This window comes from Calliphora vicina, chromosome 1, assembly GCF_958450345.1.
Source record: "Calliphora vicina chromosome 1, idCalVici1.1, whole genome shotgun sequence".
Lineage (NCBI taxonomy): Eukaryota > Metazoa > Arthropoda > Insecta > Diptera > Calliphoridae > Calliphora > Calliphora vicina.
The window spans coordinates 81843361-81915449 of NC_088780.1; the positions used below are offsets into that span (position 1 = coordinate 81843361).

Here is a 72089-nt window from a genome sequence, read left to right on the forward strand (position 1 = left end):
AGTGCATTAAAGTTAACTGCATTTTAACTTACCTGAACAAAATATCGTGCAACGTTTGTTATGCAGGTAAGTAAAAATTACTGTATTTTTTTTTTAAATTATAAAAATTAAAGTGAAGGTAGTAATGATATTTAAACACATTGGAATGCAATTTTTTGAAGAACAAAACAATTTTAGGAAACAATTTTTTTAGTGATTGCAAAGGAGCTTTAAAGGGAGAGTTGACAATTAGTTACCTTGTTATGTCAAACTTCGGAAATATAAAAAATGAAGCAATTCATATTTAATCTGCTGCATATTTCCCAATTAATGTATCAAAAGAACATTTACGATTAAAATATTAATTTTATAACCCGATTTGGGGCTAGAGTATTTTCCTGAAGTTGGCCTTATATAGGAGTAATGTATAATTATGGATCGAAAGTCACAAATTCTAGTAATGCATATTTGAAACAAACTTGTGTTAATATTTTTTTTTAAAATCTATGTTTATGCGTGTATATTAATTTATATTCCTGATGTGGACCTTTTATGGGAGCTATAATCTATTAAGAGGTGATTGTCATACATTATATAGGATCTATAGCTAATTATCGTCACAAAAACCATGCAATTGATCTGTGCTAAAACATTCAATTATTTTCGGAAGTGGCCTTATTATAAGCATAAATAAGGCCAATCTTCATAAAATTTAATGCTGATTATTATATTTATAACAGATTTATGTATGTTTATTTAAGTAATTTTTGGAAGTTGAAGGTATATGAGGCATATGAATATGGACCGATATACACAAAATGCAGCATACATATCTGATTATTATATTAACAAATTATTCAGGCTCTACACCATTTTTCATTGAAATTGAGAACATTATACATGATATTGAGAAAATTCCAAATGAAATTGAGAATTTCAATATGAAATTGAAAAAATTCCAAATGAAATTGAGAAATTCAATTTCAAATTGAGAAATACCTTTTCAAATTGAGAAAATTCCAAATGAAATTGAGAATTTCAATATAAAATTGAGAAAATTCCAAATGAAATTAAGAAATTCCATTTCAAACTGAGAAAATTCCAATTGAAATTGAGAATTTTCATTTGAAATTGAGAAAATTCCAAATGAAATTGGGAAAATTTTAATTGAAATTAAGAAAATTCTAAATGAAATTAAGACAATTTTATTTTACTCTACATAAATAATATACATTAAACAAAAAACATACATATATTCATAGTCTTATTGACCAACAGGCATATCTTACAATTCCAAAGCGCTTTGGTGGAATGATGTTGTAGCTCTACTGCAATATCCAGTAGTTATACAGGACTTGGAATCGTTAATTAATTCTTGAAGATATAAAATCCTTTGCCCTCCTACATTAGGAGGATTTACGGTTGGTATATTCATCTTTGACTTCACAATACTTTTGAGTTTGGACCAAATTATTTTAATAGGGTTAAGCATTGGAGAATAGGGACTCAATGGTAAAACACTCAATGGTAAAACTTTTGCTATCAACACTTTTGACCCATTCGTTTGCGCTTTCGGCAGTGAACGTACTTCTGCGACTATCCATTTGAATAATGCCTGCGGTACCATTTGCACCTATCAGGTGGATGTCGGGGCCACGGGAAGTAGGTATGTTTCTACGACAAAATAAATTGAAATTGGTCTCTCTATCCAGACCACCACATCTTTCCACATCTGATATAATCGTTAATTTTGTTTTTTTTAGTTTAAAATAATTTATATAATGTTTCTCAATTTTATTTACAATTTTCCCAATTTCATTCAGAATTTTCTTAATTTCAATTAGAATTTTCCCAATTTCATTTGGAATTTTCTCAAATTCAAATGGAAATTCTCAATTTCAATTGGAATTTTTTCAATTAGAAATAGAATTTCTCAATTTCATTTGGAATTTTCTCAATTTAAAATGGAAATTCTCAATTTCATTTGGAATTTTCTCAATTTAAAATGGACATTCTCAATTTCATTTGGAATTTTCTCAATTTCAATTTGAAATTCTCAATTTCATTTGGAATTTTCTCAATTTCAATGAAAAATTGTGTAGTTCATTAAATTGTTTTCTTTAAGCTGGCTACACACGGAATGATTTGTTTGCCTGATTTGTGATTGAAAATTTTCAATTACTTGTGATTTTGTGCTCGCACAGCCCCATTAACAAGTCGAACACGTATAAATCGCACTCACAAATCACCCGTGTGTGGGCAGCTTTAGAAAGACAATTTTATTTATTAAATTTTCAAAATTTTAAAAAATACCGAAAAAGATTTATGTATTTAGACACACGGCAGAATAGAATGTATTCTTTGGCATTATTAGCTGTTTTCATACCCTTCACCTTCGTGAGAAGGGTATATACATATAATTTTGTCATTCCGTTTGTAATTTCCAAAATATAATTTTCCGACCCTATAAAGTATACACTGGTGCATATTCCTATAAACGCACCCTACTTTTTTTTAAAAAGATTGTAAAAATTAAACATGAACATATTTAGGGGGCTACAAATTTGTTTATTAAATTAGTGAATACTTCACTTAAAATATTGTTTACAAAAAAAATTCATTTGTACTTTATTTATTTTTACTTAATTTTCGAGATTAACAGCCATTTTTAAGGGTATTTTCCTATAAACGCACTTTAATTTTGGGCCACTGTACATAATTAATAATGTGTGGATGATCCTTTGTTATGGATTGTTTCAAAAATACGGTCTGGCATTGATTCCACTAATTTTTTAAGCAGATTGGAATCAATTTCCTCCCAGACTTGTTTAATTCCTAGTTTCAGCTCTGTCTCAGTCATTATGCTTTCATTCTGGGCATTATTTGCATAAACTTTACGGGCCATGTATCCGCACAAGTTCTCCATTGGGTTTAAGTCCGGACTACAAGCCGGCCAGTCCAACAGAGTAATGTTATGTTCATTAAACCAAGATTTCGATTGCTTAGAAACATGGATTGCAGCATTATCTTGTTGGAATATGCAATCATCATACATTTTTTCATCCATAAATGAGAGCATCTTCCAACAGTTCGTTATAAATCGCACTACTAATTTTTGTCGGAACAAAACATATTTTCGACTTGCCAACTGCAGAAAACGCTGTCCAAACCATAACACTGCCACCACCGAAATTACGTTTTGACATCCGAACATCGTTTGATCTCAAATCGTGCCAATAGCATGAGTATGAGTCAGGAACGTCTAAATTAAATTTTTTTTCGTCAGAGAAAATTAATTTTTTCCACTCATCTGTCCATTTCATATATTTTCTTGTGAATTTTAGACGATTTTCTTTATGGTGCTTTTTTAGCATTGGTTTACATTACGGCTTTTTCCATTTTATGTTTTCATCGTTTCGTAAAATGTGTGCAACGTGTTTGGAAGTCAATGGAAGATTCAATTTATTCTTTCTTTGCGTGGAATTCAATTTGTTGCGGGTTGCTTCTTGTTTTATTAGATTAAGTTGTATTCTTGTTAGTCTTGTATTTCCCTTTGTAGGTTTAATAACTCCATAATTATGACCTTTCTTCAAGAAATTTCGCACCACACGATCGATATTACGTCCAATTTCTCTATTGGAACATGCTTTGTCGTGAAAAAATTTAATTTGAATAGCGAAATAATCAAAAAACTAATATCGGATGGAAAATCTTATACAGAAGTTGGTCGATATGGACTGCAAAAACAAACTGGATGACCCCGCTAGCTCTGAGGACAAATTGGAGACCCAATCACACTCCAGTATGGTTGGGGACCTATTCTGCACTCTGGGTGATGCGGAGGATGAAGAAGAACATCTTCATCATCCGCATCACCCAGAGTGCAGAATCAGACCCAGAAGACGTCGACGTTACGGTCATATATGATACAGACCATGGTGAAGGCGATCCAAGTGAACCTTCACCACTCTAAAGCAGCTTCGGCTGCCCTGCTCCTCCACATTGCCAAATATGGGGAGGACATTGCTTTGGTCCAGGAGCCGTGGATACACAATGGCGAAATACGTGGACTCAACGCCAAAGAGTACAAACTTTCGTACATAAGACGCATAGGTGAAATAACATCTTGTATTTTGGCTAAAAACCATCTTAATATCTTCATTCTTCCTGACTATAGTGATAAAGATACAGTAGCTGCTGCTTGGGAGACAGATGCTGGTAAGGTGTGACTGCTCTCATGTTATATGACGCACGACCAGGTTGAACCACCACCAAACAACCTGGTATCAAATATGATGTGTGCTGCAAACCATGCCAGAACTCCGGTAATTATCGGAGCTGACGCAAATGCTCACCACACAATCTGGGGTAGCTCAGACATTAACGAACGAGGTTCGTACATTTTAGACTTCATATTAGACTTTAATCTGGTAGTTGTCAACCGAGGTTCAGAACCTACTTTCGTGGTAGAAAATAGGCAGGAAGTTCTGGACATTACGCTTGTTAGTGCAAGCCACTCGCAACTCATAAGGCATTGGAAGGCTTCAGATGATTGCTCTCGGATAGGTATCTGACATTCTTAATAGAATTAGTAGTTGAAAAGGAAAAGTCTTTTCTAAACAGGAGGAAAACCAAATGGGATGATCATAAGCGAATCCTTTATGTTTTACTTCCCCCCTCTGATAGGTGACACTAGGGATATAGAAAGCGCTGTGGAAAAGCTCACACTTTCTCTCAGTGAGGCCACAAGACGTACATGCACTACCTCTGCACGCGAAGGAATGGTAAGACCTCCATGGTGCACAGTGGGGGATCTGAAAAAAAGTGGAAATAAATCTCCATAGAGCAGGTGTTGATAAGATTAAATTTTGAATTTGGGCTTATAACACCAAGGGGGGACCGAGCCCCAAAGTGGGGCACCTCGGGTATATCAAAAATTAAAAATTATGCCAAATTTATATGGAATCTACTAGACGAGATTTTATCTCTTATAGTTTACGAGTTATTCGCATTTGAAAAGTCAAATATTATTTTATTTACCTACCTTGGTCTTGTTTTTTGCTAATAACGGATCCAATTCTTTCCCGATTTTCTTGAAATATAATTTTTTGAATTAACAAGACATGTAGTAATAATAGTAGGAAAGAATTCTTTAAAAACCTATACTGAGTCAAAAGATATGTGCATTCAAACTTAAAAAAAATTAAAAAATTCGTTTTTTTCGCATTTTTTTCGAAAAAAGTACTTACATTAATTTTAAATTATACAGAAAATAAGAAAAATATAAATAGTGTATTTATATTTTTCTGAAAGACAACATTTCGGGAAATATTATAAAAGCAAAATAATATCAAAATTTGTATTATTGCGTGGTCAGAAACGCGAAACGTAAGTCCGAGACCAATCGTCTACGCAAGATCTTGTTGAAAACACCAAATGTTCAGGGTTATATTCAGAAACAGGATGGTATGTGGACTACTGATGGATGTCAGACATTAGAAGTACTCATGGATACTCATTTTCCGGGGAACTTGCCACCAGATATGGCTAGTGCATTCCAACCGAACAATCGGACAACTCCGTCAATCATAATTGACGAACATTTGATAAAATGGGCCATACACAGTTTTGACTCTTACAAGTCTCCGAGCCCAGATGGCATAATACCCGCTGATCTACAGAATAATATAGATCTAGTCACTCCTTGGCTGATAACTATTTATTATGCCTGTCTTGTATGGTCGTACATACCAAAACGGTGGACCGAATGCACTGTGACATTCCGAAAGGAGGGAAAGCGTCATACACCAAAGCAAAAGATTTCAGACCAATAAGTCTATCATCATTCTTGCTGGAAACCCTTGAATGAATCATCGACATCCACATGTCTTTGAAACAAGGATCATTATCTCCCTCTCAACACGCCTGCATAAAGGGCAAATCTGTTGAGACAGCACTTCACTCCTTAGTGGGATATATTGAGAAATCCCTTGAATTCGGTAATTTCTCATTAGTGGCCTTTCTGGATATAGAAGGAGCCTTCAATAATGTAGAATCTGCAACTTGTTTCAGCTCTACAGGATCTTGTTCTGGATCAATCAACTGTAAGGTTCATCACGAACCTTCTACGATACAGGATCATTCGTTCCGAAAAGGGAACGGCAGTGATCACGAGAATGGCCACTAGGGGTACGCCTCAAGGAGGCGTCTTATCACCACTTCTGCTCAGGAAATTGGATCTCATGGGTTATAAAACTGTCGCCTACGCGGATGGCGTAGCGGTGGCAGTCTCTGGGATCCACTTGGGCACGATATCACAACGCCTGCAACATGTACTAAGTCGGTGGAGTACAGACAGTGGATTGAGTGTTAACCCGAGCAAAACTGAACTTGTACTGTTCACAAGGAAGTACAAGATTCCTCTTTTCTCGCTTCCCCGATTAAATGGTGTCGAACTAACCCTATCGGACAATGCAAAATGCTTAGGAGTTATTCTGGTAGTAAACTATCCTGGAAACCCAATACCCTTTCAAAGACGTCAAAAGCCATGACGGCTATGTATGTCTGTAAGAAGGCAATAGGTACGCAGTTGGGTATTAGACCCCAGTACGTTAATATGATACGGTCTTTAAGCCGACACTGTTGAGGTGGAGAATGGGAATGGGAATCTGGTTGGAAATGGCTAAATTATTCTCAGTGCCAATAAACAAAATAATTAATATTATTTTGTTTTCTCAGTACAGAAAAAAGAACCCCAATAGGAAATTGAATGAAAATAAAATAAGATGAAAAAACAAAGTATTAGGATTTTGTAGGATAAAGGATTTCTTTATTGAAGTGAAAAATTGGATTTTTTCTATTACCTCTTTGTTCAGCTGCGAAAAAGACAAGAAGTAAAATTTAGTTTTGTATAAACCGGAAACAGCAGCTTAGACCTTTGGACCAATGACGTTTAATTTAAGGCGAAAAAAAGGAAAGAGATAGATAGTTATCGCAACTATCTATTTTGTAACTACTAGCATTTATATATGATAAATGCTATTAGGGAGAACCCAAACTAAGTCACGGGATATGTGACACAGTTAGTTAAGGCTTTTGGCATTAACATTGCCGCCCGCCTTGCAGTATGTGCAATTAGAAAAAATAATTAAAAGCCCGAAAAAATGGAAAAGCTCAATTGGTCCTGCTAAGATACTGCTTCTGGAATGGAAAAAGGAATAAATTTTTGGATTAATAAGCTTAATTTAGGATAACAAATTCATATATTAATTCATAGAATATAATTTTTTTCTTATTTTATAAGGAATAGTACATTTCAAAAATAAATTCAATAAGTACGTTTGGTACTTTGCTTTTCTAAAAGTGCATTTCGTAATTATAAGGAGCAGGGACCGTAAATAGTCCAGCCAAACATCGAGCTTTGAGCGGTAGGAAAACCAGTTCGCGAAAAAACGCCCTCGCGAATGACCTTCGGATAAAGGTCGGCACCGATTATTATGTCAATAGGAGCCGACTCATAAAATTTAGAATCTGCAAGGAAGAGGTCGCGGAAATTCTTTTTGTACGATTCGGGAAGAGACTCGGATGGAGTATGAATCGATATGCGATTATCAACCCGGAACGTTCCTTCAAGTTTCGAAGACGAATCGAATCTAGATTTTAGCACGATTGGACAAACAGTTTCCTCATGCAACGTAAAAGCTGTCAGATCTAACTTGTCAACGAACTTTTTAGCCACTCGACTAACTGTTGATCCCGAGTCTAGTAGGCACCGAGCATGTGAGGTTGTGGACCCCACTTTCACTAGAACAGTCGGAAGAAGTACTAAGGTGTTCTGACGTAGGATCGCAGTAAGGGAGGCGGATTTACTTGTCGACGGCAAGAGAGAGTCATTCGTGGACTTGGAGGATGAAGTTTTACGTGTCCTGGAGGAGGAAGCCCGTTGAGGAGAAGGAGAGCGGGACCTTGCATGATCGGACAAGAGGTCCTTGGCCAATCTTGGATTGACATGCAGTAAGGTGTGGTGATATTTGTGGCAATGCTTACATCCATGTTTAGAAAGACATGTGCCTTGTGAGTGGTCGTGAGCCAGGCAATTGGAACAGTATTTATGTTTTCGGACTGCATGGATGCGATCGTTCATATTCATTGCCAGGAATTTACGACATGTACGTAGGGGATGTGGACGCTTGCAAATTCTGCATGGGTAGCTTTTGGAACTCGAAGACCGGGACTCGATTTTTGGCATTTTGACCTGGAAAAGAAGTTAGTAAGAAATGGAAGTGAATTTATTTGAAAAAGAAGCCGAAAAATTACGAAGGTGCAAACAGAAGGATGAGTTTAACTATAGGTCGTGTTATTACGCCACGTTGTGTCAGCACATCGGCAACGCGTACACGATTGTCCGAACCGTTATAGACTTTTGTAATCCTACCTAGTCGCCAGGAGTTCGGAGGGAGGTTTTCATCCTTTACAACGACCAGTGTGCCTTCTTGGAGATTTGGTTCTGGTCTTTGCCATTTTACTCTCTTTTGGAGTTCCTTCAGGTATTCGTTTTTCCATCTCAGACAGAACTTTTGATGGATAACCTTCAACCTTTGCCACCTATTTGTAATTGATATGGCGCTGTCATTTATCTGGGGATCAATCGGAGCGAGGATTGGAGACCCGATAAGGAAATGCCCAGGAGTTAAGGCGCAAAGATCGGCAGGATCAGTGGACATTGACGAAATTGGCCTGGAATTCAGACAGGATTCGATTCGGGACAACAAAGTAGATAGTTCCTCATGTGTGTATTTGAAACAACCTGTTGTTTTTCGGAAATGAGCTTTAAAGCTTTTTACGCCAGCTTCCCACAAACCGCCCATGTGTGGAGCGCCAGCCGGAATAAAATGCCACGTGATGTTCTGGTGCGCGTAGTTTGCTTGGATGCGTTGTTGAGCGGTTTGAAGAAATTCCTTTGCTAGGATTTTGGAGGCACCAACGAAGTTAGTCCCATTATCGGAATATAAGTGTAACGGACATCCACGTCTTGAAACAAAACGACTAAAGGCTGCCAGGAATGCGGGAGTAGAGAGGTCGGATGTTGCCTCTAAATGAATCGCCTTGGTGGAGAAACACACAAATACACACACATATCCTTTCGTCATTCGACAACCTCGACCGGAATAACTCTTCACGTCAAAAGGACCAGCAAAATCCAAACCAGTACGGGTAAAAGGCCGAGAAATTTCACAACGCTCTGCAGGAAGTGCAGCCATAATCTGTCGCTGGCATCGTTTCTTATATATCAAGCATGGTTTACAATTATTTATGCACGTTTTAATAAGATTCTTCGCCTTAGGAATCCAATATTGCATTCGAAGTAGTCGCAAAACTAGTTGGTTTCCACCATGCATACTGATCTCATGAATGAATCTTACCAGGAGCCGTGCATATTGGGAATTATATGGAACAATTATGGGAAATTTCTCATTGTAGGACAGCTCCGCAGATAACTCAAGCCTTCCACAGGAACGTATTAAGCCTTCGGGATCTAGAAACGGGTTGAGATTCAGAATATTGCTGGATTTAGAAATTTCTTGTCGGGAAGAAAGAGCTTGATACTCGTTAGGATAAGCAAATTTTTGACAGACAGATATAAGTCGATCGCGAACTGATACTATTTCAGAGCTTGAAATCAATATGGATTCTCGGTAGAAACTGTAACGAAATCTTGGATGAGTTCGGTAGAAGAATCTATAGACATATGCCATTACGCGCATTGCCTTGGAAAAGGAAGAAAATCTCTCTAGTAAATCTTTGAAGTTTACGAAATAAGAAAAGTGGACACGAATAGGTTTGACCTCAAGATCTGTAGTTGGAAGATTGGACAAGTTAAAATTTGGCCATTCAGATGTAGGCTCTTTGAGCCAAGCTGGGCCAAACCACCATAGTTCGTTCTGATTTAGCTCATGGGGACAAATACCTCTACTTGCTAAATCCGCAGGATTTGCTTCAGAAACCACATGATTCCATCGGGAAAAAGGAACAATTTGCGTAATTTTGGATACTCTATTTGCGACGAAAGTGAGCCAGCTACATGGTGCTTTAGCTAGCCAAGAAAGGACAATTGTCGAATCCGTCCAACAGAATACTGTGTACTTATCTACTTCTAAACTGGGCAACAGGGTATCTATCATTTCAGCCAGAAGAAGTGCTCCACAGAGTTCAAGTCTTGGGATAGACAGTGTTTTGATGGGAGCTACTTTTGTTTTGGACGATATAAGGTGGGTACATATGGAGTTATGAGTTGCTATTCGGATATATAGTGCTGCTGCGTATGCTTTTTCTGACGCATCGCAAAACCCATGGAATTGGACATCAGCATTGGGAACATAATCAATCCATCGAGGAATACGTATGGAGTTGATTGACGGATAATTATCTTCGAACGATTTCCACTGATTGAGTGTATCTGGAGTTAGGTTTTCATCCCAACCAGTGCCATCTATCCATATTTTTTGCATAATGATCTTTGCTAGGACAATGCATGGAGCTAACCAGCCAGCGGGATCAAATAATTTGGCAATTCTTGACAGAACTTCTCTTTTTGTATACTGTGCGGACTCTTGGAATTGGCTCGCATCAAAATAAAACTCATCTAGACAAGCGTTCCAGCGAATGCCTAAGGTTTTTGCCGAACTATTGTCTTCAAATTTCAAGAAATGCTCGTGAAGTAGGAAATCTGGAGAAATATCTTTTAAGATGTCTTTGGAATTGGACGTCCATTTCCTCAGCTCGAAACCAGCTGATTGTAGTGCCTGTGTTAGCTCGTTTTTCGCTCTTATGGACTCGGTTTTAGAATGAGCACCGGCTAGAACATCATCGACATACATAGAGTTCCGGAGAATGGAACTAGCTCTTGGGTAGACTTCCTGTACGTCGTCAGCTAATTGGTGAAGGGTTCGAATGGCCAGATATGGCGCGCAATTAACTCCAAAGGTGACAGTCTTTAACTCATAATCCATTATAGGACTATTTGGATTGTCGCGGAATAAAATTCGCTGATATGGAGTGTGCCTTGGATCGACTAATATCTGTCTATACATCTTCTGAATATCCGCGTTGAACACGAATTTAAATATTCGCCATTTTAGAATCAACAAGGTTAGATCGCTTTGTAAAATCGGACCTACATGGAGTAAGGAATTTAGACTAAGCCCATTGGATGAAGGAGATGAGGCATTGAATACTACTCGGACCTTAGTAGTCACACTATCAGGCTTAATGACAGCATGATGTGGAAGATAGTAAACTTTAGGACACTCATGACTTTCGGAAGTATTTGGGGAGCTAACTTTGTCCATATGACCAAGTTCTTCGTACTCCCGTACTACCTTATCATACTCTACTTTAAGGTCTGGAGTTCGATTCAGCCTTGCCTCATTTCGGAGAAATTGTGCCATTGCACTGGACCTGGAGTGGCCAATATTTGGACTGTCTGAACCAATATCTTTGAAAGGTAACGATACTACATATCGACCTTCGGAATTTCTGGTTGTAGTTCGTACAAACAGATCCTCACAAGTTCGGTCTGATGGAGACATAAAGTTCTTCTTTGGAAGATTCTCCACCTCCCAAAAGCGTGAAATTTCCTTATCTAAGGAAATTTCACAGAAATGAGACGTCACGTTGAATTTTGGTAGAAAGTTTTGGGACACAGGACCGGTGAGAATCCAACCAAAGATTGTTTCTTGAGCAATCAGAGAATCACAAACTTTGTGCCTAATGCCAGAGCCAATAATCGAAGGGAATATATCACCTCCAATCAAAATGTCAATCTTTGAACTTGTATGAAAAGTGGGATCGGCAAGTCGAATGTCAGGAAGTTTGGAAAAGGTTTCACGAGGAATGGTATGAGAGGGAAGATTGGACGACAGTTGGGGAACTACTAGGGCTGTTACTGGGATTTCAAGTTTCCTGTCTAAGTCAGTACCAAGGACAAATGTGCATTGACGTTGAACTTTTGCAGAGATCGAATTATTTAGACCAGAAATCTGAGCTCTGGTGCGCTCGAAAGGAAGCTCCAGTAGGTTACTGAAGCGTTCTGAGATAAAAGTTCCTTCCGACCCTGAATCTATCAACGCACGAGCAGAATATCTCTGACCCAAGTGACAAACATGTACTAAAGCTGTTCCTAACAATACGCCCTTGGAATTTGTAGCAAAACATGACTGAATTACACCAGAAGTAGAAGGATTTGTGGACTGTCGATTATCAGAATTTGTTTGGACGAAAGGAGTAGAATTTGGATTAAGATTAGAGTTTCTGCTAGAACTTGAACTCGGACCAGGATTGTTATCTGATTCTTTGTGTAATAAAGTGTTGTGACGTTTGCTGCACTTAAAACAACTGTGTTTGCTAGTGCAGTTTCTAACACTATGAGTCTTGGAAAAGCAATTCAAGCAGAGACCCTCTTTCTTGATCTCATTAATTCTCTGATTGTAATTCATGGCCAAAAATTTTGTACATTTTCGAATAGGATGGGCTTCTTTAGGGCACAATTGGCACTTAGGACCCGAAATATTGGTTTGAAAACTATGAAGTCTCTTCCCCGTGGCTGAATTAGAATGGGATTTGGATTTCGAATCATTTCCCTTTGAACTTGCAGAACTTCTAATCTCGGAAACAGATTCTAAAGTTCGGTACCTATTGGTTAGAAAATCGTCTAATTCAGACCATTTAGGAATAGCCGTTTTATCCTTAAGTTGCTGCTCCCACAACGTCAATGTGTTTTCAGGAAGACGACTTGTGGCAAGGAAAACAAAAATTGGATCCCAACTTCTAACGTCAATATCGTAAAGTTTTAAAATGGATATGCAGGAGTTGATATCCCTTTGCAATTGTTTTAAAGCTTTACTGGACTCGGATGTAATAGTCTGTAAATTGAACAGGATTTTCAATTGACCATTCACAAGAATTCTTCGATTCTCATATCGTGAGCATAAGTCCCTCCAAGCCAAATCGAAACCTTGGTGCGTAAGTGGACTCTTCATTACAATCTCCCTGGCCTCACCTTTAGTTCTTTGCGTTAAATAAAACAATTTTTCTACATTGCTAGCCTTGGAATTGGCTACAACGGCAGAAAACATATCCCGAAAAGTGGGCCAAGAAGTGTAATCGCCGCCGAAGGTTTCTATTTCAATCGGAGGGAGGTGAAGACCGTGACTTTCGATTGACCTTGAATTTGTAGGAACAGTATCCCTGGAGGAGCATGAAACAGACGCGATATTGTTCTGGGACGGAATATCGATAGGTAAAGTCACAGGTTGGCGAAGTGAATCGGACAGTTCAGAGAGTTTGGTTAAGCAAGTGCAGTATGTGGCATACGTATTCTTATATTTTGTCTTAAAAGACTCAAGATCCACAGGATCTTCGCTGTCACTTGCTTCCTTCTCTGCATCTATCAAAAACTTCTCATATGCTGCCTTAACCTGAATCCAACTAGACTTTAATTCGTACCTATGTACTTCAAGCGCGTGAAGCGAAGTTACTGGATAACGATTATCATTTAAGTCAGCATCAAATTCGACAATACTGTCGGCCAAACGGATAAAATTATCTAACGACATCTTCAATCAATTCTTTTTTGAAAACTGAATTTCGTATTCAAGCAAAAAAAAAAAATTTAATACAATCAAAAAGAATCAAAATTGGAAAAATATTCAATAAATAGGCAAGAAATTCCGTAAATCGAGCACTATATTATTGTAGAAATACAAAGAATTGATTTAAAATGCTATTGTTAGGAAAAAATTGTAAAAACTTGGAAAATATGAATGCACACATTCAGTTCTCTGAAGAACACATGAATTCACACCTTTAGATCACTGGAATATGATCAGCTGTTCAAAGTATATAAGTTACCAAAAGTTCATTGACCCTTTATTAATGGGAAGTATATGAATTGGACTGGAATTTGTACACAATAATAGGTCTGTTCACAACACTAACTTGAAAAAAAATTTAAAAATGTTATTTATGAAATTCTTCTATTGGGCAAATGAAGAAATTGTAATTAATAGAATTTGCTCAAATGACTTGAGCACCTTTTGGACCAACCAAAAAAAAGAATTTCAAAAACAAAAAATTAAAATGAAAAAGAACAAGACCAAGAATTGTGTTAACAAATGAAAAAGAAGATGAAAATTTATTTTGGTAACTTTATAGCAGAAAAAATTGGGAAAAATTAATATAAAAACGAAAAAAAAAAGAGAATTTTTTACCAAAAGTAAAAAAAGGGGAATTGGATAAGTTTCCTTATATAAAATAAGGTTTATATAAGTAAAAAAAAAAGATAATTAAATTTGGAAAATAAAGTAAAATTTTACAAAAAGTAAAAACGTTAGAACTACATGAGGATAATAAATAATAATTTTTACAAATATAAAAATTATTATAAAAAGAGGTAAAAAAAAAACCAAGAAAAAATAAAAAAATATTGTGCAAAAGTAGAAATTAAATACAAAATAATATATGTTCCTATTTTATATATTTTTATCAAATTATGATGCGAACACAGCTATGCAATTACCCGCAAAACAACAATGCGTTATTCCAACCGATTAAAAATATGGAATATAATGGAAAAACACAAATACCAATGATTATTGTTCTCTTGCTTGAATACGTACACAAGAGATCTTCACACCCACACAGAACAGTGTAAGTAAAGAGTGTACAATGAAGTTAAGAGTTACAATAACAGAGAGTATTTGATTAATTGTAAGAGGAGTGAAGTTAAGAGTATGGATTGTTGGGGAAACAAACAAAGGGGAAACCAAAGGAGTTAATTAGTAAGTTGGAATTTAAAAGGAGAAGTTAATGTTAAGGATTAAGAGAACGCAAAGTTTGGATTAATAAGAGTATTTAAAATAAAATAAATGCAAATAAAGATTAAGTACTCGGAAAGTACTTAGGGGGAAATAGATTTAAACTAATAAATCAAAAAAAGGGGGAGAGCTGAAAAGGAGAAATTAAATTGGAGCATACATACATAATATTCATAAGAGCTGCTGAAAAAAGTAAAAACACGCGGGAAAAATGCAAATTTTACGAAAATACCCTACACTATAGCTCATGAATACCGACCGACTTTTTGAAATGTTTAATTGATTTATTTTTTTTTGTTTTTTTTTTTTAGCAATACTGCGGACAATTTGTTGTACTCACAATTCTACACCGTAGGTACTGGATGATGACAAACCTCCTTCGAAGCTTGGACAATTTAATGATTATGTTGTTCGGACACTTTTGATTTTGCTTTCCCTTCACTTCTGTTGCACTTTATTTACACACAATATCTTTCGGCTCTTCCTAGTTTTATTTTATTTTCCAATATTTTTCTAATTTTAAAATCTTTCTTTAAATATTGACTTTTTTGTTTATTCTTTCCTTTTTTGTTATTTTATGTTGGCATACATAAGTAGCAGAAAAACAAAAAATGTAGTAACACCACCGAAATGCACTTATGAACAAATAAAGCAAAAATACTAAACGTACCTGTTAATAAATTACTGAAGAGATAATTTGTTAATATGTATGTTTGTATGTCGTCTGTTGATGAACCAATCTCTGAGAACTTCTTGTATTTCCAATCCGGTTCGAAGGACCAAATGTTGAGGTGGAGAATGGGAATGGGAATCTGGTTGGAAATGGCTAAATTATTCTCAGTGCCAATAAACAAAATAATTAATATTATTTTGTTTTCTCAGTACAGAAAAAAGAACCCCAATAGGAAATTGAATGAAAATAAAATAAGATGAAAAAACAAAGTATTAGGATTTTGTAGGATAAAGGATTTCTTTATTGAAGTGAAAAATTGGATTTTTTCTATTACCTCTTTGTTCAGCTGCGAAAAAGACAAGAAGTAAAATTTAGTTTTGTATAAACCGGAAACAGCAGCTTAGACCTTTGGACCAATGACGTTTAATTTAAGGCGAAAAAAAGGAAAGAGATAGATAGTTATCGCAACTATCTATTTTGTAACTACTAGCATTTATATATGATAAATGCTATTAGGGAGAACCCAAACTAAGTCACGGGATATGTGACACAGTTAGTTAAGGCTTTTGGCATTAACAGACACTATTCTATGGAGTTTCTGTCTAGTGAAAGGCATTAGACAATGGCTCGATTTGCATGCTATTCGAGAGAATTTTAAGAAGAAATGGAGGAGGATGAGACTATTTTTCATCTTCTTTGTCATTGTCCGGAATTAGGAGATCTACGCCTAAGGATTCTGGGACACCGTTCCCTAAATAGTCTTTCTGAGCTCTCGAATATGAGGCTTGAGGGCATTAATACCTTTATAAGGAGAAGTAATTGGTTAAAAAGACCAGACATGGGGATCTCTTTAGAGTAACCCAATTAATCGCCGAATCATTGGCACGCAACTTTTTATTTTTTTAAATCTCCTCCCTCCCTCTTTCCTCTGGCATCTTCTTCTTAACTTTTTCAATCTTCTCCTTCTCTCTTTTTCACTTCTTGTCCCTCTTTTTCTGTTTTTTCTACTTTCAGGTAACACAAAGGCACCATTACTTGGACCCACGTGAGCTGCTATTCTTTTCCTTCATTTCGTGGCTGCCTGGAAACCTAACCTAAAGGAAATCAATCAAAACAATTCGTCATATACATTATTTAATTAAAAATGTAAATTATTTGTAAGTAGTACAACAATAAATACAAACTGAATAAACTTATTTTAGTTATCTGTAAAATTATAATTGTTGAAATCTGTAAATCAAAGTCTATTAGTGAATAATTTAACACCAGGTATAATAGGTTAGGTTAGGTTATGAAGGCAGCTAGTTATCAGCCAGCTCACTTGGGTCCATGAAATTGGTCCCTTTGTGTTACCCTAAAGATCATGCTCAGGACCTCAAGAGATTCTTCACATGTCAGAACTGGGTTCAATGCCGAACCAACCTGACGCACGAATGAACGAATCCATCCTCCTGATATCCAGAGTAGATAGATCCGCTAGGCCGTGCAAAAATGGACTACCTAATGTCGCAGTCCGCACCCCTGCTAAGGCAGGGCAAAGACAGAGGAGATGTTCAATCGTCTCATTCTCGTCTTCATCATGGCAACTTCTACAGAAGTCATTATATGGAGTATTCATTCTCCTAGCATGCTCACCTATCAAGCAATGCCCCGTGAGCACTGACATCAGAGCTCGAAGCCTTGCCCGAGGTAGCCCCGTGAGGGACATTGACCTACGATGGTCATAAACGGGCCAGGTGAGTCTCGATATCGTGCAGTTTGTCGAGTTAGACCATCTGAGTTGACTTACAGCAAGACAGCGGTGAACCGACCAAGTTATCGATCGTCAATTTGTAGACGAGAGCCTCTTTTGGCCAGTTCATCCGCAATAGCATTGCCAGGTACACCAGAGTGACCAGGCACCCAGAATAACTCCAGGTTAGAATGTCTCGCCATCTCATTAAGAGATACCCGGCATTCATGTACCAATCTGGATGTCGAGTAGACGCCAGATAGGGATTTAATAGCAGGCTTACTGTCGGTACAGATTCGGATATTCACACCAAATAGCCTATAGTACTTCATCCAGTGTACCGCCCTTTTGATCGCTGAAATCTCAGCTTGAATTACACTACATTGATCATGTAGCCTGAAACACACCCTCTTCTGAAGATGGGGAATATAGAAGCCTCCACCCACTCCATCCGCAGACTTAGAGCCATCTGTGTATATGAAAAACGTGTCCATGGAAGAATGAGACCCGCCCGTCAATGACACAGAGAAGCGTCTGTCAATAAAGGGTAAGGGAGTGCAGTAGTCAATATTAGCAGGGAGATAAGATATACTGCCCAAAATAGACGCATGGCCAGTACAACTAGACCTCCATGCTCCAACAGTACTTAACCTAACCGCCGAATTTATGGCTAAGGTATAATACCAGGTTGTCATCCGACAATCATCTTATTTCATATGTATTTTCTTCTTTCTTCTTAGCTTAGTGTGCAAACGTGCCAAGTCCACCTTTTATGAAAATTTTGATTTTATTTTCAGCTTTTTTTTTATTTTTTAGTTTTTTCTCGTTGTAATACAAAAGTATTAAGGTCCATTTTGTTTAGTCAAAATCTCATTATTAAATATATTAAATAAAAATATTCATTAAATTTCAAAATAAATTTTTTAAGGAAATATTTGATAATTTTGGAATTTTTTATCATCTCGACTACTGACATCAAAAACGTTTCTCCATTGCCGTTTTAGATTAACTTTAGAGACAATAGAGACTATAAATCAAATAACAGAGTTAAAACGATACAAATAAAGAAGATATATTATATAAAAATTAGCCAAGTCCGATAGAAAATGTGCAAAGTCCCAAAAAAAGAATTATAAGTCGGCAACGCAATTGTTCCAATATGTGATTATAGTACACGAAATGTATTTTTGTCCCAAAATCCAAATGTGACACATGTGGACGTAGCAGACACATTTGCAGATTTATGTTACTAGTACACGGCATGTAGCACATGTACGTATTTCACGTGTGAGGATGTGAGAAAGCCACATGTGTATGTGACTTCTAGTACACGGCATGGTACCAGTCAGCACAATTGTCTGTCAGTGACATTTGATTTTAAAAACTAATTATTAAGTATTGATAAACATGTCGAAAAGAAAGTGCGCTATTTTCGCCATGCATATTTAAGAAGTCGGTGGCGAACATCAGGATTTTTCGTGATTTTAAAAGTTGAGGTTCATTTTAACCCCAAGTTCTATTGAGGGTTAATTTTAATTTTTGTGCTGTTATTGCATTTTATATTTTTATTAAGTTTCATCAAAATCGGCCCAATAATATATAACATTTCGATATATTTCCATGAAAAATTCCAAATATTGAAAAAATTTACCTTTGACCTTCATGATTTAAGGGTTAACGTTTTCCGATTTTAGTAAAACTTTCCGACTGAATTTAAAATTACCTGTACTATACTATTCTTAATAGGTTTTACCTGAAATGCATAACAGTAAGGAAATTGGACTCATTCGCCAAAATATGTTCAAAAAAATTGTTTTTCTCGAAAATCGCAAAATTTAAATCGAAGGTACGGAAAAACTATAGGAGGTATTGGCATACTTTTTCACATTTTTTCCCCTATTTATTGTCCATAAATCCCAATGTGAAGATCAAAAATTTCTGATATTTGTTTAACAAAATTTTTAAAAATTTTAAAATGGATATTTGAAACTGCGGTTAAAAAAATTAAATTTTTTTTGGTCATAACTGCGAATAGGTTAACGATATTCTACGAAGACAAAGTCATATACAAGTAAATATGAATATACATATGTTAAGCAAAAATGAGGTTTCATTTTAATATTTCTTGAAATATGTTAATTTTGTTCCTACATTTCTTGTTCTAGTGGCCTGAGACACGTTAATGGCCTGGGGAATTTTTAATAACTTTAAAATTTTTTAACCAATTTTAGTATTTTATATCTCATTCGAACGACAATTGCGTGTACATGTCTATTTTTTTAAATTAAATTGCAAAAGTAATTTTTTAATGGCAGAATTTTTACAAAAACTTAAAAAATTGCATTTTTCACCTTTTAAATGCACCTCAAAACTTTGAGCGACGAGCGGCACGTCGTATAATCGAGCTCAAATTTCAGCTATCTCAATATCTGGATTTTTAACGATTGTTTACAGCTATATTTTTGTATTCAAATAATTTAAAATAAGCGAAAAGCAGAAAACCATTATTTGACACACAATGATATAATTAACCAGTGGTGTAGTGAGTACAACGTTGACTAGCAATCGGAAGGTTGTGGTTCGACACTTGGCTGCGACTTACTTTTTTGGTTTTGAAAACGACAAAAACGGTACTTATGAAATCCAATATAATTCTTTGTTTAATCGATAAAAAATTTAATTCTAGATCGAATATAAAACGGATAACTTTCGATTTCACGAGACCAATGTACTTTTTCTGTCGTTTTCAAAACCGATTCCGAAAATGATTGGATTCTATGACAATCCTCTCTCCTTCCGTTCTATTAGTTTATTCTATGGTAAGGGTATTCATTTCGAAAAAATGGAAAATTACACTCTCATTTTTTTTAAATTTTTACACAACAAACTCAAGAAAAATATTCCACAAACAATTTTATTTTTTTGTTGAATTTTTTCCTTGTGTTTGTTGTTTAAATATGTAAACAACAAACACAAAAAAAAATTTTTGGAATAGTACTTAATTTTAAACAATTAACAAAACAAAAGTAATAAATACATCAAAACCTTTTTCAAAACGCTTCGTTTTCAAAATAGATTTCCATCTAGGCTTGCCAGATTTGAAATTGTCAAAGAACGTACATCGAAGTTAAAAAAGCAGTACAATTGAGTAAAAAGAAGTAGTTGTTTATTTACAAAATTTATTTAATTCAATAAAAAAAACTAACAAAAAATAGTTCACAACAGTAACAATGAAGAACATAAAAAAAGAGATCATAACTATTTGTATTTAATATAGAAAAAATAACTTAAAGTCTAGACTAAATTTATCTGAATAAAAACTCAAAAACAAATTTTTATTGTTTAATACATCAAAATTAATTTAAAAAATATAATTTTAATGGTATACTTTGATATAAGTACATACATACATATTAGGCCGGGTCGATTTGTATGGACGATTAAAAAGTAAAAAAGAAACGCAATCTACGGAAAATTCTAAGAAAGTTTCCCCAAGAAACCATAGGTATAAAATCAAATCCTATCTTGCGCATTTCGTCTTTTATCAAACAAAAAAAACTATTAAAAAATAATATAAATACTGAAATATCATTGGATAAAAGACGAAATGAGCAGGATAGGATTTGATTTTAGACCTATGGTCTCTTGGGGAAAATTTCTTAGAATTTTCCGTAGAATGCGTTTCTGCTATACGATTTTACGTGAAATCGACCCACCCTAATACATATATACATTTTTAATTTTTGAAAATTATTGACTTTAAAATTTACTGATACATTTCAATAAATTATAAATATTTATCATTTTTTGTATTTGATTAACAATTAAATTTTTACCTTTTTCGGTTTTTAAAAAATAGAAAAACTCAGTACAACTGTATTCAAAGTTTGTTTTTATTATTAACTCGCTTTCCAAATTTTCTATTAAAAGTTTATTTCGTTCCTTCCTCCAAAAATTAAACATTAAACTAAAAATTCGTTCACTGGCTGCATTAGAATGAGGAATTGAAAAGACGAAGCAACAAATCTTTTCAAAATTAGGAAATAATCCACTATTTAAGAATTCTTTCCATTTTTCTTCTGCTGATTTTTCTTTTTCAATGTTTTCAGCAAATGTTTTTATGATATAAATTCGTCAAAAAGTTGATCTAAATCAATATTTTCGATTGAAAATAAAGTAATTATATCCACAAATTCATGAAAAGAAATGTTTGAATTAAGATGGAAAATTTAAAGTTTTTCAAACTTATTATTTTCTAAATTGAAACCACCTTTTATATAAGTACTTATATTCGATAAAAACTGAGCTGATTATTGCAACTGCCACATATACGTCCGGCTAAAAACCCATAGACTTTTCATCCTGCTGTTGTTCAAATTTGTCGTTAAATGATATATTTACCTCTATAAAATTATGGTGAAAGTACAAAAAGGTACAAAAAAGGAAAAAAAAGTACAAAAAGAAGTACAGATACTAAAATGAAGTACATTTGCGTACTTCTTTAGGGATTATGCAGTTAAAAGTACAAAAACCAAAAAAAATACTATTTCCATCACATATCTGTTAGACCTTTGAACTTTTTATCTCATGATATGACCTTTAAGGGTAATTACCAGGGCAAGGATTTCTATGCAAATGCATGTTTGTAGTCAGTAACTCAAAATCACTTTTGACAATTTATCATTCCGAATCGAAGAATTTGCAACAAAATGGCATTGATTTGTTATTGCGTATTTTGTTATAAATGCATATTTTGCGTATTTTTCTTTTAAATGCATGTATTGAGCATATTTTTCCATTTTATTGCATATTTAATTTTCTTTTGGATATATTTTTATATCAGTGTACACTAGGTTGTCCCGAATTTTTTTTTGATTTCGCTAACGCAAGACCTCCTAAAATTTTAAAAATAAAATGAAACTATATCTTTAGGGCCTTACCGATCTTCAAAGTTTTGAAAAGTAGTTATTTTCATGATTATATTTCGCTATCTTATATATAAAAACGACACTACGAATTTGCTGATGCAGTGGAGTTTGTTTTTTTATGGGTTAGAAAGGGTAGGGACTACCCTAATCTGCGACGGGTAGTCATCTTGACGCGATGCAGAGGCTTAAGTGCAAGGAACCATGTAGGCCATACTGGCAGGTATACCCATACCAAAGGACTCATGGTGAGCACGAACCAAGAACTACCCGAGCTAATCTGCGAGCTACTGGCGATCAACAACCAGCAGGAGGAGATTTGGGGAAACCTAAAGAAAGGATGCAAGAATAATAGCATCGAGGTGACTCTGAACTTCAAACCAAGCACATCGAAAGCTGGCTTGGCCGTACCGACAGAAGATCGGTAAAAACCCCTGTTTTGGGAGCTGCTAGTAGAGTTGTGTAGCTCATGAATGACCTAGTTCAATTGAACTATTCACTCAACTGAGCGAAGTGAATCATTCATCATACTGAGCGTTTTCAGCTCAGCACTGAGCGGGTTTGTTTCTTTCAGTACTCATGAAAGAGCTGCACAAGCACATTCATTTGTCATCTACAATGTTTCACATGTTTCACTTTACTCGTCAATTCTGTAACATTATTTCGCTCACTGATATTGAAAAGTGAGTGAGTATTGTGTAAAACAAAAATAAAACGATCATTCGAATTTAGGTTTGTTATGTATGTATATGATCGTATGCTGAGAGAGTATTGCTACAGTTTGTAAGTATATTTCATAAAATAATAATGAAAAAGGGAAATACATAATTGTTATTGTTAAAATAATAATTGTAATTGAAAGTATGTAATTAGTAAAAAAAATACTATTTCAAAAATACATTAGTGGGATTATATCTACCAAAAACATAATTAAAAAAAAATACAAAGTACTGATATTCTTAATTAAATTAGCAATATTATTTGATCCATTTTTTTTAGAAAACATATCTTATGCACTTTTTTACCATACTGCTACATCAACAGAACATTTGTCAACTGCCATGAGCGACCTATCGTGGGTTTTTCGCTGTTTTTTTTGGAATGACATTTTTACGTTATTTTTTATTTCGTAAAACAATGAAATCTTATTCCTTAAATTCAGATATTCTATTTATATATTGTTATATCATAAAATAATTAAGTTAATGTTGATAATATTTTTATAAAAATTGTATCACAAAACTATTTTTCTTTCGTATTTTTAGTAGAAATTTTGTTGATCATATATAATATATAAGTTGTAAAAGTCAGGTAAAAAATATATATTTTGCCAATTGATAAACATTATGTAAATGGGAAAACAACCAAAAAATTGCAACAATATTCATTTTGGTTTAGTTATTGTCACATTTTTATTTTGGATCACAATTATCAGATCATCAAAATATTTTTCCTTTTTCAAATTCCAGTTAACATCTTGAGTTTTTTGGTAAGTTAGTGAATGTTATACTTAACAAATATTGTCTAAACATTTGGTTAGCATCGGAAATTAGAAATAATAAAAAATTAACTCTTTTTTCCGCAAAAATATTAGTTTAAATAAAATACAATTTGATTTTTTAAAATTTTAATCAATTATTTCACGCATAAATCTCTAATTGTCAAAAGACTGTGTGTTTTTACAACTAACAACAGAAATAATTGATTTAATTCACTACAAGTAATTCTCAAAATGAAATGGTCATTATACAACATACTGAGCTAATGAGCTAAAAGAGCGACCTAGTTCATTTCAGTGAGCTGAGCTGAAAAGAGCGGCCACTTCACTGAGCTAATAAACCCAACTCTAGCTGCTAGATTGAAAACTCAGGCTCAGGAGAAATTTTTTGATCGGCTAGGTAATAAACCTGCCGATTCTGGGCTAAATCCATCTTAGCTGACCTGCAGAATCCTCCTCTTGCGTCTAAGGACGCGCCTAAACGGCAACATTCTGAGGAGGAGACACAAGCGCAGAGCCAACAGCCCGAGACGAAACGTCCGAAGCCTCAACGATCGTTTGGCAGATCATTCAGCAAGGTGGCCAAAGGTCATCATCGATCGGAGTGACTCAGACTGCTCCATATCTCACTCAAACTGGTATATGGTACGCAAAAAACTGATGGGAGTGTTCTGGCGAGTTCTCAAGGAGAACCCGGGAGCCCTCCCCCTCTGTGCGACGATGCCGGTTGGTATCGTGGTCGGGTGAAACTGATGGCATGTTCAAACGAGGGATCTGTCCTGCTCTTTGAGCAGGCAATCGCCTTTTTGGATGGCCTTTGGGAAGGAGCTAGACTGGGCGTGGTCTCTGTTGACGAGATACCACGCCGGCCTAGGTCCACTGCCTGTGTTCCCGACGAACCGTCGAAACCGGGGGAAATTCTGGAACTCCTTCGGATCAGAAATCCTGACATCCCATGACTGGATGGTTGCCAGGGTCTCCGAATCCGAAGGTGGATACAGAAGGATCACGGTCATCATGAACCTAGAGCCCCTTGCGCCCCTTCGGAAAAATCTGGGAAAGGTCTACTACGGCTTCGAATCGATCTTTCTTAGAGTTTATCGAGGGGATGATAGGGATAAATCGGTTCTGGATGTCAATGATCCCCGAAGACATGTCTTGCGATGAGACTACTAGTTCTATTGCTTAAGAGGACACCCACTCCAACTCTGAACTGGTGGGTGAATTTTTTGGGCCATTGGACGAGGTAGTTGACGAGGACGCCCTCTTGGACTCGGACTGATTGGGTTGGGCAACATGATATTCTCTCTCGCCTTCTCCCTGGCCCTCCGATCATTAGAGATCGATAGGATGTTGAAATTGCGGTCAACAAACTGACTAATTCGTTCGACAGGGCGATTCAGATTCAAGCAGACTTAGTATCTACAGAGGTAGGAAAAAACCACCTTGGTGGACTTCCGAGATTGCGAGCACTCGTAGAGAGTGTCACAAACTTTTCAGTGAGGCCAAAAGACTGGGTAACTGGTCTGTTTACAAGTCCTCTGTGAATAAATTCAAGAACCTGGTAAGAAACGCGAAACGCAAATCCTGGAGGTCCTTCTGTAGCGGCGTGGAAGGATCTTCTGAGACGAGCCGCTTGCGCAGGATCATCTTCAGCTGCTGTCCCGAGCTACGTTCAGACATCGAGCGGCAGCTGGACTACTAGCGGAAAGGAAACCATAGAGGCTTTGATGGACGCTCATTTCCCTGACAGTGTCCCCCTATCTGAGGATAACACTGCGGAATATTCTGCTGGGCCTTTTGAAGTCACAATTCTCATAAACGAGGCGAGACTGAAATGGGCCCTTATAAATCCCCGGGTCCTGATGGCATCATTCCGGATGATCTGCAACGGAATGAGGATTTAATCATACCCTGGTTGACTCGTATATAATCTGCCTGCTTAGCTTGGTCATATATTCCGGAGTCGTGGACCAGATGTACTGTAGCCTTCATTCCCAAGGGAGGGAAGGCATCTCACACAAGACCCAAGGACTTTAGGCCTATTAGTCTATCGTCCTTCCTCTTGAAAACCATGGAAAGGTGGATGATCTGCACCTTCGTTCATCGATTGATCCGAACCGACTATCCTTATCTCAACATGCCTACATGAAGGGCAGATCTGTTGAGACGGCTTTACATTCGCTTGTGGGATTCGTAGAGAAATCACTCGATCACAAAGAATATGCATTGGTGGCCTTCTTGGATATTGAAGGGTCCTTCAACAATGTGACGCCAGAGACAATTCTTTCGGCTCTAAGCGATCTGGATAAAGATCAGTCTATTATCTGCTTCATAGGTAGACTTCTGACCAATAGAGTCATTATCTCTTCTATGGGAACTGCTACTATTTTTAGATTAGCGAACCGAGGCACTCCACAGGGAGTGGTTTTATCTCCACTCTTGTGGAATTTTGCCATAAATATATTACTGAAATTAGATTCCATGAAGTGCAAAACTGTTGCATATGCAGATGATGTTGCTGTTTCTGGGAAACACATGGACACATTATCACAATGCTAGTGGACTTGGTGTGTATCCTGGGAAAACGGAGCTTGTGTTTTTCTCCAGAAGGTACAAAATCACCTCGTTCCCACTACCGCGCCTTAATGGAGTGGAACTTAAGCTCTCGGATAATGTTAAGTATCTGGGAATTATTCTAGACTCTAAGCTATCCTGGAGCCAGAATATTCATGCGAAAGCATCCAAGGCGTCTATCGCTATCTATGCCTGCAGAAGGGCCATTGGGATTACATGGGGAAAAAGCCCTAGGATCCCGAAATGGATTTTTGATATGGTGGTTAAGCCCATACTAATCAACATCAGTCGACGGCGACTGACCCACGTTCCCTGTACTAGTTCCCTATCAACATTAGAATGGGGATATAACCTAGTACTCTCTTCCCCAACAATACCCGTATTACCAACAGGGCAATGATCGTTCACCTGTGGCACTACACCGATTCCCGACTGTTTTCCGTCATGTCTACTGGCAATTCCTTCCTCAAAGAGTAAATCACTGGCACCAAAATCAACATTCTCAGTACTAGCGATAAGTCTCCTATTTCGTCTAAAATTATTACCAAAATTATCCCTAATCATATATGAGCGATCGTTAATCCTTCTTTCCACCACCCCGTAGTGCCATTCTCTTCCATCCTTCCTAAACATTACTAAATCACCTGAACTCAAAACCGGTAATGACCTTCTGTTTCGATCATAGTAATATTTCTACCTCTCTTTCTTCTTTTTAATTTTTTCTTGAATAACTTCTTCCGCTATATTATTTATGGTTAACAACGAGCCCGATATATTCTTTGCGATAGCCACGCCCTTTTCAGCTAACCTATTGCTTTGTGGATATCGCGGACTTGAAAACTTAAAAAGAATATTGAACTCAGAGGCATAATGATCAAATTCACTGGATCCAAAAGGACTGTTGTCACATCGAATTATAGTCGGAAAACCAATTTTAAAAAATATTTTATTTATCTGTTCAATGATGTGCCTCGATGTCTTGTCAGTCAAGGGTGCCACAGTCAAATAATTCGAGTACACATCGAAAACTACAACATAATCCCGGCCAGCGTATTCAAATAAATCCATCCCCACTATATGAAACGGATACTCTGGTGTTTCATCCTGCATTAGTGGTTCCTTTTGATTATTCCTTCGAAATTTCTCACAAATAGTGCATGACTGAATAACTTCCTTGATTCGACTACTCATTCCAGGCCAATAGTATAATCCCCTTGCCCGCGCTAGTGTTTTCTCAATTCCAAGATGTGGCCCATGTAGCCACCTTATTAACTTTTCCTGCAATTTCGTCGGTATGACGAGTTTTTGATTCAACAGTAACAATCGGTTCTCAACGTGAAGTTCCGCCCTAAATTTATAAAAACTAGTCTCAACATATCTACAAATTCGGTTACAGTCCTCATCCTCCTTCAAAACATTTCGATAATATTCAAAATTTTCCTCTGACAGACAAACTAATTATGTATTATACCTGACAGGCCCTCGAGCTCCTCCTCCCCTAATTGAGCACGATATAAACAGTCAGCCACCAACATCTCCCTTCCGGGTTTGTAAACAACAGTCATCTGAGGGTATTTGAGTAGAAACATGAACATACGTTGAAGACGCATTGTAATATCGTCAATATCACGCCTGACTAATGTTTCCAACGGTTTGTGATCACTTTCAACTGTGAATTCACGCAAACACTATCGCCAGAAGCTCCTTTTCGATCTGAGCCCACTTTTGCTCACTCTTCGTGAGTGTTCGAGATGCAAAAGCGATTGGGTGGCCTTCTTGAATTAGCACACAGCCCAATCCGTTCTTGGAGGCATCAGTCTGAATTCTAACAGGTAACTTTGGGTCATAAATTGCCAAAATAGGCTCTGTAGTGACAATGTTTAATAAATTCTGAAATTCCTCCTCGTGGTCCTTATTCCACTTAAAATCGACGTCAAGCCTTGTCAAGTTTCGCAACCCTGCCGTTATCTTCGACAAATTCGGTACAAATCGCGCTAAATACTTCACTAGCCCTAGAAAACTTAAAACCGCAGCCCTATCCTTTGGCCTTTCCAAGCCTAAAATAGCCTCACAATATTTTCTCCCTGCTTTAATCCTGTTGTATGATATATCATGTCCCATAAACTTTACAGACTCCCTCCTGTATTGAATCTTTTCCGCATTAAACTTGACATTACATTCCCTTGCCCGTTGCATCACTAATTCCAAAATCCTATCATGTTCCGCTAAGTTTGGGGCACAGACCAAAATATCATCAAAATATATATAAACACCCGGAATATCCCCAAATATCTGTACCATAATTCTTTGAAACATTTCCGGCGCACAGTTAAGACCGAAAGGTAAACGATTGTTGTCAAATCAGATGTTTCTCTTTCCAATGAAATGTGCCAGAACCCACTTGTGAGGTCAAATCCTCTATCGTGGGTATAAGAAAATGCTCCCGTTTAATGCATTCATTAAGCGGTCTTGGATCCAGGCAAATGCGTAACTTTCCATTCGCCTTTTCAACAAGTTGCAAATTATTAACCCAATCAGTTGGGTAATCAACCGCTGAAATTATTCCATCCTGAACCATGACATCTAATTCTGTTCTCAACCTATCCATTAATGCCTGAGGTATCCGCTTCCTATAACGTAGCACTGGTTTTGTATTTTCTTTCAAATAAATTTTATATTCATCCAGGAACTTACCAAAACCATGAAACACATCATTGTACTCCTTGACAAACGACTCCTTTGCGTCAGGCAATGCAATCTTGTCTATATCCATCCGCTTAACCAATCCCAATTCAATACAACTGTTCAATCCAAGTATAGGTTCAAATCTATCATCGACAACCAGAAATAATATTATACTTTCGTAGAATATTATTTTGGATTTGGCCAAAAAATGGCCAAATAATTGGGTTTTTTTCGAAAATTTCAAAATTTAAATCGCAGGTACGAAAAAACTATAAGAGATATTTTCATAATTTTTTCATATTTTTATTCCCAATTATGTTCTCAATAAATCCCAATGAGATGATCAAAAAATTCTGAAATTTGTTTAACAAAATTTTTAAAAATTTTAAAATGGCGCTTTGAAAATGCCGTTAAAAAATTTAATTTTTTGGTGATACCTGCGAATAGGTTAACGGTATCCTACGAAGACAAAAACTCATATACAAGTAAATATGGATAAATTTTAAGTAAAAATGAGCTTTTATTTTAATATTTATCAAAATATGTTAATTTTTTTCCTACATTTCTTGTTCTAGTTGCCTGAGACACGGTAATGGCCTGGCGAATTTTTAATAACTTTAACGTTTTTTGACCAATTCCTGATCTTTGTCTCATTAGAACGACAATTACGTATACATTTCTATTCTTTTAAATTAAAATCCAAAAGTAATTTTTTAATGGCAAAATTTTTACTAAAACTGAAAAAAATGGCCAAAATCCAACTTTCGTTAATTAAGGGCCACCCTAGTATACATATGTTGTAACGAAATCGTGTCTTTTTGTCAAAGATAATTCGACAAAATTTGGTACAATCTTTTCTATTGCTCCAAGGACGAAGTCTATTGAATTTGGTTAGAATCGGTCCATTATTTTAGCCCCCATATAATTGCCCTATCTGAAAATAGTGAAATTAATATTTTTCTTTTTTTAATAAAAAAAAAATTGTTTTTATTGCATATTTTTGTCTTTGTAATTACTAATAATTTATATGCAATTATGTTAAATTTTCAAGAAGTCATATTTTTAGGCCGATAAACTGTAGAGACTATCATCTAAATCGAACTACTGTACTTTCAGATGGATCCTTTCATATTGGATATTGGGTATTTAAATAAAAGCAAAGCCATACAATTTGTTTTGATCTAATATATAGATGCATTTTATAATTCTAAGTAAATATTTAACAAAAAATCTACGACATACTAGTGCACAATTATTAAACAAATATGTATATTATATAATAATGTGGAATTACTAATGCTTATGTATATGCAAAAACAAACTATTACAGACCAATTTGTCTCTAACAACATAGCTTTATAGAGATACAATTTTAAAAAAATAATATATATTTAACCCCATATTCATAAACAATTTTTAAATTTAAACATTTTTTTATATGGAAATTTTGCTTTAAAACATTGTTTAAATTAAAATTTTTTTATGAATACGGGGGTTAAAATGTAACTTAAACAAACTGAAATTTAATACTAATGATGATTAATATAATTCAAAGGGTTCGGTAGAAATTCATGTAAAAACTGCAAGCCAGTTGGTAGTAGATGAATTTCTTCACGGAAGTGGTGAAGTGGTGGTGTAGCAATATCTTTGAAGCTCAGCTTCTTAAGATTTAACAATTCAACTTTAACTTCAGTTTTCTCAACATATTTTAAATCAACATCAGTTCCGTTGACAATTTTTCGAATAATTTTACGAACGTAACTTCTGAATCCATCTCTGCGAAAATATAATGAAAAATATTGATTTCTGTTCGAATTTGTAATCAAATTTTATAATACCTTATAATCGATGCTTGGTTAGCAAAACTTATTCGCTGTAAATGATTTCCCATCTTGATTGTGTCCAAACACACTCGATCGATTGTTTGTAACATTTTTACTATACCAGCTTCATCGTTACCTTCACACAAAGATTGAATGTCAAAAGGTAAATTTAGTTTTAATTGAAAATCTAAAACAAAATCAATTGCTTTCCAATTCTCTGAAAATGAAAATTTAATTTAGTTTCTTAATGAAATGAAAATGTAATACAATAAACTACTTACTTTCCATCACATGACCCTTTTCAAGTTTAACCGATTTTATACTAATCTGGTGTCCCAAAGGATCAATTTCATCAAATGTCAATAGTACAGAAAAAGTAAACATTTGTTTATGCGTGAAGAGTAATATACCACGACACTGCATTTGAAAATCAAATATCCAATTTGTTGAGTTTATACTAAAAAACAGAATGGTAATTTAAATAAAACAATTGACACAAAAGTCCAAAATATTGCATGTACCTTAAAAGAGCATCTAATCTCAAAACGAAAGGCAGTTTTTCTGAAAATGCATCATTTTGTTGTTTGCCCAAGAGTTCCATTTCAAAACTTAAAAAAAAAATAATTTTTATTGTGGTGGTGTTTAGCAAAAATGTTTATACATTAATGTACGTTGGATAAATTTTAGTAGGAATACCTCTAAAATGATGAATATTGATAATAATGTTTTAAATTGGTCTTCAGTTCCCTACCATTCCCTACATTGAAAATCTCGGTAATTTCTTTCCCAAAAATATAGCAAATTTTTCCGAAACATCTTTCAACTAGAAATTTTAGTCTCAATCATTCGAATGTGAAACCTGCTGATAAACCGCAATTTAAATGTGAATGAAAATTAAGAAAAATATTTGTTAATTCATCGGTATGCAGTCCTATTAAATCCAATTATATAAAATATACTAATTGGGTTGGATAGGAAAGTCTCACATATTTAGTAGGAGTGATAACCGGTCACTGCTTAATTGGAGAACAGAACTTTTTTATAATGTGCGAGAATATTACTGGGTCTCAGGCAAAAATGGCTAGAGGAAAATCCATGATGAACTGGGGGATATAGCTAGATATGATTTAGGCTGGCTATTTTAGGTAACAGGATTCTAAGAATCCCAGTCTATACTTATTTCCTGTCCTTTTTTGGACTGGGTTTTCACTTTATTTCTCTTTATATCACCTTCTTTTCTTTCCAATTTCATTACTTCTCTTCACATCTACTTCTATTTATAAAGGGCATCATCACAAAGAATCATAGTGGAAGTGTACTTCTAAACTTGAATTTTTTCTGAGCTCTTTGGTGGAATACATGATATGTAACGAAATAATAAGTGGTCTTTTAGTCATTCTTGCCATACTGCTTATATTTTGTCATAATTACATATGTAAGTACTTGTACATACATTTCGAGACTTTGGAAACTTTTTTTTGACAAATTGATCTTGATTTATAATCGAAGACCTTATACTCCTTTTTTGAGATGTATTCCTACAAAAAAATTTCCGCGTAATACTGTAATGTATATATGAATGAATATGATTACTTACCTCAACATATCTCTTTTATAATTGCTAATGCATTGTGTTACAGGACTAAACTCGTCTTCAGTTTCGTCTACATCGACTATTATTTGGCTATCATCATCAGAAATATTAAGAGGATTGATTATTGTCCGATCTAAACTTACACGCTGCCACAAAAAATTAACATCCGCTATAGCAGGCCGTTTGCGTAAACGCCTTAGACGATCCAGTCCCAAGTCAGGAAGTGGCGGTAGTGCAGGCAAAACAAAAGACTCGGATGCACTTGAAGTTGTTTCATTTAAAACCGTGTCCTGGCAACGTTTACATTTTCGACAAACAGCCGAAACATTACGCAAATAATTCACACTCTGACGCTTGTTTTTCCAATCTGTATTATTTTCAATATCCTCACTTGCAACTGCTTCAATTGGTGGAGATATGTCTTCCGCATAATTGTTTTCATGGTCTTCGTATGAAATCCGAACAAGGCTTAATCGGGTTTTTTCTATGTCTTCCAATGTAAGATTTAAATAACGATTCTCCAAGCTCTTTTTAGCATTTTCTATAGCATTAAGGCCACTCATTTCATTTTGCTCTAAACATAAGCTATTCACAGTTTGTGGATCAAGACTATTGCTTTTTCTTTGTGCTTCAAAAAAGACCGTAACATCAGAGATGGTTATAGGATTACCTTCAAATATTGAAGGTTTTCGATCTGGCACAATTTCTCCATCTAAGTCTGTGGCTCTTATTGTTGTGTCTCTCATTTGTGTAAATGTTGTAGCCCTGCGCATGAATTGAATGCTTTCCGCAAGATTATCACCGTCCATCTGTTTTGCATCTGTTTCTTTATGATTCTCGCCGCTTGTTTGAAGTAAGGAAAATGATTTATTCGATTTTTTCCCACTGCTGATAGGTATTGGAATACGAGATTTTCTCTGTTTTGTCGGAGTTTGTAATTCAGATTCATTTGAAACAATGCCGGACATTTCCATTGCATGATTACTAATTGCGCGATTACTTAGGTCAAATGGGTCCTGCCTCATTGTATCTTCCATATCATTAGCCTGTTCGTTAGAACTTAAACTTTTTTCAATGCTACATTCATTAGTTATTGTGTGCTTACTTAGGTCAAATGGCACCTGCTTTATTGGTTCTTCTATATCATTAGCCTGTTCGATAGGACTTACAATTGGTGGAGATGTGTCCGATTCATCCATTAGACAATCGTCAAATAATAATGTTTGTCTCTTTTTTGGAATTGAAAGTACTGGCGTTAAATTGACGGGTAAACGTTTATTGGTGTTTTCGTTTCGAAGGGGACTATTAAATTCTTCTTCTCTAGCCTTCTTTTCAGCAGCTGTAAATTCCAAAAGCGATAGTCGGGGTGTCATGAAAAACAAACGATTATTTGAGTTACTACCACTAAATTTCACAGGAGTCATTGGAGCATTTTCCTGTTTGTTGGTTATTTTTGATTTGTGGATCAGTAAATTTGAACTGATGTGGCGTGCCAAAGTCATTTTTGCGGCATTTATAGGTTCTGCAGGCTCGGAGAATTGATAACTTTCTGCGGGTGTAAACGTTTGATCAAGTGACATTTCATTATTGTCATCAAAATATAAAGTTTTCCGCTTCTCTTTATTTGGATGATCATTTTCGGACAAAGACAATTCTTTACTTTCTTTAGAAACGTTTTCTACTTCATCTTCTTCTTCAGGAGTACTTTGAATAGGCTGTCCAACATCTAAACTCAAATCCATAATAAAATCGTCTGCGTTATGCAATTTTGTGCTTACTTGGGATTCATTAACAATTGCATTGTTTTCTTGTTCGTCCAAATCCATACATTCAACGGTATATATACTCTTTCTACGTGGCGGCATACCTGTTTTGGTATCAGCTTTATTGCTAATAGTTGCATCAAGAGTGCGTTCCATCGACTGATCATTATTTGGACATGGAGGATCTGATTTGTCTTCAACTTCCGGCATTAGCTCGTTGAGCGTTACCTCCATATCTTGAGCTATATGTATGCTTTTTCTAGATTGTGAGACTTTTTTACACAAATGATGATCTACAGTCTGGGCTTTAGTTTCATCCAGTTCGCAAATATCATTGTTGAAATGTAACGTTTTCCTCGTTGTCTTTGAATTACCAATAAATGTATCATGTTTTGCAGCTTCAATATTTTTCTCAGTTTCAATCGATTCAGCTTCAAATGAAATTTCGTTGTTGAAATATAATGTTTTCCTCATTGAATTTGAATTGCAAATACCTGTTTTAGTGTTTTCTTCCTCAACATTTTTCACAAGTTGAATCGATTCTTTTTCTAAAGGAATTTCATTGTTGAAATACAGTGTTTTCCTCATTGGTTTTGAATTGCAAATGTTTATATCCCGTTGATCAGTTCCAATGTTATTCTCAATTATTATCGTCTCTTTTTCTAACGGAATTTCATTGTTGAAATACAGTGTTTTCCTCATTGGTTTTGAATTGCTAATGCTCATATCCATTTGATCAGTTTCAATGTTATTCTCAATTTGATTCGATGATTTTTCTAATGATTGTATTGCAATAGTTCCGTCCAAGTTAATATCCTGGTGATACATTAAAGATTGTTGATTTTTAAGGTTTCCTAAATTCTCAAGTTCATTGGCCATTACTAAATTCTCATCTATAATATTATCATCGCCAAAGTAAGCGGTATGTCTTCGAGGTTTTATAGATTCTTCGGATATTTCGTGACTATTTTTAACATTTACATGTTCCTGTAATTGATGATTTGCCTCATCAGACACCATGTCATCTGCGATATCTTCGTTAAAATACAAGGTTTGTATTTGACGATTATTGACAACATTATCTTGCATGTTTATATGTTCGTCTTCACAATGCATAGTAATTCCAATTGGTTTGTCATCAATATCAACATGAAAATCATCATGACCATACAAAATTGTTGATTTTATTGAATTTTCTTTCTTAGCATCAGTGTTAAATGATTCATCAATATTAGTGTTTATATAGGTTGTTTGTCTTGCACATTTTCCTAAGCGACCTTTATTTTGATTATTTAAGTCTTGATCTACATCCTCACTGAGACATAAAGTTTGCCTTGAGGATATCTGCTTCTTTATGGGATCCTGTTCCTCAATATCATTGTTGAATAAAATTGTTTGCCTTGTACTTTTCTCGACTGATATCTGTTGTTGCTTTTCCATATCCTGGCCATAATTGTAATCATTTTCCATTTCGTTATTTGCACAAATGCTTGTTGCACTTTGCGAATCATGAATATCATTTTGATTTTTATTGTTGATATTATTACAAATGTTTGTGTTATCACACGATTCCTTGTTATCATTTAAATATATAGTTTGCACCTTATGATGTATGTTGCTGTCGACATTTTGTCCATGTTTCTTAAATTTACAAGATTCGACATCATTTGAAATGTCCATTATATCATATGCATCTATAAAGTTATTACATTCTTTTATATTTGTAATTGTTTGTGTAAATATTGGTTTGGCATTTTGAAACATGGAACTAAGCGTATCATAGCTGAAAAAAAATATTGAAATTGGATTAAAACAAATCAAGTTAGAACGATATGTACCCTCCACATAAAACTAGAATTACTCATATTACACCGCAACAGTTCTGCCCAAGTTAGAACGAATGTACCCTCCACATAAAACTAGAATTACTCATATTACACCCCAACAGTTCTGCCCTCACTACTAAGAAAACTAATTGTTGTGTTAAATTTCACTTTGGTAGATTCATAGATTTAAATATTATCGGGATCTATATATGTATAGTGGTCTCAACAGAGTTTTTCATATATTTTGAACTAAAACTTTTTAACGATTCAAACTATTTTTGGATACGTAAGTTAGCTATTAACAATAACAATATTATTTGTGGAAAATTTGGGTTTATTAGATGTCGTCGTATTTTAATTGTTTTTAAACCTTGGTTAGACCGATTTTGCTCATTTTCTGAATAACTTGGAATATTATCGGAAAAATTTGACCCCCTAAGGTCGCCCCACTGGACCATATCATGAATTTAACAGACTTACAGATGAAAGTACATAGTAAGATTTATGCATACTTGAAACAAATGCGTGTAGGCCTAACCTACATATGTATATAATGAGTCTTAATGAGTTTTTCGAAAGTGGTCCTTATATGGGAGCTTCATAAAATTTGGTACGGACATTTTTATATACATATGGGCAAGTCCCAGAACTAACAACAAAAAATTTTTTAAATGAATCAAACTTGAAATTTTTAATTGTAATATTAGACTAGATATGTATATTATATTTTATATATAAATAAAATTTATTTCGATGGTCATTCATATAAAAATGATTACCAAATCCAACACTAGCTCAGATATCTTAATTTTATAAAAAAAAATTAATTTTTATTGTGTTTTTATCATTACTTAAGTGTTAACAAGATTTTTGACCATTCAATTTAAATACAAATTAATTTTGAGTAATTTCACTTTGAATGGAATTTTTCACAACTTCTCACGGAAAAGGATATAATTTTCAAGCATGTGGATAATTTGTAACGAGCGTCGCGTAACGTGCGTCACAAAATATTCTCGGCTTTTTGTGAAAACATACAAATAATTTATATTACAATTCTCTTTCATTCATTTTCTTATAGGAATAAGATTTTGTGTGCTTTATTATGCAACTGTTAATGTTACTTCCATTTTTTGTAACGTGCGTCACAAAACTTCGCAAGGAATGGCAATTAAAAGGTAATATCTTATACCATTTGGAATTGCACTTAAATCTCACTATAGCTTATAGTATACGTTGGAGGTATCTTATTTGAAAAACCAAAGCGGGATTTGCCAATATATTAAGATTATTTATCTCGAATTATAACTTGATATTTACGAGAAATTTATCCAATTTATATACATTTCGGTACAGCAATTTATATGTACATTTGGATTATTTATTTATGTTGTGCCGGGAGCAAGCACCACACTCTATTATAAAAAAAATTGTTTTTCTTAACCGGACAAGTTTGTTGCTGTGAAACAATATATTGTATTAAAACAACACATTATAATTTTAAGTTTTCTTATATTCAGATCCATTATACCTATAATATGTATGAATATTTAAAAGTCCATTTTTGGGATTTTCGCTCCAATTTTTAGGAATTGCGGGATTGTCTTTGACCTTTTGAAAAGTTTTTTTACACCTTGTTATTTAGAATGACAAACATAAAAGACGTTAAAAATTTCATTGAGTTTCGTTAATAAATAAAGATTGAGTTTCTAAAACTAAAATTTATATCAAAATTTTATTATGATTGCAAATATTAGGAACAATTTGATCCACATTTATACCGACCTATATTGTTTTGTTTAAATAAGTTAATTTTTGGTCTTACAAAAAAAATTTAAAGTCATTATCTCAATTAGAGACACGTCAAATTTTATCCCGATCGGACCAGCCGTTTAGAAATGCCAGATTTATTTCCAAAAAATTTTGATTCTGCCCCACTGTGCATTGGTTAACCGGTTTTATAGAAAAATCGGTTTTCTTAAAATATAAATTTTCGGTTAACCGGCAAACTGGGGTTTTAAAAGGTATGTTTTTTATAAACACTATCATGACCAATATCTTGTTGTATCTTTTTGGTGGTGGGTGTAAAAAGATACATCAAAGTTTTTAGGATTTATTCTATGTTATATCGCACTAGAGGTGGGTTTAAAAAACTATTCTATAAATAAAATCTATCCTATAATTTAATAGTTTTTAATCTTGGATAATGTTTTTTAAATTGTATTTTTTTTTTTTTGTTATGTAAGCGATATAATTATTATGTACATTAGGCTGGGTTGATTTGTATGAACGATCAAAAATTTATAAAACGTATAGCAGAAATGCGGAAAATTATAAGAAAGTTTCCTCAAGAAACCATAGGTCTAAAATCTAATCCTATCTTGCGCATTTCGTCTTTTATCCAATAAAAAACTATTTAAAAACAAAATGAAATATCATTAAATAAATATAGGATTTGATTTTAGACCTATGGTTTCTTGGGGAACATTTCTTAGAATTTTCCGTAGAATGCGTTTCTGCTATACGATTTTTCATGAAATCGACCCACCTTAATGTACATACTTTAGATATTTTAAAAATGTGTGTACTTTCAAAATTTGCAAATAATTTGTATTGTTAGTATAAATTATATACACAATAAAATAAAAATACAACATTAATTTTAACTTTAGCTCAGCTCATTGCCTCGAAATTAAAATAAAGATTAACTTCTGGAATAAAAACAGTAAACTTACCACAATTTTTTATTCTTCACACTTGAACCTGGCAAACCTTTATCTAGTTTACTTGCGGCATCCCTTAATGATTCATCAAATAAATCCATGATGTCATTCAATTGTGTTACTTCCCTCTTTGAACTATTCCTGGATACGGTCTCATCACTCAATTTGGCTCTTGTTAGAAAACTTGTATTGTCCAGCATTAAATCATCGGCTTGTGAGTAGCGGTATTTAGCATTATTTTTCCTGTCTTGTATAACGACGACATCTTGTGTAATATTAAAATCGAAATAGTTATTTGATTTTACAGTTTTTGAGTTCTTGTTCATGGTGTCGTCGGTCGATATCGGTATGTCTACATCCTCAAAGACAAGAGTTCTTCTTTGTTTTGTGGATGGTTGAGATAATTGATCATGTTTCGAATGAAAGTTGGATGCGGCATTTCGGGCCTTTCGATCTGTATTGGGAGTTTTGGGAACATTTGCAAAGACGTTTATTTTACCATGTTCAATTTCATCATTTAACTGCTTAAGATTGAACGCTTTAAATTCGGATGGAATTAAAGGTGACGACGATTCTGACGACATAGACATATTTTTTACATTATTCAATGAGAAATTTAAGGATTTATCTGCTTTTGGTGAATTTTTTGTTGCTATTGCTACAGATTCAACATCTTTAACGTTACCAGTCTGCACTTTTTGTTCTCTTTTCTTTTTGTACCGCAGCATTCTTTGTTGCTCCAAATCAATTGGATTTTTTGTTTTATTTACAAGTGGTGCACATATCTTGCGAACAACTAACTTAGGTAGTTGGCCTTGTTTGCTGATACTGGCTGGCGCATTTAAGCTGTTGGCAGAAACAGGATCTTGTATTAACTTCACGGGAGACTCACATATATCTTCATTCAAATTAATCGTTTGCCTGGGTAAATTGCTTTTAACTTTGGGTGGACTGGTTTCTATGGGTTGGTTAAAATTTATAGTAGGACGAGCTTTTACTTTGGGTATGGCTCCATGTTGGCTACACTCGGCAACGGTTCCGATTTGAGAATCAACTTCCATGGACTTATTAAAGTTTATAGTTTGCCGAGACTTATCTTTAGGAAAAAAATTATACTCCGGTTTTATATTTACATTAATCGGAGAAAGTTCAATTGTCTTATTAAAATTAATACTCTTTCGAGGTTTATTTCTCTGAGGGTTTATACATTTGCTTTCGGGTGATATTTCAATCGGTTGGTTAAAAGTGATTGTTTGTCTGGAATTTGTTTTATTTTTGCTCAATGTATCTTTTGGTGACATTTCAATGGTCTCATTAATGTTGATCGTTGGCCTCGATTTGATATTTGGATCTCTATTACGAGTGTGTAGACTATGATCTATTTGCATATTATCATCGGATTCTTGTAAAAAAGACAAACGATTTAGTTTTTCATGAAACGCAATCGTTTCTTTTTCAACATTTACATCATTTGTTTTAGGTTGCGAAAATATTTCTTCGTTAATTTCCATTTCGAAACAATCATTTTGAGTTTCGTTGGTATTTCTTGTTGAGACTGGATTAACATTCTCTTTGTCATATTGTTTTGCCATATTGGGTGATAGATGCATATCTGTGGCTTGTTGTATGGTTTTTCTTTTATTGTTAGCTTTTCTGTTTGAAGCTGAATCCTGCTCATTGCTTGATATTGACAAGGAATCGTTCATATAAATTGTTATTGGCTCCTTTGCATTTTTACCTTTGGTACATGTAAAATCAAGATATTGGTCCTAGATTTTAAAAAAATAAATAAAAAAAACTTGTAAATTTTGCTATTTCTCATTGCTACGCATAAATACATAATTTCTATAGCCGGTTTGTGTAGAAGTTATTTGTGAAGTTAATAAAAATCAAGTAAGAAAGTATGGTAAATGAGTAAAAATATTTTTCTTTTAAAATATCAATAATTTATATTCGTGAGTGATTTTCGGAAGTGGGCCTTATATAGGAGCTATGACCAATTATGGACCGATCACCATAAAATTAGATCGTGTGATTTATGTCTATATGAAAGTTATTTATGTTGAATTTTGTGTATATACCAACATTTTTAAGTGATTTAAGCACGTTAAAGTGATTTTCGGAAGCTAATTATGGACCGATCGTAACAAAATTTGGTGACATGAATTTTGTATATATGACTTATTTGGAGCGAAATTTGTGTAGATACATATATAAATTAAACATTTATGACCGATAAAGTCCAATTTCGAGAGGACATTTGCATGGGGGCTATGTGAAATAATGGACCGATTTCAGCCAGTTTCAATAGGCTTCGTCCTTGGGCCGAAAAAAGTATATGTACCAAATTTTATAGAAATATCTTCAAAATTGCGACCTGTACTCTGCGTGGACAGCCATCCAGACGGACGGACATCGTTTAATCGACTCAGAAATTGATTCTAAGTCGATTGGTATACTTTAAGGTGGGTGTTAGACCAATATTTTATTGGTGTAGGGTATAATTATAAAATGTCTACATGTAAGTTTTTTCAGTGATGAAGCACACATTAGTTTAAATGGCTATGTCAATAAACAGAATTGTCGCAATTGAAGCCATTGTAGAAACACCAATACATCCATAAAAACTCACTGTATGGCCTGTGGAATCATTGGTCCGTACGTCTTCACAAATAACGATGATCAGAACGTTACAGTCAACAGTGAGCGGTATAGAAACATGCTTACTAACGTTTTCGTACCTCAATTGGAAGGCATTAGTATTGCAGACATGTGGTTTCAGCAGGATGGTGCCACATATCACACACAGTTTGCGATCAAACAATATATTGAGATAAACATTTGGCGAACGAATTATTTCAAGAAATGTGCCTGTTAACTGGCCTCTTCGTTCAAGTGATTTGACGCCTTTAGATTATTTTCTCTGGGGACATGTTAATTCCCAGGTCTATGCAGATAAACCTCCAGATTACGCCATATACAAGCTAGCTGCGGCGGCGGCCACTAATCATATTCAAACACTAATCATATTAAAACATTAATACCATAAAATTATCTAATTAATAAAACCAATTAGACCATAAGAATAATTTTTGATCAATTCTTGAACACAGTACCAATAAAACTGTAAATTTTCAAAGACAATAAAAAATAAATGCTGTAACCGAACACATTAATAAGAGACACGTTAAGAAATAATTAAAACTAAAATGAAACCCATTCTTTTATTCGTTATTTAGTTATTCAATATTTTTGTGTTGGGACACCGTGGTCGCCAAAGGTCGCCAAACTGTTTTATTTCAATTTAAAGTTCATCACCTCTATAAAAAAGCACCCTTTATAAAACTTATTTGTACTAAATTGAGTTAGAATATGTATATAAGTAAGATGTTTTTGAGAGCTTAACTATTTTCAAGTGGGACAGTTGTATGTGGGCTATGAGAAATAATGGACTTCGTCCTTGGTTTCTGGTAGAAATGATGTTAATATGAGCCTCAAAATTAAAGTGATCATAAATCAAGAATCCAAGGCATTTTATCCTATTCAATACATGTGCCATCAATAATAATCTCTATAACATTAGCTCGGAAACCAAATCCCATTAATTTAATCTTTCTTGAATTAACTTTAAACTCTTTCCTTTTAGACATCAGGAAACTTTAAATTAGCATAGAAAATAAACTGAGCATCATCTGTATAAACCAAAGGCTTGCAAGGCAGACCATTTCCTAACTTACGAAGGTCATTTAAGTACAACATAAATAGTAATGGCCCAATAACAGACCGTTAAACCAACAAGAACACATCGAAATTCTGATTGAGATGAATGTATAAAGGTGTTAATATGTTCAATAACTGTTGACGGAAGAAACAAAATCACCTTCTTTTCTAATAGCCATTTTCCATTCTTGAGGAAATACCGATGTGGATGTAGTTTGATTGTGTTCAATAACACCTGTATGTTACATTTCTTCAATGATCTCAATTTTCTTCTTAAATACATATCCATATAGTATGTATACACACATATAGTAGCCCAATAAAGTATACAACAGGAAAAACAATTGTGTTACTTTAATTTAAATCAGTTTTTTAGTTTTTTTAATGAAATATATAATAATACACGTCTTATGTCGATTTTAGCAAAAAAAAAAACAAATAACGAGCGAAAGTTTACCGATACTAGAGTTATTGATTCTGAGTAAAATAAATACTTTTGGGTGGGCGGCGCTTATAAGTTTCATAATATTTTGAACATTAAAGTCAAAAAAAAAAATCATTAGACTCAGAATCAATAATTCTAATAACGCCAATACTATATGGCCATAATTTTTTGTTAAAAAATGCTTTTTTATTAACTTATATTGTTAATGTTCATATTATATTCATTTAGTAAAAGATAATTTTATGAAAAATTAATTTAAAATCATAAAAACGCAACGGACAAAACAAAAACACCCTCTTATAAGATGTTTAAAAATATGAGTATGCTACTGCATATTTCCAATGTGAGTTAACGGAAATCACAACGAATGCATTTAAAAATTCCAGAAGATAAAAATAAAAAAAGGCGTAGTGTGTATAATTTAAGTTTTATACAGTTTCTTTTAATAGAAACAATGGCATGGAAAAAGTACTCCAGTGAATTTAAAATTAATGTTATTGAAGACTGGAAGGCGGGCTTATCACGACATGAATTGAGTAAAAAATATTCAATTAATAGATCAGTTATTTCCAGGCTCATTTCAAAGTCGCATATCACCGGTGCATTCTGGAGGATGTCGGCGTAAAACCACACGATATGATGATTCCTTGATCAAAAGAGCAATAAAAAAAGATTATACAGCATCAGCTAGTCAAGTAAGAACAAGTTTAAGATTATGCGTTAGCGAAATAGCAATCCGTAGATTGTTCCAATTAATAAAATTCATGGTATTATGGATCGGTTCATATACCGTGATATATTGAAAAATGTAATGTTGCCTTATGCCAGTGAAGAAATGCCACTTATAGAGAGCTTTCAATAGGATAACGCACAAACACACCTCCAAAGTGTGTAAGACTTGGCTACAGAGCAATAATATTCAAGTTCTTCCGATCTCAATCTTATTGAGAACTTGTGGCACATTGTTAATATGAAAATAAATCGTTAAAATTGCCGAAATAAGGATCGGCAATTTTCTCGATTTATTTCATGCCGTTACAATAGCCTAGGAAGGAATATGCAAATCCTTTGTTTTAGATGATGTGCTTGTATCATCTAAAACAAAGGATTTGCAACAAAATATTAATTAATTTTTTTTTTATTATTATGTGTTTTGTGTTTTGTCCTTTTAATTTTCTACCTTAAAATAGTTTTTGATTTTAAGTTACCTCTTATAGAAAGATTAACTTTAAAAGTATTTGTTTATCAATAATAAATATATCAACAAATGAAAATAATACGTAATAGAAATTTAAGACTTTGTTTTTATAAAAAAAAAAAACAACATGAAAAAATCCACTTATGACGAATACTATAAATGGTGTGTGCGTAAAAATTATTATTACAGAATTATGTGAACTCGCGGTAAAACTGGAAGGAACAAAATATATTAAAATTGTTAGGCTATATTATCATCTCATATATTCATGGTTCTATGATCATTATTTTTATTAAGATTGTTAATAATTTTTTTTCAAGGAATTATTTTTGCTTTTGAAGAGATAAGTACATATATACAGTTGTGTTCATAAAAATAGGAGCGAATCTATTAAAAAACAAGAGATTAATTTTTAACTAAAAACAATTTGTTTTTGTGTAATGTTGATTTAATCCTAAATTATTTAATTAATTCATTAATTATATAAAGCTTTCGTGAGGTAAGTAACGAGAAATTAAAAAACAATATCTTAAAATTTGCAATTCAAAATAATAGGAGCATTTTTGTATTGATTAATATTTACTATTAAAAAAGTTAAAAAAAGCTTATCAATATTATAAGAAACTTTAAATGCGATCAGTATTTGGTAGAATATCCTTTATTTCTTACTACTGCAGCACATCTGCAAGCCATAGACTTGATTAAATCCTGACATCGCTTTAGGGGACTTTGATTCCATCCATCTGGCACTACATACTACAATTCAGCTGCATTTGACCGTTTTCGTTCCGCAACATATTTCTTAACATCCCTCCATAGTTGTTCTATGGAATTCAAGTCTGGGGACTGAGCAGGCCATGACATAACCTAGACGATGTTGACCCGAAACCACTCCTTTACCTATTTGCTCGTGTGTTTCGGGTCGTTGTCTTGTTTGGGTCCATAGTGCCTTTTATTTCGTGTATTGTACCAACACCGTAGTATGAAAAGTATCCCCATTTCTAAGCTTTCGCGCCACGTACTGCCTAGATCCAGTTCCACCAAATAATACAATTTTGCTTTTGTCAGCCCACAAAATATTTCTCCATTTTTCATTTGGCCAATTGATGTGTTCGTGGGGGTTTTTAAATCTTGCCGCTGCTTTCTTCGTAGTTAGTAAGGGCACTTTTCGCGGACTTCTAGCGAATAGTTTGTTCTCCAGAAATCGCCTACGAATAGTAACAACACTTAAAGGAAGTTTAAGTTAATTTTGAATTTTATTCGCTAACGCGGAAGGGTCGCCTTTACTAAAGCGTACTATACTGCGGTCATCTTGACTCGATATTTTCAGCTTCCGACCGCGAGTCTCGGTTTTTTTTTCGTACGACAAGGCATTTAATAATTTCACGGTTTTCTTCGCTACAGTACTTTCCACGTCCCAGTGTTTTAAAATATAACAATATTTTATATAAAAACATATTGTTACAATATTTTCGCATATGGTTTTCATCTTATTTTCGTTTGGTTTTAATTTATTCATTTTCAACCAGGTGTTTATATTTAATATGTCTTGCATTAGATTGTTTTGGCATTGTATTTCATTTTCGGATTCATTAAAAATTAGAGTATCGTCCGCGTATAGCACTATTACACATCTGTTAAGTACGTTTGGCATATCATTTATGTAAATAATAAATAGTAGAGCTCCTAGGATCGATCCCTGTGGAACCCCATATTCATTATTTATTTCGTTCGATTTAATATTGTTTACTTTCGTTATTTGCTTTCTGTTGGTTAAATATGATTCAAACCAACTCAGTTCTTTATCTTCCATAATTTTGTGGTTTTTGTTAATATTTTTCCATCTATTTATAACATAATTCACTGATGTTTCCCACGAAAATCTTCTTCTAAACCCGGATTGATATTTTGATAATATATTATTTTTTTCTATGTAATCTTCTAGTTGTATCTAAACAGTTTTTTCCAGAATTTGTTCACATAGTTTTAATGCGTTTATCGGACGAAATTCTTCACATTAATTTGTTTTTGCCACCTTTTCAATTGGTGTTACCATTGATGTTTTCCAATTTTCTGGAAAAATTTCTGTTTCCAACGATGTATTTTCTATTTTCAGTACAACATCTCCAATTAAATTCCAATTATCTAAGATAATATGAATATTTAAATTTTTAAAATCTGTTTTTTTTTAGGCTTTTACACATATTTTTAAGTTCTATGTTTGATATTGCACGAAATTTAAATTTAACATTTATCACAGGTATTTCATTTAAATATTGCACATTTTCTATATTATCTCTAATTTCCTTAATACTGTTCACAAAATATTCGTTAAACTGGTTCGCTATATCACAATTGTTATTATATTCTATATTATTAAATATCACAGATTGTATCACAGATCGGTTTTTCTTTAGGACTAAGTCTTTAATGTTTTTCCACATTTCCTTTTGGTCTTTGGTTTTGTTTATATGCCTGTTAATATATGTATTTTTTTCATTTTCAAGCTTTATTTTATATATGTTTCTTGCCATTTTGTAGTTATTCCATGCTGCATGTGTTTTCGGCTTTTGCGATATATTTTATTATTTTTTCATTTTTTAAACGTTGTAGTTGCCTATTAAACCATTTATTTTTTAAACTATTCTCATTTACTGTCTTCTTTACTGATAGTCTTTTTATTGCGTTTTCAATAGTTTCATCAAAGATATTTACATTATTGTTCAGATCTTGGCCTTCATCATAATTTATTTCATTAACTTATCTTTGAAATCTATTTTTGTTGTATTTAAAAAACTCTATTTCTTTTTTATTTGAATGTTTTCTTTTCTCATCGTTTATTGCAATTTCAATTATTTCGTGATCAGATATTTTATTTTTTTACTATTATTTACTTTCATATTTATTTTATTTGTTATAACATAGTCAATTATTGTTCTTGAATTACGTGTTATTCTTGTATATTCTGTTATCACTTGCTTTAATCCATTATCATTAATGATCTGTTCCAACTTCTTCTTATATGCACTTTCTTTGGCGCAATCAATATTAAAATCACCTGCAACAATTACCTATATCCGTTGTTTTTTCACTAAGTTCCTCCATTGTTTCCTCGAATACTTCGTAAAATTCTGAATCTTCACTGCTAGGTGATCTATATACAGCAGCTATTATCATTGTGATTTTCTTGTATTTAACAGTGTATGCACTTATCCAGTATTTCGAATCACATACCCTTCTTGTAATAAGTTCACTTGACATTTTTTGACAAAAAAGTGTCCGGAATAATATTTGCCATTTCTACAAATCTTAATGGTATGGATGCATTATTATTATTTATTGTGGTTTCGGAATTTCCTTCCACTTATATTTTTAACAATACTCTCGGTTCCGGTTTTTTGCACTGTTGAATAACGTACTGAATAATTTTACAATATCATTGATTTCAGTTAGACTTTTTCCTTCATTTTGCAGGTAAATTTTTGCATTCCCTGACAACAACAAAGCTGGTCTATTCCATTTAAATGCTGCAATTGCTCAGAAAGGAGGACCTACCACATATTAAATGCAATTAATTTTAATATTGGGGTTCCTTGCCTCAAAACGGTCAACTGTACGGAGACTTTTTGGTGATACTTTTAGTACAATTATTGAATTTATGTAAATTTTTATGTTTTTAATGAAAATGTTTGTATTTTTTTATATTGATTTCTAGTTTATAAATTTTTTTATAAGATTAATTAAAAAAAATGTGTAAATATGTATTGAAAAGTGACCATAAATTGCTAGTTTATATTACAAGTATTTCTGTACCACCAATATTGTACTGACACCGATTTTTGTACATTTTGTATAATACCAAATATTGTATGAATACCTATAGCAATTTATGTCTCATAGAGCCATATTCTGGGAAGATATTCATATAGGTGCTAGAGAAATGACGGACAGAGTCTTATCAATTTCAACACAAATTGTTCTTTCATAATTAGAATAACGTGTGCAAAATTCAAATGTATTATTTGCAATATTTGTAAAGAAAATGTGGTTCTACTGGACCGATTTTGGACATTTTCAATACCAAACACTTCTGATCAACAAAGAATATTTCAAGAAAACTTCATCACCGTAAGCACTATCCAGCCTTTAACAGACAAACGGACATACATATCTAACCGTCATATAATTTTATAAGGAAGCAGAATATATGGGGCCGCTAAATATTTCGAATTGTTACAAACGGAATGAATGACAAAATAACAATATTGAAATGTAATAAATAAAATTTTAATCACAGGACGTGTTGGCTTTTTTTCCAAATAATTATGTGTATTTGTTTTGAAGAGACACATAGAAATTAACAAACATAAATTATAATAAATACCTCGTCCATATATTCTGTGAAAACTGTAACACTTTTGATATCGCATATTTCTGAAACGTCTCTCAAATTTGACGAATCACCCCTTAATTCTCGCATAAAATCAACTGTTCTTTCACCAAATATAGTTGATCGAGCTTCTTTTTCATGGTCTTCTAATGAAAAACTATACAAATTGTTTGTTTCTTCGCCAGCATTGTTTTGTTCCATTTGAAATTGCATTTCTCTATCGTACAGTGTTATGTCGACGCTATTCTCAATATGGTGCATTTTACTATTTTGATTTTGATACGAAACATTTATCAGATCTTTAGTCGCACTAAGGATTGAAAGATTGTTGCTAATGGGTAGTACATTTTGCTGATGGTAATTGATTTCCATTTGCATCTCTTGTTGCTTTGTAGTAGATTGAACAATATTTTCCTTGTTATTTTCTTTCTTTTTGAGTGAACTTCGTGGGTTTTTATTCATTGATGGTGCACCTAAATTGGATGCAGTTTCGTTCACATTTAAATGATCCGAAATTTCATACGAGTTATTCCATGTCTTTGGTTCTTCTTCTCCATGAAATACCCTAAAATAATTCATAAATTACTGAAAATAAACAATGTTTTGTGGAAGTGGAAGATTTCAGTACTTACCTAACTGAGTTTTTGCCACTAAAACTGATTCGTCTCTTTATCTGCGTTTTCATATTTGTTGTGTCCATGTCCATTGCTATGGATTTTCGTAGCTAATAAATTACAATTATAAAATATTTAATACAATAATAAATTCATCGGTACTTAGTAATAAATACTCCGTAAAACATGTTTTCAATTTTTTTTGTTTTATTTTGTTCTAATGCAAAAAATTCTAAGAATTCGCATACATTTGTGAGTTTATTTTTCAAATTGGTTTGCTGGTTTTAAGTTAACCAAGTAATTACCAAGAACTACCAATCTACCTATGCCTTCATATAGGAAATCTCCACATAAATCCAAATGTAAGTTTTGTTTGGTAATCCACCATGTATCAGGTCACTTAACTGTAAAGTGTTACAGTACAAGCTGTACTGGCGTACATATACAAAAATACATCCTGGTGGATTATCATTATCGGACGATAAATTGAAGTGTTCGTATGTTTCAACTTTCTATGTGAAGGTAAAGATCGACTGGTGGCTTTACTCCGAATCAGCGTGAGATACTCCGACAATATTTACTCGGTATAAACCGCCAATAATTTTTAAATCACAAAAATGTTATGCTAATTGATAATATTGATATATCACTTTATTTCGCACCCAAATAAACTCACCGCACTTCTTCTTTTTTTCGAGTCCATTTTTTTATTTTATCAATATATTTTTTTATTTTAACAATCTATATAATTTATAAACTTATAAGAAAAAATTAAAAACATAGCTCTTCTAAAAAGACGCTTTAATATTTTGAATTGTTGTTTTTGAGTACAGTTGTTGGCTGCACTGCTTTTAATAATACGATAAAAAAAACAATGTAATCGATAGAACAACGATAGTTGCAGAGTTGCATTTCAAGTTGAAATTGTAAATTAAACTAAAGTGACTTTCAGAAACCGTGATTTGTTTTGTTTTCTCATTAGTTTAAAATCAAAACAAACAGAAATAACTCCAATCACAGTTATGTTATGTTCATATGTTTAATGCTTGTTTTTTCAAAAATACCAACTGTTTAAACACCACAGTTCACATATTAATTTATTGCACACAATCAAATACATAGGTAATATTTCCAATAACTTGAGCATAAATTTAACTATGTGAAGGGTAGAATGGCATTTACAAAGTTTCTTATGCTATGTTTAGACTTGTGTTTTTAAGCGCGTTTCCCCCTGTCTATACTTGACAAATATTTATCATAACAATTACAATGAAATACAAGTAAAATAATACTTGAATATAAGCCTTGAAATGTAGTTTAATTCAACCCCTGTATTATAGTTCAATACAAGTTGGAAATAATAGAATTCAAGCTTTGATTTTTAAATTCAAATTTTATTTGGCAAAAGGTATTTAAACTGAAATCTGAATATATTTCACCATTATCGAAATCTTTAGAAGCTAAATATACATACATGTGTAGTTTTGCGTTTCATCTATTTACATATTTTGATTTCACTTACTTTTGTTTTGCTAACGGACTTGCTGTGAACATTTTTATATTAGTTCTTTTGTGTTTTACATATTTTATTCCTTTTTATTATTTGTTTGACAATAAAAGAAAAATTTTAAAATATTTTAATATCATTTTATAACATTAAAAATACTTGAATTCCAATTAAATTTCCAATACTTGAATTTTAATTTTTTGGTTGCTTATTGGGATATACGATATGTCTATGAACTTTTAGTTTTTAAAGAAGAATGTTAGAAAATTTTTGTTTTAAAAAAGATTTTTTAATAAACATTTATTTACTATTTATTTTAGCATACATTAGAAAAAAATGCAAGTGTACCAAATTCCAATAGTATTGTATTAGTATAATGTTGCAATCAGTGTGACCAGGTCTCAAAAATTTTTGCAGCTAAATCGTATCCAAAATAATGCTAAATGGATTTTTAAATTCCAAAAAAAAGTTAAATTTTTTTTAATAATATGAAGAAATTCTTCACTATTTATACCGTTGTTTCTACAAATTATGTTTGATTATATAAATAAAACCACATCGAATTCAAAAACAAAACAAATTATTTATTCTCTTCAAGAATCGTAAATTAAAATTATAAAACAAAAATTAAAACTATATATTTTTCAATCATTATACATGTATATGTAAATAGATATGTCATCATATAAAAATATATGTTTTAAAATGTCACAAAACAAAAAAAAAACTAAAATATTTGATATTTAATAGCATTTGTGCTTCACAAATAAATTAGTTTAAGCCATGATACAATAATTGTAGAAGGTAGAATCACTAGGGAGAGTTTTCAATATTTAGCCCTATAACGTCAAACTTTGATTTTGAATTTTTTCATATTTTTTTATATTTTCTTTTGTTTGACATTACAAGAATTGTATAATTGAGAATTTATTTTCTATTGAGTGTACCTTATATTGTTGTATCATGGTTTAAACAAAAATAATAACTTTTGGCTATATATTAAATACTTCATCAAAAGTGTATTATTCACTCTCTGAGGGCTCTATTATAATATATATATTTGTATCACATTTTTGGATTAATTCTTTAGTTATTTGAAAACTTTGGCAGCATTTATTCAATCTTTTCAATCCAAGTCTTATATAGAGGAGTGAATTCATTGTATTTAATATCATTATATTTCTTATTTTATTTTTTAAAAGATTCATTCCTTGAAGGGATTTTCATTCACAGCATTCATAAACATTCATAAACATGTATCCAAAACTCAATAGTTGTCTTCTGATTTTGCCACTCGTATGAAGTTCATTTTTTCCATTGTAATTCTAAAGTTGTAATTTCATCATTTGAAAAATTTATCATTTCTTCTTTGAAATTTTCATATAATTTACTTTTAAACTATTGTCAACAGCAAAAAAGTTAATATTTTTAAACTTAACAAATTTTTGGGTAATCTTTGCCTTAGTTAACATTAACTCTGCTATGAAATTTCTACATATTATTCTAATTTCTTTTTCAGCTTCAGAATTTATATTTGTTATTGTATTCAAAAAATTTTCAAAATCATTAAAATATGTTGTAGGTACAGTCAAGGAAAAAAGTCTACATACACCCTATGATTTAGGGGTTTTAGAGAGTTCGTGAAGAAAATGAAAAAAATGTTTATGTCAGTATTTAAGGCATTAATAAATAACTTTATTTATAAAATAAAAAATTAAAAAATTTACATAATATAAACCATAATAACAAAAACATTAAAAATTCATAGGAAAAAAGTCTACAAAAAATAAATATTATTTCAAAATTTGATATAAAATTAAAAAAAAAATTAACTATATATTTGGATGGTACACCTTGGGCATCAATAAGACGACGGTGCATTAATTTCACCAAATTCTCTGTAATAGAGGGTGTTTTTCGGCTTATGCTCGAATAAGAGCGGGTTTTATTGTTTCAAGGCTACTGATTAGGGTATTCATTCGACTAATGATCGTTCGATTAATCGAATAATTTCTTACGAATAATTATTCGAACAATTTAAAAATTACCATTTTCGAATAACGAATAATTCGAACAATTTTATGTAGAATAATCGAATAAAACGAATAAATGTTCATATATATTTAATTTTATTAAATTATATAAAATTTTTCATAATTTCAAATTTAAATAAGTAATAATGACTCACAAAAATTATATTGTTTCTGAAATTCGACAAATAACTAAAGACAAAGGGACTTTCGATCACTGTATATGAGTGTTCCTATAAATAAATATATAAATATTACTGCAAGAAGTTACAATTCTAAAAAAAAATCTTTAACTTAGGACTTGAACCAATGAAAATAAAAGGAACGGAATAAAGTATTTGTTATTTATCTGGCGAAATATTAGAAGAATAGCAATTAATAATCAAAATATTAACTGAGATTAAAGTGGAGTTGAATGTGATGGAGAATGTGATTTTGAAACGGTCATCGAAAGTGATATTGAGGATGACATTTATAATGATTACATTGAAATAGATGAAGGCCATGATCTTAAAATATATGTCTATAAATTATGTTATTAATCGCATACGTAAGTGTTGCAAAATATTTAATAAATCGAATGATAATCACAAAACTTTTTGCGTATTTGTAAATGCGTCAATCATGCACTGCCTGACTTCAAATTAGCCACGTTCACTGACAATGATATCGAACTTTGGACAGATTCCCTTTATTGTTTAATTCCCCAAGACCACTTTATTAAGCAAAGATTCGGCAACGTTGATAGAGCTTGATGTATAATACAATTTGTTATAAATAATTTAGAAAACAGTGAATAATTCATTTAATAAAGAATTAGTTACTCAATTTAAAACCCGACATAATGAACGACATAAAAAAGTTCTTAATACGTTTATATTGTATTTGAATTTAGGATCATGTCCAACTAGCTAAAATTGTATAAAGCATAGCTCCAAAACGGAAATCAATGGGTTTGCTAGTCAATTGTTTGGTAGATTTTTCGGGAGTTATTCTGATCAGAATATTTCTGTTGAAAATTTAATGATGGACTTTGTTATCGAATGTTTTTTAACATTATCAATACTTGAATTGTTAACTTTAACGTAATTTTTTGTTTTTCTTTAACAATAAAATATTAAAAAACCGACATCTTTACTTTTATAAAAAAATTCAATTATTCGAATAATTCGATTAATTTTAAACGTGTAATCGAATTATTCGAACAAGTTAAAATCTCTTATTCGAATTATTCGTTTTATTCGAACAAGAGATAAATCGAACAATTCGAATACCCTACTACTGATGTCATATTTTCGCACACATTTTTACAAAAACCCATATGTGCTCTATTGTGTTTAAGTCTGGTGACTGGGGTGGTGAATATAGTTGTCTAGGGGCATAATAAAGAAGCCAGTCTAGAACAATGTGCGCAGAAAGCTTAGGGTCGTTATCTTGCTGGAAAATCCATTGATTTCCCAGGCCAAAACTATCAACAAATGCCTTAATATTTTGTTCCAATATGTTTTTATATTGATAGCGATCCATATTACGCTCGACAAAAACCAAACGAACCACTCCAGATGACACCATGGCACCCCAAACCATAACTTTGCCTCCACCATGTTTGACTATAGGTACAATATTCTTTGGATCAAGAGCAGTGTTTGGTTTTCTCCAAACTTTGGATCGGACATCACTTACGAAAATATTATACTTACTTTCGACGGCAAATATAACACGATTCCAAAAATCCATACCCTTGTCCATATGATCTTTATCAAACTCAAGGCAAAGTTTACGTTTCTTCGCTGATATGGGTGGTTTTTTGCGTTATGTTCTGCTATTAAATCCATTGTCATGTAAAATGTTTATAATTTTTCGTGGAATAACAATGTTATTGGAACATTTTTCGATCTGTTCCGCCAATTTTGGGGCGCTTATTTTCGAATCCTGGTTCACTAATTTCAAAATATTGGTAACATCACGTCTCGAAAGCTTCTTAGGTCTGCCAGATCTTGGCTTATTTTCGGTTCTATTGGTGTTATTATAATGTTTTATGATCGTATGTACAGTAGCCGACTTAATTTTGTTGTCTTAGCAATTTCTCCATAAAATTTATTTTCCTTTCGGAGATTTGCGACCATATTTCGAACTGGAATATGAATCTCTTTTCAATTTGTCATTTTCAAGGATAAAAATTCAAAAAAATCTTTAATTATCACTTTAACAATTGTAATGTTTGTAAATTTAAATAAATCAACAAAATTAACAGTTATTTCCTTTTCTTTGTTTTAAATATTATATTTGATGTTAGAAAATACTACATTGTATGTAGACTTTTTTCCCTCTAATTATTACGTTTTTTCCCAATAATTTCTATGTTACATTTTTTTCACATTCTTTTTTACTTTTTGCATATCTGATAGATAATAAAGGCTTTAAACATTTTAAATACAATAAATTTTTATCTGTACATAACTCTTTTAAAATTTTAGCTTGATGACAAGATTCGGAAGAGGCAGCAATTTCAAAATGGGTTTTGAGCTCCAGCCATTGAGTTTCTATACGATTTACAGCTGTTTCAATTGACAACAACCTGATGTCACAGGCTCTTACTATTTTTAACACTAGGTCTACAACTGGCATGAAATTTTTAACATTAACACTAACATGATGTTAGTGTTGGGTATATACTCATCATGTTAGGCTTTTATCAATGTTTTAACACGGTTGTTAAGCCATGTGTTTTAACATCTCGAAATGCTAAAAAAAAATGCCAAATGCTAAATTTGTGTCAAGATTTCAACATTTAGAATAGTATGAAAATAAATTCATAATAGGGAGGATCCATGTGAAAGCGGACAGCAGTCGGATTTACCATATCCGATTTTTATGAAATTTACCACATACATAATATATCCAATATGTTCCTTATATCAGTGACTTTTTCAATGGAAACTCATTCCGATGTAAAAATATTTTAAAATTTAAAATTTTTTAAATTGCCCATAACTTTGAAACTACTCAAAGACTAGCATAATTTTTGACTCCATTTTAAAACCAAAGATATTGTCCTTAAAATGATGCTAATAAAATTCTTTACTTCCAAAAGGTTAAAGGTCAATTTACGACCTCCATCGTGTTTACAGTGCCAGATTTTTGAGTTGCAGTTCCGCATTTGGTTTTCCACGAACATATGACTCTCCATCAGACCCAAATAAATTTAATTTGTTGATAAAAGCTAATTTAATCTTGATTTCAATTTGCAACTCAAAAATCTACGTAAATACGATGGAGGCCATATCATGATGTGGAGATGTATGTCGTCAACTGGGGTCGGGAATTTAGTATTGTTACGTTTTAACCTTTTCAAAACGCTGGTTTATTTCTTTTAAATAAACCGTATACTTTTGATTGCAAATAAAAGCCGTTAGTAGTTTGAAAATTGTAACAACTCTTTATTTCTTTAAAATGTACAACAGCAACAGAATTAAATAGCCACTCAATGTTTTTTATACACGTTTATAAATTCTCAGAAATACAGACACAATTTATAATGTACACGAATTTACTTGAAAAACACAACACACTTTAAGGCACTTCGTTGATGTTTATTCGAAAAGCGTCTCTGATAAACTCACTCACGACTGCAACCTCTGCCACTATTTATAACACTGCATTACCATCTAGAAAACTCTATTTCTACAATGTTCTTTAACTGAATATTCGAATTCGACAGCGTTGCCAACTTACGATCAATGGTCAACTGAAAGCTTTTATTTAATAATGCCCACAGATATGTTACAGTTTGCTATTACAGCACTGTTATTTGAAAGCATTATGCTTTTCAGAATTAAATAAACTGAATCATTTAAGTTATTTTTTAAATTTAATAAATCAAAAGTATACTAAAATCAATTTTATTATTAAATAAAATCCTCAATAAAATATTAATTACGTTATTAAAGCAAAAATCAATTACAAATATGTTCAATATTTTGCCGTTTGATAAATGTGTGGTCAAAATTGAACAAAATTGTGTAAATTTTTCAAAATGTCTTAGTAATACTATTTTCTAATAAACAATACAATATTTTAAAGTATAAAAATCAAATTTTGGTCAGCACTATTGAAATTGACTATTCTTTTATAGTCTGCAAAAAAATATATAACATTTCACTATCTTTTCATGAGAAATTCAAATATTGAAAAATTTTACCTTCGACCTTCACGAAATCGGAAAACGTTAACTCTTAGTTAACGTTTTTCGATTTTAGTAAAACTTTCAAACTATATTTACAACTATCTGGTCTATAATATTCTGAATAGCTTTTACTTAAAAATCATAACAGTAAGGAAAGTCGGCTCATTCGCCAAAATATAGCCAAAAAAATAGTTTTTCTCGAAAATCGCAAAATTTTAATCACAGGTACGGAAAAACTATAGGAGGTATTGTCACACATTTTTCATATTTTTATTTCCTATTATGTTCCTAATAAATGCCAATGTGATTATCAAAAAATTCAGAAATTTATTTTCCTTTCGGAGATTTGCGACCATATTTCGAGCTGGAATATGAATCTCTTTTCAATTTGTCATTTTCAAGGATAAAAATTCAAAAAAATCTTTAATTATCACTTTAACAATTGTAAAGTTTGTAAATTTAAATAAATCAACAAAATTAACAGTTATTTCCTTTTCTTTGTTTTAAATATTATATTTGATGTTAGAAGATACTACATTGTATGTAGACTTTTTTCCCGCTAATTATTACGTTTTTTCCCAATAATTTCTATGTTACATTTTTTTCACATTCTTTTTTACTTCAAATAGTCTTAATATTAAATACCTTAAAAATTGCTATAACATCTTTTTTAATTATCGCCACTAATTCTCTAAAACTTCAAAATCGTAGGGTGTATTTAGACTTTTTTCCTTGACTGTATATAAAAATTTTCTAAAGATGAAGTTAAAGGATCAAAATATTCAGATTTTAAAACTGTTTGAGATGAAAGATTTTTTAAAAGAATGTGTAATTCTGAGAATAAGAGTTTGGATAGGCGTCATTTCTTTCAAACATTTTATTTACTTTTTGCATATCTGATAGATAATAAAGGCTTTAAACATTTTAAATACAATAAATTTTTATCTGTACATAACTCTTTTAAAATTTTAGCTTGATGACAAGATTCGGAAGAGGCAGCAATTTCAAAATGGGTTTTTAGCTCCAGCCATTGAGTTTCTATACGATTTACAGCTGTTTCAATTGACAACAACCTGATGTCACAGGCTCTTACTATTTTTAACACTAGGTCTACAACTGGCATGAAATTTTTAACATTAACACTAACATGATGTTAGTGTTGGGTATATACTCATCATGTTAGGCTTTTATCAATGTTTTAACACGGTTGTTAAGCCATGTGTTTTAACATCTCGAAATGCTAAAAAAAAATGCCAAATGCTAAATTTGTGTCAAGATTTCAACATTTAGAATAGTATGAAAATAAATTCATAATAGGGAGGATCCATGTGAAAGCGGACAGCAGTCGGATTTACCATATCCGATTTTTATGAAATTTACCACATACATAATATATCCAATATGTTCCTTATATCAGTGACTTTTTCAATGGAAACTCATTCCGATGTAAAAATATTTTAAAATTTAAAATTTTTTAAATTGCCCATAACTTTGAAACTACTCAAAGACTAGCATAATTTTTGACTCCATTTTAAAACCAAAGATATTGTCCTTAAAATGATGCTAATAAAATTCTTTACTTCCAAAAGGTTAAAGGTCAATTTACGACCTCCATCGTGTTTACAGTGCCAGATTTTTGAGTTGCAGTTCCGCATTTGGTTTTCCACGAACATATGACTCTCCATCAGACCCAAATAAATTTAATTTGTTGATAAAAGCTAATTTAATCTTGATTTCAATTTGCAACTCAAAAATCTACGTAAATACGATGGAGGCCATATCATGATGTGGAGATGTATGTCGTCAACTGGGGTCGGGAATTTAGTATTGTTACGTTTTAACCTTTTCAAAACGCTGGTTTATTTCTTTTAAATAAACCGTATACTTTTGATTGCAAATAAAAGCCGTTAGTAGTTTGAAAATTGTAACAACTCTTTATTTCTTTAAAATGTACAACAACAACAGAATTAAATAGCCACTCAATGTTTTTTATACACATTTATAAATACAGACACAATTTATAATGTACACGAATTTACTTGAAAAACACAACACACTTTAAGGCACTTCGTTGATGTTTATTCGAAAAGCGTCTCTGATAAACTCACTCACGACTGCAACCTCTGCCACTATTTATAACACTGCATTACCATCTAGAAAGCTCTATTTCTACAATGTTCTTTAACTGAATATTCGAATTCGACAGCGTTGCCAACTTACGATCAATGGTCAACTGAAATCTTTTATTTAATAATGCCCACAGATATGTTACAGTTTGCTATTACAGCACTGTTATTTGAAAGCATTATGCTTTTCAGAATTAAATAAACTGAATCATTTAAGTTATTTTTTCAATTTAATAAATCAAAAGTACACTAAATTGTTAAAATCAATTTTACTATTAAATAAAATCCTCAATAAAATATTAATTACGTTATTAAAGCAAAAATCAATTACAAATATGTTCAATATTTTGCCGTTTGATAAATGTGTGGTCAAAATTGAACAAAATTGTGTAAATTTTTCAAAATGTCTTAGTAAGTCTGCTTTTACACAGGGCAATTTTTCTTGCGCAAGTCTAGAGTTTATAGGAGAGAGAGGCAAGAAGAAAGAAGAGGGGTACACACTTGCTTGTACTGGCAAGTCTCTTCAAATTTCTTTTGTTTTCTCATTTTCAATATGGCGTCTATTAGGTTTTGCCATACAAAATTGCTCACAGACTTGCTGTGTGTAAACAGACGAGCAAGTTTAAAAGGAAATCGACGAGACTTGCTTCAAGTAAACTTGCCCTGTGTAAAAGCAGACTAATACTATTTTCTAATAAACAATACAATATTTTAAAGTATAAAAATCAAATTTTGGTCAGCACTATTGAAATTGACTATTCTTTTATAGTCTGCAAAAAAATATATAATATTTCACTATCTTTTCATGAGAAATTCAAATATTGAAAAATTTTACCTTCGACCTTCACGAAATCGGAAAACTTTAACTCTTAGTTAACGTTTTTCGATTTTAGTAAAACTTTCAAACTATATTTACAACTATCTGGTCTACAATATTCTGAATAGCTTTTACTTAAAAATCATAACAGTAAGGAAAGTCGGCTCATTCGCCAAAATATAGCCAAAAAAAATAGTTTTTCTCGAAAATCGCAAAATTTTAATCACAGGTACGGAAAAACTATAGGAGGTATTGTCACACATTTTTCATATTTTTATTTCCTATTATGTTCCTAATAAATGCCAATGTGATTATCAAAAAATTCTGAAATATGTTTAACAAAATTTTTGAAAATTTAAAATTGGAGTATTGAAACTGCCGATAAAATTTTTTTTTGGTCATACCTGCGAATAGGTTAACGGGTTATACTTTGGTAAACGGTATCCTACGAAGACAAAAACTCATATATAAGTAAATATGGATATATTTTAAGTAAAAATAAGCTTTTATTTTAATAATTTTGTTTCTACATTTCTTGTTTTAGTGGCCTGAGACACGTTAATGGCCTGGCGATTCTTTAATATCTTTAAAATTTTTTAACCAATTTTTGTCTATTATATCTTACTAGCTAAAACCCGGTGTGCTTCGCTACCCGTACCGTAAAGTTTTACAATATATTTAGTCTATATAAAATTAGTTTCTGTTCATGTGAAAAACATGGATTTTCTGGATTTAGTCCGCAAACTTGCAAAGACTAACCTTGAGCTTTATGAATTGTCATTACAAATACTAAGCAAATAGGAAACTGCAATCGATTAAAATCAAATGCCATTTCCGAAGTTATAATTCCCAGTTATAAAGGTCGCTCCGATTAGATTGTTCATTAATTGCCTTACTGTAAGTCGAGTGCCACTACAAATACAATCATACAAACAAACACACATTGACTTATATACATATATGGGGGATTTCGCGTCAAGTAAACCAACTCAAGTCAAGTAAACCAAAATCGATGTCTACCGATCGGAAATTTCTTCCGATGAAATTTACACCAAGGTTAGACCTATTGAATAGTAATTCAGACACAATTTTTCAACAAGATCGGTCCAGAATTCTCTGAGTTAGAGGGGGTCAAAATTTGACATTTTACCTATTGTTCTTAGTAAAATGTGTTCCAAATAGTTTAGATAGCTACATATTTCTTCATTCTTTCGAAAAAAAAAATTAAAACTTTTTTATATTTTTTTTCCGAAAAACTTTTTTTTTTCTTAAAATAAAGCTTAGATATTTTCTTTGAAGACCTATTTGGTCGCATAGTGGGATGCGAGTTTGATATCTATCAAAAAATGTTTTGTAACTCAAAACATGCAATTTTTGACTTTTTTTGCAAAATCAAAAACTTTTCAAAATGGACCCTTTTCTATTTTTTTTTCGCTCAAAAGAAAGCTTGGCTCTAGTCCAGTGAAGTTCATCCCATACAACAATTGTTTAAAAAATTTAAACACATTTGTTACGCTCTTTTAAAGAGCGTAATAAATGTCTCATTTTTTCAGAAATTCAATAAGATTGTTGTTGGTTGGTTTTTGGATGAAGCATAGCAAACACACGCGTTTCAATTACAATTGAACACAAAAAAACAAAGTTAAAAATAAATAAAAAATTTGAGAGTATTTCGGCCGTATAATGTATATTCTTTCATTTCCTTAAAATTTAAATTATATTCATTTAATAAATTGGTTTTATTTGACAAAAATTCTAAATTTAAACTTTCTTCATTTTGTTATTATTTTAAGTGTTTGACATTATGTTTGCTGGGTAGCTCTCTCACCAAATATCTTCATTTTTATTTTTGAACATCACTGCTCTAGTCCTTTAAGATCTATTTGGTCACTTAGTGGGATGCGAGTGGGATATATAGCAAAATAAATGTTTTGTAACTCAAGATATTCAATTTTTTATTTTTTTTCGGCAAAATCTAACTTTTTTCAAAAGGGGCCCTTTTTTTGCTCAAAAGAAAGCTTAGGTCTATTCCTTTAAGAAATGTTTGGTCTCGTAGTGTGATGCGAGTGGAATATCTATCAAAATAAATATTTTGTAAGTCAAGACATACAATTTTTGTGTTACAACATTTATTTTGATACTATCCCACTCGCATCCCACTACGAGACCAAAAAGCTCCTAAAGGAATACCTTAGCTTTCTTTTGAGCAAAAAAAATTTAATAAAGGGCTCCTTTTGAAAAAAGAGGCCCGTCTTTTTCGGAAAAAAAATATTAAAAATTTTTTATTTTTTTTTTTAATATTTTTTTTTTTTCCAAAGAATGAAGAAATAGATATCTAAACTATTTGGAACACATTTTGCTAAGAACAATAGGTAATAAGTTACATGGATGAGAAAAATCACATGTTTGGCCAAAATGTAAAATTTTGACACCCTCTAACTCAGAGAATTCTGGACCGATCTTGTTGAAAAATTGTGTGAATTACTATTAAAAGTTGGTTCACTTGACGTGAAATCCCACATATATGTATATAAGGGTTTCAAATGTATAGAAATTTTAACATTTACTTAATATTGTTGGTAGTCCGCGCATTTCTGTACTAAAAATTATTATTGATAGCTGCTATAGCTTTCCCCTTATATAATTTGTCATTATATCTATGGAAGGTGCCACGCCCACTTTTGTTAGTTTGCCCATTTTTGGCCTAAATATGTATTTCATTCAAAGTTTCATTGTATTACATATCAAAATTATACAGATAGATATGAATTTTAGTATTTAGTTTGTATGGGATGTACCACGCCCACTATTGATAGTCCGCCCATTCTTGTCCTAAATATTATTATTGATAGAATAACCGTGCAAAATTTATGGACTCTATCTCTTATTGTATCCCATATAATAGATTTTTTAATTATCAACATATGGGAGGTGCCACGACCACTGTGGCTTCTACTCCCATTTTGGTCTCAAATATTTATACAAACGGTGGTATTGCAAAATTTGAGGACTATAGGTTTTCCAAAGATTTGATATTTAAAATTAACTTTGTATGGGAGGTACCACGCCCACTTGAAAAATCAAAACAAAAAGTATCCTAGTGTTCCTTGCAGATATAGAAAAACATACAGTCATAATTTCAATCAAATCTGGTTAGCCGTTTAGCCGTCTATAGACTTCAAACCAACAAATATACATATATACATACATATAAACACACATTCACTTTTATAAATATAGATTAGAACGACAATTATTTAATGGCCAATTCTAGAGGGGGACGTCCAAAATTCGCAATTTAACTTTTTTGAAGAACTCTACGCCAAACAGTGAATTATTATTTTTAACAAAAACCAATAATTTATTTACGTATGTATATGTATTTAGGAATTATTATAAAACGCATTCAAACAGCGAAAAACGTCTTTATTGTATCCTTCCAAATATGGACGACCAGTTTTATAACCACATTCAGCGAACAGATCCATATTTGATTCGTTGAACCAATAATTTTTCAAATCGCCATTTTCTCCAAGAGCCAAAGTATTTAATTGAAAAATACCAAAATGAAACGTGCGCCCATCTGTCTGTATACTTTGCACCACAATTGGTTTCGGCAAATTTTCTATAGCGGATTCCTTCAATTGAAAAACGAAAAGAAATTTTAAAATATCAAAAACTTTTAAAATATCCACAACATAGAAATACGTCGATTTAAGACTACTTACCCCATATAACTGTTTTGCTCGTGCAGCTGCTACTGCAAAAGCTTTCAACATTGTGCGACTCTGAAATTGATTTGTTGTAACTCCAACATCATGCAGATTCCCAACCAATTCCTTATTGAAAAACGTAATAATTGTATGGGGATTTGAAGAATTAATCCTATTACTAAGAGCTGAATGAAGAATTTACTTGAATGCCTATTATTTCATATGGTAAAAATAGTCTTACGATAAAATGTTTCAGTTGTGTAGATATTTTTCTTTGGCAAAGAAATTGTGTACTTGATAGGATATAAATCGGGCAATTCTCCATCATATTTAACTTTGATTTGCTCAATTGGTCGTGATGATGTTATCAATTTTTCGACAGATAACTCAAACTGCAATAAATCGTCACCTTTTGGAACGGTAACCTTGAAATCAACCTGATCAAGCAATTGGCGACGAGAGGCTACAGACCGACCAGATAATTTTTCGCATTCAGTAATCAATTTGTTAGTTAGTAAACGACTGAAATTAATCTAATAAATAATGAAAACTAAACAATTAAAATATGTTTTGTTACTTTTTACGCTGGTGAGAAATTCCATAATCCCTTGGGAGATTAAAAGCTGGTCTATCCGATAATTTGACTTTTGGTAATTTTACTTGTTCTGCGTCCAAAACATGTGATGCCATTATCAATTGGTGAACATGTCGATCAACATTGGTAGGTAATTGTATTTTCGTTATAGAATCTTGGATTGTTTTTGGAAAACCTTTAATTTCTATAGTTTTAGTGAGAACTTGAGCTTGTTGCACACCCTCAAGTAAGACGTTAGCGTTTCCATAAATATGGCATTTCTGCTGGTGCCAGTGCGGATGGGATTCATCTTCAGGGACAACGATAGGATGATTTCCAACGATTTCAATTCTAAAAATAAAGATATTGTCACATAATTTAATAATATTAAGTAATCAATAATCTTACCGCTGTTTTTCCAATTTTGGATGGATTACATCTTCAACATCTTTCACTTGAATGCCCAATTTTTGCAATTCGCTAGCAGCACCGGTATCGTTTGGAATACGTTTGCCCTGTACTTGCCAATGTTTTTTAAATGTCCAACCCAAATGTTGGGCATACAATCTTGGAGAAAAACGCATTTTAATTCAAAAATTATCCAGAAACTTTTATTAATCTTTTAGCCAACGAAAAAAAAAACATAATTTTTAAGGTTATCTAATATTATGAATATGCATACATAGTTGTATTTTATTATAAATGGTTGTTAACTTTCGTAGTGAATTGCTCGCAGTGATGTTAACCGTACGTTAAATACCGTATTGTACGGTAATTTAGACTAGGGTTCTATAAGTCGATTGTTCGAATAATCGACTTTTTGGTCGGAAAAAAATCGAACAATCGATTATGTCGAATAGTCGAAGAGTCGATAAAAGTCGACTTTTTTTTTAGAACATTATACTAAAACTATTGCAATTTGGTACACTTGCATTTTTTGTAGTGTATTCTAATATACATAAATATATCTTCTATCTTCTATATATATAAAATACAAAAAATGTTTCCACCTATGTCCGTTATAGACTCTGAGACCATCCAACCGATTAGCTCCAAACTGGTATCATTCGAAAGGAAATTTTATGAATATGGTTTTAGACACCTAAAGTACTACATTAGTTCCATTCGGTGCTTTCGTAAGGAATATTTTGGAATTTTCTCATACAAACATTTTCAATCTATATATATAAAAATGGATGTATGTTTAGAATAGCCTAGCGGGTAACACTCTAAAGTCAGATTTTTTATTTTCGGTCTGTCGCCGGAGTGGTGTGGCAAAATCAAATTTTTACATTATACCGCTAAGCCATCTATATATATAAAAAACCGCTGGACCGATTTTGATGAAATTTCCGGGTAATCTTCAGAATAGCCCAGCGGATAACACTGTATAGTCAGATTTTTGATATTCGGTCTGTGGGCGGAGGGGCGTGTAAAAATCCAATTTTTACATTATACCACTAATGCCATATATTTCATAAAAATGGATGTGTGTAGGTATGTTGGACTCAAGACTCAAAAATGGCTGAACCGATTTTAATGAAATTTTCACGGAGTCTTCAGAAAAGCCTTTTGGGTAACAGAAATTTCCATATGAAATCTACTTTTAATCAAAAAATTATTATGTTAACAAGCGATGACCAAATACAATTGAAAAAGCCTGGCGAAACAATAAAATACAAATCGATTGACACAGTAATGAACGAAAAACAAGTCGTCAATTATCCTACTGAATTTTTGAATTCATTGGAAGCAGCCGAAATGGCACCACATGTATTAACATTGAAGGTTGGATTACCGATTTTTTCCTACACTGTATATTAAAATCGAGATCGAGATGCAATATAAAACAGATGTTTTCTAAAGGTCAGCAACTCGTACCGGGTTCAGCTAGTAATAAATAATGTTCATAAAATAAAGCTTTTTTCTACACAAAATTCTTCTAATTATTATCGCCTTGATAAATTTACTTTTCATTGCTAAACATTACAAAAGGCACATTAATAAATGTAGAAACCATGTATTTTCTACAAAAAATGGTAAAAAGTTGAAAAAAGTCGAAAATAGTCGGAAAGACGAAAATAGTCGAAAAAAGTCGATTAACTAAAATGTCGAAAGTTTGAAAAGTCGACTTTTCATAAACTACCAAAAGTCAAAATTTCGAAAAGTCGACTTTGTAAAAAACGGAAAAAGTCGACTTTTTGTTTCAGCTATAGCACCCTACCCTGGAGACGATCAAATAAACCCGTTAATCAGTGCATATATGTGAGTGTCGTATGCTTGAAGCTTTAAAGGAGACGTACAAAATTTGTATTATATTATTATTATTTGTATTATCGTTATAAAAACATATAAAAACATATTGTTACTTGAATTCAAATATAACGCTTTCAAATAACAGTGCTGTAATAGCAAACTGTAACATATCTGTGGGCATTATTAAATAAAAGCTTTCAGTTGATTTGATCGTAAGTTAGCAACGCTGTTTGCTGCGACCGTATATTCGAATATTCAGTTAAAGAACATTGTAGAAAGTACATCACAGATGGCGTATGTATTATTATGATCTAGAATATTCGAATTTTGACAGTTAAAGAACAATCTAGAGTGCAGATGGCAGTGTTATAAATAGTGGCAGAGGTTGCAGTCGTGAGTCAGTTTATCAGAGACGCTTTTAAAATAAACATCAACTGAGTGCCTTAAAGTGTGTTGTGTTTTTCAAGTAAATTCGTGTACATTATAAAGTGTGTCTTTATTTCTGCGAATTTATAAACGTGTATAAAAAAACACTGAGTTTTTTTTTCAGTTTTATTTAATTCTGTTGTACATTTTCAATAAATAAAAAGTTGTTACAATTTTCAAACTACTAAACGGCTTTTATTTGCAATCCGGTTTATTTAAAGGAAATAAACCAAACGTTTTGAAAAGGTTAAAACGTAACAATATTTTGAGAAATATTAAAACAAAAGTTTATTCTTACTTAAAATATATCCATATTTACTTGTATATGAGTTTTTATCTTCATAGGATACAGTTAACCTATTCGCAGGTATAACCAAAAAAAAAAATATTTTTTTTAACGGCAGTTTCAAAACTCCCATTTCAAATTTTTAAAAATTGTTAAACAAATTTCAATCTAGCTATGTCCGTCTGTTGAAAACACAGCCAGCTAGCTCCATACAAAAGGAGCTAGCTGGCTGAAATATTCCACAAATGCATTCTGTATATAAGGATTGTTTGGAATTGAAAATAGGCAATATCGGTCCATGATTTCACCTAGCCTCCATATGAATGTCACCCGAAATACTCTTTGAGCAGCCATAAATATGTTTTATATGAACCTAAATATTTTGAGGATCGCTCAATAATTGACCATACCGCCCATATAACCCATATTTTAAGAAAAAATTGTATATATCAACATAAATTTCGACACATGCCATTTAAAGTTTTAAGAAATTAATCACTCTATCAAATTCTGTACAGTTCGGACCATGATTCAAGTCATGTCTGGAACCTTTTTTCTTCTGTGCTACTTTTTGAGTTTTGTATAATAATGGACCTAGAAACATGAAATAAACTCTTAATTAGCGACATATTATCGTAGATTAGTGATAATTCCCAGAGTAAATAATATTACTTTTTTTCTTACAACGGTATCTATTTTTTTAATAATGAACCTGGAAACTTAAATGTTCCTAAATATATGACAATCCACATGTTGTGATTTTTTTTTTTTTTATTTCATATTTTATTTATTGTATCTTCACAAAATAATGTGAACTATCAATAATTTGTTCAAATCTTAAATCTAAATATTATTTTTTATTTACGTCCCACCACAGTTGGACGAAAAATTATGTTTAATTTATAGATCCTATCATTAGCGCAGGTCTGTTGGATTCCTTCTTCTTAGTCGGGTTTGGCTGAACTTCTAACTTTTTCAAAAATGACTCCGCTTGTTTTTGTATTTCATTTTTCACCAGGGAGACACCTAGGTCCTTATGAATGTAAATATTTCTCACATACCAAGGCGCTGCTGTTATTATTCGTAATATTTTATTTTGGAATCTTTGAATTTTTTCAATATTAGAAGCTGAGGCCGTGCCCCATAATTGAATTCCATAGCACCATATGGGTTTTATTATTGAGCTGTACAGCAAAAGTTTGCTATCTAAACTCAATCTCGAGTTTTTACCAATTAGCCGGTAAATTTGTAGTAATTTTAACTTCATTTGAGTCAATTTCGTATCTATATGCTTTTTCCAGGTAAGACGTCGGTCTAGATGCAGACCTAGATATTTAACTTCAGTTTGTTGAGGTATTATATGATTATTTATTAGGATTGGTGGGCACGATTCTCTACGCAATGTGAATGTAAGATGTATACATTTTTGCTCGTTTACTTTTATTCTCCATTGTTTTAACCACCTTTCTATGTCGAGTATATGGTCTTGTAACAGTACAGATGCTTCTTGGTGGTTTTCATGAATGGCTAGTATAGCTGCGTCATCAGCAAAAGTAGATATGTGGGTTCGACTGTTTGTAGGCATATCACAAGTATATAACAAATATAGGAAGGTACCCAGTATACTTCCTTGGGGTACGCCTGCTTCAATAGGCTGTGGTGAACTTATGAAGTCTCCCTCTTTAAGAACGAACTTTCGATGACTTAAATAACATTCTAGAAGCTTGTGTGTGTTCACTGGTAAATATTGTTTTATTTTTATCGATAATCCTTCATGCCATACTTTGTCGAAGGCTTGAGAAACGTCGATGAAGAGTGCAGAACAATATTTTTTTTCTTCAAATGTCTTGGATATGATTTCTACCAACCTGTGAATTTGTTCTATGGTGTTATGTTTTTCTCGAAATTCGAATTGATGAGTTGGAATACAATTAAAATGATTCACTATCGGCTTTAATTTGTGCATTAACAGTTTTTCGAATCGCTTTGATATATTTGACAATAGGCTAGTGGGTCTATATGATCCTACTTTACTGTGATCTTTTCCCAACTTAGGTATCATTGTAACTAAAGAAACCTTCCATTCTGGTGGATAATATTCAAGGAGTAATATAGCATTAAAAAGAAATAGAATTATTCTTAATGCAATTTGGGGTAGCTCGAGGAGCATCTTGTTACTGATTTTATCAATACCAGGTGATTTTTTGGAGTTTAAATCAACAATAGCCTTGACAATCTCTGAAATCTCAAAACGAAGTGGTTCAGCTGCAGTAATATGGGGTAAAGTAGGTGATAACTCTATTATATCGTTTGACTCGTTTGGGGAAAATACATTCTTTAGATGACTAACAAACAGGTTTCCTTTTTCAGTATCGTTTCTCGCCCAGCCTCCACTAGAAATACGTAGAGGAGGTCTGCGTTATGATTTAAAGATACTTTATTATCATTCTAATGGTATTTTTCAATAATAGTTCAATTAATCGGGGTTGATTTAATCGGATAATTTCGATTTACCGAACAATTTCTATTTAAATTTTAAAGTGAAAATAGAACCACGAATTTTCTGTACTTATTTAAGTATTTTATTAATAAAAAGAACAAAAACATAAAAAATAAACAAAACATAACAATTCAACCAAAAAGTAGATAATTTTCTTTAGTTTTAATAAAACTCGATTTGGAAAAAAATCTCGCCGATTGTAGATATTGGAGAAATCGAAAATAATGCATGGTAAAGAATATCCAATATCTCAATTTTTTTCGTTTGTTCTAAGCATGTGAAATCCTCCATTATACAATTGGAGTCCTTTTTGGTTTTTTTGAGATTTTAAATGCTTTTAATAATTTCGATAAGTTCTGATAAAAACTTTTCAATACTGTCTTCAATTTCGACTATTATCATGTTCTCATCAGACAAATATGTACATGTAAATTAAATATGTATGTCAGTTGTTATACTCACTAAACATGTTTCTTGGGCGTTTAATTTATGTTTTATATTTATATTTGAAATAAAATGGAAAAATAAATACAAAAAAATATGTTAAAGTACAAAAAAAAAAATAAATTTCGGTTAATCGGTTTATTTGTTATTTGAAAATCGGCAATTTTGAATTATTCGAACAGTTAACCGACCGTTAATAGGTTAACCGTTTGAATACCCTATTAATTAGACATGATATTCAGCATATATGAGGAGGTCCATAACAAAACGCAATAAATCCAATTTTTTTGATATTCGAATAAATATAATTAAATATAGTAGGATATGGGAAACGTTTCATTTTGGTATTTAATTACAATAAAATAATAGATTTTCGTTATTAATTTAACAATGGCAAAATAAAATGTAAAGAATTGAATTCAGTCAAATAAATAAACTTTAAAAGTGGAATTATTTCGTTAATATGGACGTCCTCATATACAGCCATGTCACACATTTTGTACGGAATAGTTTCGATTCGGTAGTTTTTATTCCGATCGATATCGTGCAGAAATAGATTAAAAAATTTAGAAAAACAAATAATTACAAAGAAATGTCAATTCCACGTTGAAAACTGAAAGTCGTTTCATTCCGAAAGAATTTTTCGTTTTACTTTTTCTGAAGAAGCAAAATACGGAATTAATTCCACTTTCGATCATAATAGAATTCTGTGACAGGCCTAATAATCATGATTGAGTGAGAATCTACAAAGAGCAATTTATGGTCCGTTTTTGAATTTCTGTAATGATGAACATAGAAAAATATAATTTTAACTTAAAATTTTTAGGCTCTAATGTTTTACAATGAATTGAGAACTCGTAAAGAGGTACGTACTTCTTCCTCCTTCTAATGAATCTTTTTAATTTTCTATAATACTGAACATGAATAAGTGAGAAAGTTCAAAGGGGTACCATTTAATTCTTTTTTTATGCTGTTTTTTAATATTCCTATCATAAAGGACCTGCAAATATGAAAGTAGACACGAATGGTCCTATTGAATGAAAATGCATAAGGAAGACTGTGAAATTTGATTTCTTCTAATGATTCGTCTTGAGTTTTCTAAATTGATTAGCTGGATACATAAAATAAAGGAGAAATTAGCGTCATATTTATTTATTCTTCAAAAATGAAATTAATAAAGCTAGAAACAAAAAACTTGAGACATATGAATCTGTAAAGTAAGAACCGAACATAAAATAAGGCACACATCGGAAGCTTTTAATCATGCTACTTAAATAAAAGTCGTGCTTTAGCAAAAATGTGTCGATTATGGATGACAACCGAACTTCAGTTACGTTGCCAGAGGGCAACCATAAATTTCTGGGGGGTTATTATGTAACTCCTTTCGAAAAGAAATTCGTTCGAATTTGTATGCTTTATACATTGTATTTCGATTCGAATTGGCAACCTGGTTGCCAATTTGGCAACGGAAATGATATCTGCCAGATGTTATCTGTAATACCCATTTAGACAATTGCAATTCGGTTGCCGTCAATAATCGACCCATAATTTATTTTGATATTGCAGTTTATGCTTTATTCAGCCCAATTATGAATAAAAATTCCGCGGGAGTTTTTTCCCATTGAATTTGAATAGAAAAAATGGGAAAAGGGAAAAACTCCCGGGGAATTTTTATTCATAATTGGGCTGATTTTGTTTTATTTTAACATTACCGCTAACGAAGTAGCTGGTTGAATGCTAGTAGGTGACCGAAAAATGTGCACTATTACTATCTGTTAGTTGAAACTAAGAATTTAGTGTCCTACCCCCAATTCTGGTTAAAATAACACTTTTACAGATTTACAATTCTGTGTATAAATCCCATTGCATTTTATTTAACAAAAAAACATCAAAAAATAATTAATAATTTAAAAAATATTTAAAAACATCGTTTTTTAAATACAAATTGGATGAGACAGACCATCGGGTAAATTTTTAATTTCGACGTTGGTCAAGCCAATAATAATTTACAATAAAATAAACGGGATTTTTTTTACAGTACAAAAAAATATTAAATTACTTCCCACATTATTACATATTTATATACTTTTATTTTATTTTTTGCTGTCAGGGCGGCCATGGAATTGTTAAGTTTGCATTAGGAAGTATTTCTCTGTTGTTTGTGGGTTTGTTTGTTGCTTTACAAT

General features: G+C 32.5%; 4 protein-coding genes across 4 annotated transcripts in view; all 4 read right to left on the minus strand.

The window, feature by feature from the left end:
- Positions 1-28613: 28613 nt before the first annotated feature.
- LOC135951109 (uncharacterized) lies at positions 28614-29030 on the minus strand. Its single transcript, XM_065500693.1, has one exon. The coding sequence runs from the start codon at positions 29028-29030 to the stop codon at positions 28614-28616; it is 417 nt and encodes a 138-aa protein (XP_065356765.1).
- Positions 29031-30464: 1434 nt separating this feature from the next.
- Spc105R (Spc105-related) lies at positions 30465-49127 on the minus strand. Its single transcript, XM_065500706.1, has 8 exons — positions 49057-49127; positions 48419-48989; positions 38684-40440; positions 32363-35905; positions 31287-31373; positions 31047-31222; positions 30781-30982; positions 30465-30718 (listed from the first exon to the last, which is right to left on the minus strand). Exons 1-8 carry the CDS (start codon positions 49122-49124, stop codon positions 30472-30474), a joined length of 6651 nt encoding a protein of 2216 aa, XP_065356778.1. The 5' UTR covers positions 49125-49127; the 3' UTR covers positions 30465-30471.
- Positions 49128-63038: 13911 nt separating this feature from the next.
- On the minus strand, positions 63039-64627 carry mRpL37 (mitochondrial ribosomal protein L37). Its single transcript, XM_065499111.1, has 5 exons — positions 64400-64627; positions 63995-64342; positions 63659-63939; positions 63433-63602; positions 63039-63342 (listed from the first exon to the last, which is right to left on the minus strand). The coding sequence occupies exons 1-5, from the start codon at positions 64573-64575 to the stop codon at positions 63088-63090; spliced, it is 1230 nt and encodes a 409-aa protein (XP_065355183.1). The 5' UTR covers positions 64576-64627; the 3' UTR covers positions 63039-63087.
- Positions 64628-71748: 7121 nt separating this feature from the next.
- Art1 (arginine methyltransferase 1) overlaps positions 71749-72089 on the minus strand; it is a 1963-nt gene continuing 1622 nt past the window's right edge. The window contains exon 4 of the mRNA XM_065515010.1: positions 71749-72089. This exon is cut by the window's right edge and continues 727 nt beyond it. The gene's annotated coding sequence lies outside the window, so the exon portion shown is untranslated.

Excerpts from the sequence above, each read along its gene's own strand:
- LOC135951109 (XM_065500693.1), bottom strand. The coding sequence starts at position 29,030 with ATGGATATAGACAAGATTGCATTGCCTGACGCAAAGGAGTCGTTTGTC.
- Spc105R (XM_065500706.1), bottom strand. The coding sequence starts at position 49,124 with ATGGACACAACAAATATGAAAACGCAGATAAAGAGACGAATCAGTTTT. Across the intron at positions 31,374-32,362 it reads TATAAAAGAGATATGTTGAG|TTTTGAAATGGAACTCTTGG; the intron begins GTAAGTAATCAT and ends TTTTTTTTTAAG. Across the intron at positions 30,983-31,046 it reads AAAGGGTCATGTGATGGAAA|AGAATTGGAAAGCAATTGAT; the intron begins GTAAGTAGTTTA and ends TTTCATTTTCAG.
- mRpL37 (XM_065499111.1), bottom strand. The coding sequence starts at position 64,575 with ATGCGTTTTTCTCCAAGATTGTATGCCCAACATTTGGGTTGGACATTT. Across the intron at positions 63,603-63,658 it reads CACAACTGAAACATTTTATC|CTCTTAGTAATAGGATTAAT; the intron begins GTAAGACTATTT and ends TTCTTCATTCAG. Across the intron at positions 63,343-63,432 it reads GAGCAAAACAGTTATATGGG|GAATCCGCTATAGAAAATTT; the intron begins GTAAGTAGTCTT and ends TTTCAATTGAAG.